The sequence below is a fragment of the Pinus tabuliformis genome, chromosome 1_2 (assembly GCF_031772625.1).
Source record: "Pinus tabuliformis cultivar Carrire ecotype Pingquan chromosome 1_2, CPIR1, whole genome shotgun sequence".
Lineage (NCBI taxonomy): Eukaryota > Viridiplantae > Streptophyta > Pinopsida > Pinales > Pinaceae > Pinus > Pinus tabuliformis.
This window is the reverse complement of record NC_142298.1, coordinates 778,831,249-778,903,337: the sequence shown is the minus strand read 5'-3', so window position 1 is coordinate 778,903,337 and position 72,089 is coordinate 778,831,249. Positions and strand designations below refer to the sequence as shown.

Genomic DNA, 72,089 nt, shown 5'->3' with positions numbered 1-72,089 from the left:
AATAAATATATGTAAAGTTGAATCAATTTATTTTTGTTTGATAAATCTAAAAAATATTTTGGTAATTCATTTGATATATTCGCAGCTATTTCTAATCAAGCTATCTAACAACATATTGAATTTATGCAAAAATCAAAACTCCATAATGGAAATACTATGACTATAACTAGAATAGAATCTTGGCCAAAATAAAAAATCGAAGAGCTTATGTCAAGTCAATTTTATTGGCTATTTTTTAATAAAATACTTCATCATGTTTGCTCACTTAACATTAGTTTTTAATACTACGAGGGGAGATCTTTGATTGAATTAATTTTTTTTCTTACGAAACATAACTAATTGAAATTGAAATTTTGGAGAATTTGTCTTTATATTTGGTTGGTGTAAATTCACTTATATAAAAAAAATATTGCTAGCATTTGATTTTCCAAACTTGGTTTGCTCCTTTTCTGATTACAGTAATAAACGAACTCTATGGTTGATGAACGCACAATACTCTTTTTTTTGCTAATGCAAGAGTCGGTCCTTCTATTCATTAATCACAAAATAAAGTACATAGAGTAATACAAAATTCCCAAGCTTTGAGAAAGAAGGGAAAATTCAAAACAACTTTACTCTGCTCCTATCTTTACACTTTACAATCCTCCAAAGTAGAATATAAGAATTCGGAGTGGGATCCAAAAATGACCAAAAAATAAGAACAAGAAAAGGCCTTAAACCTGCCCAAATGCTTGGAATTGGGTTCTTTTGCCCATGCTATGAATCTCTTGTCCCCCGAAGAACTCCATCTCTGCTGGACCTAGCCTTCCTCTTTAAATCTCGACCAAAGGACTTGTCCAGAAGATCAGACGGTTGTAGACCCAATCTGCAGGAAAAAACAACTCGCCATTACTCGATCAATCTGAACCATTGAAATGCCTTTAGAGATCCAATGGTGGAGAAGGATATCGCATCCGCCAACTAATGTGGAAGTTAGCGTGCGATAGAGGTGGTATTCCTCCCAACCCCACCGCCACGTGGAGCTTCCTAAGTGGGGTCACTTCCAAAAAGCAAAAACCGCTTCCCACTTGTGTAGGGCATGATCAACAGAAAAGCACCCAGGTCACGGTAAGGCTGGCTCGGAAAGAGAATCTCTGGTTTCACGGTCATCAAGATTCATTTGCTCCCAAATGTTCACATCGTTGACCCTCCTTGACCCGATGCGCGAAGCTTTCAGCTCCTTCCTTTCTACCACCCCTGAAGCTCCTTTATCCTTGTCAGTACAACTGTAAATTTCCATGCATCCATTGATCCGGGAATCTCCGGTTATCTTTTCCGAACCGTTATCAAAAAACCCCATTGTGAGCATGCCTCTGAGCCAACCCCTGCTGGTTAACATTACCCGTCTCCATTGCTCTCTTAAGGAATGTTGTATTGTCTTCATTAGCTTGGTTTTGACAATCCATTTTTAGTCTGTTGTTAGGGGATTCACACCAATTCATCACTGCCCTGTTATCTGTGCAGACCACACCTTGATTGGCTAGCAAATTTGCTAGCTTGTTGGCCTTTCTTTGCACATGTGCAAATCTGACTGTTCTCAAGATCTATAGATGACTATGAATCCGTTGGAAGACTTGAATTAGCCTCCAGTTTGAAGAGGCTTTTTCTGGTCTTGTTCCCCAGCTTATTCTTTTGATAGAGTTGATGATGATGTCGAAGTTAGCTTCAATGATTGTGTTTTGCTGGTTTTCCTGAACCAGGAACTCAAGACATTGTTCCATGGCCATTAACTCCACCATGTTGTTGGTGGTTTTCCCTAAGTGGCCATAAAAGATGAAAAGAATATCTCCCCTATCGTCTCTTAACACGCCTCCATGGCCTGCCTCACCCAGATTACCTTTGGAGGCCCCATCGATGTTGAATTTGATAAAGCCCTTAGGGGGAGGATGCGAGAAGTCTAGTTCAGGGTCCCTCATAGAACCATTCCTTACAAAGCTCTAAGGAACCCGTCCCTGCAAATCTAGTTGGCAGAGAATCCTCCAGTCTGTGGTCAAAGGAGGGTTCAAGGGAGGGTTTCTAATGGCAGTGCTAACCGTTTCCTTAATCTGTTTTAGGATCCGATCATAGATATTTTGGGAAGAATTCTTGACATTCTTGAATATCCTGTTGTTCCTTTCTTTCCAAACATTCCAAATTATGAAACTTTGTGTAAGAGCCCATGCGGAACCAAGAACTTCATTATCCGAAAAGTTCTTTCTCCATTTGGTGAGAGTATTGAAAAGGCATCCCATATCTTTGTTAGATTTTTGGAAGATAGCTGCAAAAGAATCCCATAATCTGGAGGTGAAAGAGAAATTGTTGAGAAGGTGCTCAATGGTCTCCTCATGGGCCTCACAGAGTTGGCATCTAGAAGGCCCTAGGAATCCCCTTTTCCTAATATTATCCTAGGTTGGGATTTTCCTTTGCAGAACCAGCCACAGAAAAAGTTTAATTTTCATCCAACCTAGATGCTTCCAAAGGTTTTTCCAAAGCCTGTTAGGAGCATGGGGATTGAGTTCAAGGAGAATGAGTTTCGCCTCTTTAATATTGAAGTTCCCTTCATTGTTGCTGCCCCATCTCAGCTAGTCATGTCCCCTAGAAACTAGAAGTTTCCTTTGCTCCAACATTTTAATTAGTCTTTCAGCTTTGGTTAAAAGATGACTGTCCTCTCAGAGATCTAATTTTCTCCATTTCCCTACATTATTGGTTTGATCCCAAAAATCCCTAACTTGGGTGAGCTCCTTAGTATCAGTCTCTGCTTTGAGGTCCTCCAGGTCCTCTTGTAAGAGAATAGGTTCTTGTTGCCATCTATCCTCCCAGAATAAGGCTAAGTCTCCCTCTCTAATTTCCCAGAAGCTATGGTCTTGAATTAATTGTCTGTTATCCCAGGCTTTGTTCCAAATATGAGATCCTCTTATATTCCCATCCATCCTTATGCGTTCATTATCAGTCCAAGCATTTGCATATTTTTCTTTCCAAGTAATAGCCCATTGTGCTTCTGGTTCCTTTATCCATCGCCACCATAGTTTTTCCCCTAGAACCTTACAAAGAATCTCAGGATCATCCAATCCAAGACCCCCGTGGTTTTTGGGTTTGCATATTTTATCCCAGGCAACTAAGGCCCATTTCTTCTTATCTTCCCCCTTGCCCCATAGAAAGTCTCTTTGTATGTTTCTAATTTGATGTAGAATTCCTTTGGGAGCAGGGATGGCAGAAAGCATAAAGATTGGGATTGATTGAAGCATAGCCTTTGTGAGGACCAACTTGCCGGCCAAATTTAAAGATCTCATATTCCATTTCCTAGTTTTGTCTTGCAGCTTACTAATAATCAGCTCCCAAATACTTTTGTGAAGTGGCTTTGTAATTAATGGAACCCCCAGGTATTTCGAGGGGAGAGAGTCTCTTTGGAATCCCAGAATTATGGATATGTTCCTCTGAATAGCAAGATGAGTATTAAAGAAAAAAATCTTAGATTTGGAAAGATTAACTTCCAAGCCAGAGGCCATGGCAAAGTCCTTAAGGATTTGTTTGTTGGCAAGAGCTTCTTTGACTGTGGGCATTCCTTACAACATGGTATCACCAACAAATTGTTGATGGGTTAAGGCTTGACCATTGTCAGAGAGTTGTATACCCCTGATCTTACCAACTGCTTTAGCATACTTAATGGCTCTGCCTAGACCTTCCATCATGAGAATGAAGAGAAAGGGAGAAAGAGGGTCACCATGTCTGAGGCCCCTGGACGGGGTAAAATTATCCGAAGGAGAGCCATTGACAAGAATTGAAAAACTAGAAGAAGTGATCAAAGCCATGATCCATCTTACCCAATTGTGATCAAACCCAAAAGCGATAAGAACCTTCATGATATAGTTCCAATTTAGTTTATCATAAGCTTTGGCTATATCAAGTTGCATGATCATACCAGCTTTTCTCTTACTAGTAAGAGAGTGCACCACTTCATGTGCATGGATGATATTATTAAGAATTTGCCTTCCTTCCACATATCTCGATTGTTCCCCAAAAGCTAATGAAGGTAAGAGGGGTTTAAGCCTGTTTGCAACCACCTTTGATATTATCTTGTAAACAACATTTCATAGAGCTATAGATCTTAATCTGTCAAGGGTTTGAGCTTGCTCCTGTTTAGGGATCAGGGCTATGAAGGAGGAATTCAGAGCTTTCAAAATGGTTCTATGTCTCTTGGAGTCTTCCACAACCTGCAGAATGTCCTGTTTGACAATATTCCAGCAAGCTTTGAAGAAATCGACATTGAAACCATCCGAGCTTGGCACCTTACCATTCTGCATTTCTTTGAGAACCCCACTAACCTCCTCTTCCATCACAGGCCTGTAAAGGTTAACATTATCCTCTCTGGTAACTATCCTGGGTATGTTCTTGGTGAATTCCTGGATATAGTGTTCTCTGTCATAACAGGTTTCTTGAGCTATGTTTCTAAAGTGCTGGACTAGCACTGCCTCTATTTCTTCATGAGAATTGAGATTATTTCCTCTTTCATCCTTAATCAAAGCAATTCTATTATGTGCTCTATTTGCCATGGTGGATTTGTGAAAAAATCTGGTATTGCATTCACCTTCTTTTAGCCATTGGATTCTAGATTTTTGTCTCCAAAATATTTCCTCTTGACTGCATAAATACTCCCATTGCTGCTGATATCTGGTAGCTTGATCATGTCGAGCTTTGTCATGGCCTTCTTTAATAAGGCCTTGGTTGAGTTCCTGCAGTTTGCTTTCAATCATTCTTTTCCCTTCAAAGATATTGCCAAATTCAATCTTGTTCCAGTCCTTATGCCGTAGCTTGATATGTTTTAATCTTTTTTGTAGGATAAACATTTTGGAACCCTGAATGTTTAAATCTTCTTCCCACCAGTTGGTTACATTACTGATGAACTCTAGGTGGGAGAGCCAGATATTTTCAAATCTAAAAGGTCTATTCCTGGGTTTACCAATGCCCTTCACCTCCAATTGTATCGGCCAGTGATCTGATCCCCCAAAGGGTAGCACTCCTACTACCATTTCCTTGTCATTGAGCATAAGATCCTCTGAGATTATGAATCTGTCTAATTTGGAAGCTACTTGAGACTCTCCTCCTCTTTTATTGTTCTAGGTGAAGATGCCATTATGCATTTCGATGTCCACCAGCTTCATTTCATTAATAAATGTTTGAAAAGCCACCGAGTCTTTGCCAAGTACTCTGGTTCCCCCTTTTTTTCCGTGAGTGATTTAATCATGTTGAAATCACCCCCTAAGATCCAGGGTATTCCTGCATGTCTGTTTCTGAGAGTCTCCAGAGAGTTTAGAAGCCTTAGTTTAGCATCCATTCTCTGTGGGCCATAGACATTTGTAACCAGATAGGTTTCCTTATCTCCTACTGGTTGAAATACTACAAATAAATAATCTCTAGATGCCTCCGCATCTATTAAGTCAATCCTTTGTGGATTCCACAGAGTGAGAATACCTCCAGCTGTATTCTCTGCCTTGACTTCCAGAAATTCAAATCTTTTAAGCCATTTACTATGGATATCTCTTATCTTCCGAATGGAGCACTTGGTCTCCTGTACGAAAATCACATCCGGAGATGCTTGTTTCATTCTATTACTCAGCAACCTTTGTTTTCTTTTACTACCTAGACCTCTGATATTCCAAGAAGTGAACTTCATAATTAAAGATTAGTAAAGGAGTAAATGGATAGGTCTTTCATCTTACCTAAATCTATCATTAGCTTTCCGCATTCCATCAATAACTCATTCTGTTTTTTTCTGCCCCTCTTCTTTCCTGGGATTCTGAGTGCTAGTCCTGCCATATTTTTCATCATCTTCACTCCTTCGTTGCCTTGTCTATCTTTGTGATTTAGTCTGCCCAACCCTTTAGTTTGGGTCCTCCATAAAAACAACTGTTGAACCCTGTTGAACTCCTCTGTAGGTAATGAGTCTAGCCCTTCTTTGGTTCCTTGATTCAAGAAACCTTCTAAATCTAGGTTTTCTTTTTCAAGAATTTCTTGGAGTTCATGGTCCTCCATATCTGTCTCACTTTGGGTCATGTCAAGATCCATCGCTTGTTCAGCATTACTCATCATAAATTCTTTCATTCTGTCATTTTCTTGTGTTTGCTCATTTTCTTCTTCTTTCTCCTCCTCCACTGGGTTTCCTCCTTTTGCTTTATCAGTATCTGTAGGATCTTCATTTGCTTCGAGGGTTTGGAACATGTTCTGGTTAACATGCTGCTCTGTGGCTTTGCTTGTTCTTAGTCCTCTTTTGCTCCCTTTTCCTTTGTGTACCACCTTGAAGAAGCTTTCTGGATCCTTCATTATATCAGCTTTGCTTTTGTCCTCTATCTTACTGAGAGGGCAGTCTCTGACCAGATGTCCATGCTCGTGACATTTGCGACATCTGAAAGGAATGTGTTCATAATCTACTATTTGTATCCATTCCTCATCAAACACTTCCAGAATAACCTCATCCGGCAACGCTCCAGAGAGATCCATCTCCACACATATTCTAGCGAAGGAAGTGTACTTTCCCCTTCTAGTAGCCTCAGAAACTTTGACAAAATGCCCTAACTTATTTCCTATGGCTGATAGAGATTCCGTTTGCCAGTAATCGAGAGGTAGAGAGTAGAGTCTTACCCAGACTGGGACTGAGGTGAAAGTTTCGCATTCCGGAACAAAGTTCATGATCCACGGCCGCATATAGAGGCCTGCAGCAACAAAGAAGTAAGTCCCTCCTTCAAACACTCTGTCTTTGTCTTCAATGTTAGCAAAAACTACAGTGAAGAATCCGTTGGATCCAAGATGTAGGTCAATGCTGCCTTTTGCTTTCCAGTGGTATTTAATCCACGTTTGTAAAGCTTTTTTAGTGGACCACAACCCTATGAATTTAAAAATGATTGCATATGTTTGTAGGTGATCCCTGTGCGCCTGCAGCGCTGGATCATTTAAAATGATTTTGGGAATTACTACCGCTTTGGGCTTGCATGGTCCCCTGTGTGCATTGTCTTTAGTGCTTTTCTCCTTGATATCTTCCACATTTTCCAATGCATCATTGTGCTCCCTTGCCTTGGTTCCCTCTTGCTCTTCTTCTTTGCTTCTATCTTTTCCTTCTGAAGGCTCTCTGTCATTTTCCATAGGTTTTTTTCCCCTTCCTACCACTGCCTACTTGAAGGAGGGAGTGGAGCTCCCTCCTATGCATCCTTTCATGGTGGACTGCCTCTGAGAACGATCAAAACCATGTTTTTTTCCTCCCGCGCCATCCTCCGTTCCCTCCGTTCGCTACCATGAGAGAATCCATGAACGCACAGTACTCACAATATCTAAATTGGTTTTTTTTTTTTTTCAATTAAACTAATACTACTATAAATTAAATAGTTAATTAACACAGATATTCATGCTAAAAATATTCATAATCACTTTGAATTGAATCTAACTCTCTAAGTAGCCATGATTTATTCCATTTAACAGTGAGACGACTCACTATTACCTTAATTTAATTTTCCATCTACCTGATTTTTAAATTGTCTTATATGAAAAAGTAAATAGGTTTAATAATGATAAAATAGCAGAATTAGAGATGCATAAAAGCTAATATTTGCATGGATATTTTTTGGTTATTAGTGCTAGCCCATTCCACCAAACGCAATCCATCCAAATTTCTTTGTTTAGGGAGTGATTCAACCGTTCTTTATTGCGCCCTCGCAGGCCTGCTTGTTAATGGGCATTGTGGGTTTACTTTTTTACTTCCTTTTTTTTATTCATCTTCTTGTTTAGTCAATGAATATTATATTTATTAGTTAGTGTTGTTTTTCTTTGATACTTTTTACCTTGAAGGTTGGATTTACTGGGTTTTTGATTCTCTTGTTTGGTTGGTGTTGCATTTAAGTTAAGATTGAATTCTTTTTAGTTAATTTAGCTGTTCTATCAATAGAATAATTTTTTTTTTCTTAATTTTAAGGATGTTAATTTAACTCATTTCTAATTTGAGTATTGTATCGAGCTAGTTTTTTTATAAATAAAAAATGTATTGCAATAAATAAAAGATGTATTTGGTTTTGTAAGATAAAAAGAAAAATATGTGTATTAAAATATGATTATATATTTTTACATTAATATGTGTCTTTTTAAGGAGTGTCAAATGTAATCTCTAATCATTACAATTATATTTGAGAATGATATTTCCTTACTTATATTTGATATATTTGTAATTTTTCTTTTTATTTTTTAATGATTTAGATTTTTAGGGAAACTTTATGTATATCAATCTTATTCTTCAATATTCTTCTACAACTATAGTAAAATGCAAATGTTCTGGATATAGATAGACCAAAAGTTTTGTATTTGTTTTAAAGGATGAAAGAACATGTCAGCAATTTTGTTCCCACAAGCATTCATGAAACGTGAACATGTTGACAAAAATGAAGCTTAGACTATTTTTTATATGTTCCTCCTTTACACAAGCACTATGAAGCCATAGTTGTATCAGAGGATCAATTTGTAGCAGACACGGTTCTACCTTATTCCCAAAATAGTTAAGAAGTAGTTTGGACACCTAATTTCAACAGGAGGTAGTTGTACGTTGAAATTTCTAGCACAATTATTATAATTAGTTCAAGATTTGGACGTGAATTATGTTTTAAAATATTATTGTGACATCAATTTTCAATAGGCATAATATCTCTGATATGCCATGAAGGTAACTCTTTTGATTTTCAACACAAGATATGATTTGCAACATGATAAATATGGATTTTAGATGGATTTGGGGGTTTTTGTTGTTTATCTGCATGAACTCTTTCAGGCACGAACACTATGAATAATCCATTTCAAAAATATCCATTTGTTAATATGGAAAAAAAGGTGTTGAGAATATACACAAGTGAATCAGATTTCTCTTTATATCCATAGATTGGACCCCAGTAATGTGTTGTTCATCAGGAGTGTTGTATTTGACAATTGGGAGTCTATATGGTCATGATATGAGAAGCATGAACTTCCAGTATTTCACTAAGGCTAATCCTGTGTCTAATGTGACAAACACTTGGACTCATTAGTCTGCACACAATATCCATGTACCCAGAAAAGCATAGTTGAAATAATTTTGAGACGTGATTTTAGCATGATTGGTGACAACCGTTAGAAAGTTTACAAGAAACTTTGATGTCCAGTCTAGGGTACTACGTAAATTGTCTGTTGAGTTTGCAGATATTTTCCTATTACAACAAGATTATTATGTTGAGAGAGCCTTTCTAGAGGATTTTCCAGTCATGCTTCAGAGTAAGTGTTCCAGTTTTGAATCTCCAAATGTAGATTCAGGGTCTGTAAGGTAACAACACACATGCTTGCATCAGAAATCTATTGCTATCAATAAGAAGTGGTTGTAACAATCCCATATCTTCAGTGAACAAATGGAGAAGACACTTGGAGCCACTGCGAGGATCGAAAGAAACCTGATCTATGCTTATTGAGGTGTTGGGCACATGATTTTGTTTGCCATTTTTTCATGCACAATGAGGAAAGTACCTTTAGCATGGAAAAATGGGTATCACATCAAATGTTTGAAGAGTAGCAAACCAGCAATGAATTCGGTATTTATAAGAGCAATGTTCATCCATGCATGAAGGTCTTATAATCCAGCTCTCAGGATACACCATAACATAAGAAATTTTGGAGATTCGTATTTGCTTATCTAAATCACATGATACATTAGGGCTTACTTATCTTTTTTTATTGGAAGAACGCATATATAAACCTTATGTGCCTTATTCAGGATCTATGAAGAACTAAGGATTTTAATATGACTAAAGCTAGTAGTGAGGGAAACTGTAGAAGCAACAACAAAGCATACTTCTTCGCAGTATTTCTCCATACAGAGGATACTTTTAATTGTTTTCCATGCATACTGTTGTGCCTCATTTGTAAATAAATCTGTCCTTATGTGGCATGAAAAGAATCTAATTCTGCCTATATATATGACAGCAAGAGCATGAACTGGTTGGAATTCAAAATTGAGGTGTCCTCTGTCCTTTTCCTGACAGCAAAACTCAATTACATAAAGAGCATAAATAGCATTTTGTCACAGTATAAAATCATTTATAAATACAAGGCATAGGATACATAATTAGAATTAGTTCCTTTATGTTCTCACCTATAATGCATAGGCTACAGATCTTAAAAGACAAGAATTTTGCTAAAGTACCAGTGTCTATACAAGCTCTGGTTTATTCAGGAAAGAATATAACCAAAAGCCCTAATTAGTTTTCTAAGTTACACTTTGCAATGTTGTTGAATGGCTATAGTATTTTTGTCACCTGGTTCAATTAACAATAGTGTAATTAAGGAAGGCAAAGTCAAGAGGTCCATCACAATTTAGCCTAAAATATCAGTTAGATAGAAAACTCCTACATGTTCCTACAATTGATTGTACTTTTTAGTCCCATTGACCAATATTTCTTATCACTCCTTGGACATTAGTAAAGTTATATCATCTTTTCTTATCTTCCCAGAAAGTATAATGTGATCTAGGTTTTGAGTACCCACTCGTTTCCCTTGTGATATTTCCACTAAGTAAACAATAGTTATGCATGTATTTATTAGGATCATGAAGTTTGAGGTGCGATATAACGGAGAACCAAGCCGCTTTTTCATGGGCAGGTAGCCTTATTGGGAAAATCCTTTCCTTATTTTCATGAATATTGACCGTGTTAAAATTTCTATGTGCCAATGAGCTTCTTGGAGCTCGTGGACTATTCATTTGTAAAAAAATTATTACTTACGTACTCCATTGCAAGCATAGATTATGGTCAAACTAAGCATATGGTTGTCCAAGTTGAGTAAAACCCAGACAAAACGTTGATAGGGGTTAGCATCCCAATCTGAGACTACCATGGAAAGATAAGGGTGAACTAGAGTTTCAATACCCTCTCTGCCATCATCATCATTGGAGACAAAAGAGGTTTCATTTGGTCAAATACAATTCAAATAATTCTTAAGGATGAGCCCAAAAATATTAACATTTTGCAGAAAACATATCCAAATCTTGAAAACCACATTTAATCCTTCTAAACATGATCTTGTAGTAGGGGTCTGAAAGTCCCCTTATATGCATGACACTACTATCATTGACTTTTGTGTAGGATGGATACATCACCATACTTATCTAAACTTTCTGGTAGCCCTGCAATGGTATTGAACACATTGGATGCTTTTAGGCCCTCAAAGATGTGAGCCAAAGTATTCATGCATGTTGTGCACCTTTGGTTCCCTTTGGGCATCCTCAAGATCTCAGTACTCCTAGTTTTGATGGGATAAAGGGGTATGGGCCCTCTTGGTAGAGCCATAAGGTGTGATTCTTTGAGGGGAATAGCTAGTATCATATGGTTGAGAATCGCGATTCTGAGTGAGGCTTGCCATGGTTTGGCTGAGTTGAAACTAAGGGCAGGTGGCATGTAACTCTTGGGTTACAACAATCTTATTTCCCCGAGAGTTTTTCCAGACAACTTGAACCAAACCTTCCTCAACACCAATATTGGGATGAGGGGCTAGATTAAATGGAGGAGCTTGAGGGTGTTGAGGTTGCGGGGCATGTGGCTTTATATTCTGAATTATCTGGTTAGGACATTGGCATCTGACATAGGCATTAGGAAAGCTAATGTAACACAGAACTTGCTCAAACATATTTGTGTGCAGAGGTATGTATGCTTACCATAGTTAGTTCTTGTAGCTGTTGTAGTGGTTGTTTAGGTGGTTCATTCAACTTATTTTTCCTATTAATAAAATGTTTACTCACAAGTACCAGTTGTTTATGTTTCCTTTTTGATATTTTTTGTCAATATTTTAAGTTCAAATCTTGTTGGCACTCATCGTATTTTCAATTACAAGTGCAATGGGATGAAACATGTGCAATTCCATGACCAAAGAGAGTTTTTCCTTCAGAAATAGAGTTGTTTGTGGCACCTCCTACTCTAAACCCTCAACCAATTCATCGGAACAAAATACCTCCAGTATATGTGTTTCCTTAATCCATAGAGTTATCAATGCTTGGTATACATTTTTATTAATTATGTGATATTTAAGTTTTTATTGGTGAATGCAATGCATGACTATCTCATGCCTTATTTCTTCATAGGTTCTTGTAAAACCTTAGTTGAATCCATTAGTGTGATCTAGTATTTGTAGACACTGCAATGCCAAGAGATGAAGGTAGACAAAGAAAGTGAGGTGGAAAGCATTCAAAAGCCTATTTTGTGGGGAGCAGAAGTGAATGATGTTAAACTAGGCTCTAGCCTCTCAAAAGCTACCACTAGGATCCAAAAATTAGGTGGTGCTCCATAGGTTTGAACCCACATTTGGTTAGCTCATAAATGGAAGGTTCTGGTTCCTAATATGGTAAATATATCCTTATTGCAATATTTAACTAAAATTGAGCTACCCACATTAACACAATTGCAACAGAATACACATTAACACTCCACAATTCCAAATTAGAAAGCACCCATCCATTGTTTCTAACAATGTATGTACTTGAAAGTTAGATTGTTAAAATATACATATTTACTTATATGCCACCTTTCTTGACAAGTTGGCTCAATTAAATTGACTCAGATTACACTAACTAGTTGTTAGATGATTCCTCTTCTCACAATGTCAAGACAACTCTTCATGTTGGTATAAATTGCATCATATATAGATGTCTACCCCTTTTAATTCTCCATTCAATTTCTAATTTACATAGCTAGTTGTGCTCTTCCCAATATCTCTAATAGTCTCTCTTTGAAAACTGTTCTCACAGTCCATCCTACAATTCGTACTGCCTCTTATAGCATCAATTTCTGACAATTTTCTTATCCCTAAAATCCCATGGCTCAAATGCGATTACTCACAGTATTAAAGGTATACACATCAGTTTGCAACCTTGCTGTATTGCTATGGACCTATAAATATGATGTTGCAATCTTTAAATTCTCTACAACCTCATCACTTCATGCCTCAAAACTTGCATTTGTTTTCCCACTTAGTTTGGAACCAAAGCATCCATGAACAATTATTCTTTCACTGGGTCAACCACAATTGAAATTGATTTCATTATAACTGTAGGAATTTGCAAGTTCAACCACTTTTGCAAGGTTGACATATGACTCCCACCAATTTGAAGAACTATAGGATGTTGCATTTTGTGGATTTCCAAAAACGTATCCAAGTTGTGATATTGGTGAGCGATAGTCTCTACCACAACCATTTCAGTATAAAGTCAGGCATGGTGAGAGATGAGAGGTGTAAGTGTCCTATAATGATTATCAGTCAAATCCATCATTGGTGCTACACTGGAGCATCAACATTGTATTCTATGATACAATATTTGTAACATTCATTTTCACAATGGTTTTCTCCTCATCTACAGTTATATGGTCTAAGCTTCTAAGATGAAAGGTATTTTTCCTTGTTATATTGTTATGTTTTTATTGAAATTATGAATCAAATTCTACATTCAAGGGTTTGGAGGCACAATTTATCATGAGTTTATTTTTTGAATGTTATACAGTAACAATGTCAAGGAATAGTTTTTCTGTCCAATTAGAAGGTTGAGTTCCTTCTCTCAATGAGGAAGGTGGCTTCAATGTTTGCACCAATTCGAGAATGCTACAACATTGTCAATTCAACTCTCCCTATTTCTTTTATTCTCGGGTTCTATCCTTCATTCAGAAAATGTGATATAAGGCTAGCTTCATTTCTAAGGGCTCTTCATGGGCTTCTACGGAAAAAGCGTGGATGCCAATGCTTCCTTGTCTAAGAATTTTTTTTCTCTCTATTGTTATGATCCAGATTAGCAAGGAGACTTGTTGGGGTTCTCCTTTACATCTCTACATTGACCTATAACATTTCCCTCATCAGAGGATCAAATTGAACATTGTGTGAGTTCTTTGATTATGCTCTGAAGCTCTCAAAAGAAAATTACCAAAGGGGTATTCGCTGACCACAAGTGTTAGAAAGTGAAAAAAAATGGTCCGTCAAATATGGCACCTTGGTAGAAGACAATATTGATTGATTTCCTTTCCCTTGAATGTTTTTATGCATAATAAGGTTTTTTATGCTTAAATCCAGAAGAGAATTGTCACATGTATGCTTCAGCCAATGTGACTTCTATAAACTGAGAATAAACGCCGAAATAACAACTCCTTTATTATATATATGAATCAAGGAGATGAGCTTCTTCATCGTGGTGCACAGTGACGACAAGATCATCTATTATTATGTGCACATTCATGGGATGTTGAGGCACGTAATGTGGGAGGTACAATAGCAGTAGATATGTAGGTAGTATTAGAGGGTGCATATTTGAAATAGCCTTAAGTTTATTCCAATTTTAACTGTTGTCATAAATTTAGAACAATACATGCTTTTATTTCTTTATAATGGCTTTTATTTTTATCGTTAGTTATATTGAGGTTCTGTTTTATTTCTAGTGCTTTGCATGTGAAAGATTCCAAGAATAGATGGGGCGTAGATCCATGGAAGAGAGATATGCATGCATACTTGCACTCCCTTCTAATGGGCACACCATCATAGGAATGGTTCTCTGATGCAGATTAGGGTGTACTCCTCTAGGACAGATTTCGACCACAACATCTCATCTATAAAGAATATTGTCTGGATGGATTATTGCTAATTCGTTGACAGTCTGCAAGGATTTGTGCTACCACTGTGTATTATTTTTCTTCGGCTATTGAAAGCAGATGCAATTTTGAGTGTTCAAATCTCTATGTACTTGTTGTTCATACCGCCCTCTTTTTTAGGGGGTTTCCCAGACACTCCTTTGGGGAAACGTGTCGTGACACTGGGGAAACATTTTTTAATGTGCAATGTTTCCCAAGGTGCAATACACCTCTGGATTCTGGGAAACGTGGGGGCATCCACCCTGAGGGATGTGTCCCTGTGAAACATTGAACTTAACATATCAAATGATATTGCTTATTATCCTTCTAATTTGGCCTTTGTGCACATCCCACTCTGCTTTGAGGCAGTTCTCGTGGCTTAATTATTTTATTGTTTTCTAGCTGTTTCAAGGTGTCTTTTTGTAATTTCTTGTCATTTGTTGTTGCTTTGAAAATTGTCATGTGATGTGAATTTGATATATTATCTTTATAAGAACATAATGGAGTGCCCTTGTTTGAATATTTTTATCCCTACTTCTACTGTAAAACCTTGTACATGGAAGGCATCAATGCCTCTCGTACTGATATATGTGGATGTGAGCATTGATTTCCTATTTCAGGCTTATCAACTTTCTTGCTCAGTTATGGATCATACTTGCTAAATATTGTGATTCAAATGCCATGTAGATTCATGTTAGTTTTCAATATAGGAGTCCAGGTTGTGAGTGTGAGTCTCAACGAGTTGCCAGAGGATCAGGGCGAAACATGAATAGTTGGCTTTCTTCAGCTAATCCAGCCAGTAGTGAGATGCTTGATATACAGAATGCCATTCATGAATCCATGCTGACTGCAACTGCTAAGAAGTTTAATTTTGGACAGAGCTCTAACATGGTAGTAAGTTCTTCCACAAGTATTGTATAACCTAATCCTCATAGGTATCTCATTGCAGTGAGTACGAGAGCACTTAACTCCCCTCTTGAAGAATCTACCTTTCCTCCCCTTCCTCGGGCATCAGAAAATGCTTCGCATAAATCTAGGAACAAAGGAAAGGAATAGTTTTTCTGTCCAATTAGAAGGTTGAGTTCCTTCTCTTAATGAGGAAGGTGGCTTCCATGTTGTGCACTGATTCTGGAATGCTACAACATTGTCAATTCGATTCTCCCTATTTCTTTTATCCTAAGGTTCTATCCTTCATTCCAAAAATGTGATATAAGGCTAGCTTCATTTCTAAGGGCTCTTCATGGGATTCTAGGGTAAAAGCATGGATGTCAATTCCTCCTTGTCTAAGAATGTTTTTTCTCTCTATTGTTATGATCCAAATTAGCAAGGAGACTTGTTGGGGTTCTCCTTTATGTCTCTACATGGACCTATAACATTTCCTTTTCCAGAGGATCAAATTGAACATTGTGTGAGTTCTTTGATTATGCTCTGAAACTCTCAAAGTAAAATTACCAAAGGGATATCATTTGACCACAAGTGTTAGCAAGTGAAAAAAAATGGTCCGTCAAATATGTCACCTTGGTTGAAGACAAGATTGATTGATTTCCTTTCCCTTGAATGTTTTTATGCATAATAAGGTTTTTTATGCTTCAATCCAGAAGAGAATTGTCACTTGTACGCTTCAGCTAATGTGACTCTTCTATAAACTGAGAATAAATGCTAAAATAACATTGATCAAATTCTTCCAAAACTTTTACAATGCATTACAAAACCTGATGTCCAACCATGGAAATGTATGTAATGATGTTAGCTATCAAGAAGCTTCTCCCCAGTTGACCATAAAGGCTGCCAAAAACCACAGATGGTATAGTTCCAACATCCCCATACTAATAATTGAGTTGTTGTCAAATTTTTCTTTAAGTCCAAGAATATCTATGAAGTGAATAGTCCTCGATTTTTTGTTAAGTGATCTTTAGGTTTGACTCTTCTATAGAAAATAAAATAAGCATTAAATGTCTTTATCCTATCTTCACTAACAAGAGAAATGTGGTTGTCATCAGAGTTATACAATTAGTTCTCCTATATTAAATTTATGTATTCTATGTAATGGTTACCTACTATACTTCCATAATGGTTACTCACTTCATACAGCTTATAGATATTGGACTGGCAAGGCCCGTTCTTCCCATCAACAATTTTTTTAGGTCGAGATCAACTCTATTTTTTTTTCATAAACTGACAATATAAAAATATTTTAATGTGAACAAGTAGTAGGTTCTTAGCATAAACCTAATTTGCTAATTGATCCAAAAATTGAATAAATTTCACTTACAAAACTCCATTTTAACTCGTAAAAGTCTCATTAAATCTTAGCTCCATAGATATAATTTAGAAGAGAGAATTATGTCGAAGAATATATAGCATAGCCAAGCTGACTTTTAATACAACCCAGTATCCCATAAAATAGCTTCCCTCCAATGGAAGGTCTAGAGAAGATATTGCCAAACTATTGGGCATTAGTGAAGATTGTAAGTGTCTGCAAACTTAGAGTCCTAGAATGTGTGGTTAAGTCCTCTTTCTCATCACACCATACATGAAGCACGGATGGGTCTGGTTCTAGCAAGTTTATGCTTGCTATCTACTCCTTGAACTGGGAAATGCCATTCAAATTCTCTAAAGCATGGATGCTCAAGGTGATAGCATTATTTTTCCTTGACAATTTGATTCTCAATGTCCATAACCATCTGGAAATCTTCTTCTCAATGGTACCTCTCTTGAGGCTCAACTATTGCAAGGATTCTCTTACGTGTCTGTTATGTTTATTATTTCAAGGAAGACATGCATATGCATTTGTACTAAGATCATTTTTCAGGAATGTTCATTCTTGAAATGTAAATCAATCGACTAGATTCAAATTCAAACAGGTCATTCCATTTTTCAAAACCCTTGTCTTAAGAGGAATTCGATACCTAACCTTGGAACTAAGACGAGAAACACAGTGACAATTCAAAGACACCAAAATATTAATTACTACTAATGTTAAGATCTCAACTAATGTGTGGATCACATTAGATTCCATCATTCCATATTATAAGAAAAGAAACAGTTTTCCATCCTTTCTTAATTCTCTTGAGGACAAAGAAACCCTGAAGAGTGAAATCAAGTGCTTTGCAAATGATATCCTTCAGAGAAAAGAGGTCATTGATACCAAAGATATTCTCAGCAAAGAGAATCAAATGTCTAATCAAAATTTTCCACAACACATTCCCATTGATTTCTCTAACCCTCGACTTTGCAACGAACACCAATCTTCTTGTCTTAACTATAAATAATGATTTTACTTGTTTTTCCATAAAGAGAGCACAAGCTCTGTCACTTTTGGAACTTCACATTTGAATCAATCTCCTCAATTTTATTCATGGAATTGGTGGTAGATGGTTGTTTTATATCTTCTAATTTAGTACCGGAGAACCCATAGTAGAAACCATTTTTCATCAACGTTTCAAATCCCAACAGGGATCCATCATCAGGACATTCTTGAATGATGGTAGTAGAAGAGCTTGAATGAGGGTATTAAATAGTTTTTAATAGTTTGAAGTGAAATCATTTTACTCAAAAAATTTAGGGTGAAGATAGCAAGAAGAGCTGCAATACCCTCATTCAAGCTCTTCTACTATCATCATTCAAGAATGTCCTGATGATGGATCCTTGTTGGGATTTGAAACGTTGACGAAAAATGGTTTTTATTGTGGGTTCTCCAGTTACTAAATTAGAAAATGGTTTTTACTGTGGGTTCTCCGGTTACTAAAATAGAAGATATAAACCACAGATGTTTTATATCATATTTGCAATTTATTCTTAACTCTTTCATTAAGCATTAACTCTAAACTGAATTAAGCCATGGGACTACAGATTCTCTACAAATCTTGGTTGTAATAATTTTTTCTTCTTACATTTTTCTTAGTTGTATTTCCATTGTGTGTGTGTGTGTTGTAGACATGCAGATATAAGAAATAACACTTTTCTTCAATCCAAAATTTCTTTCATCTTTTTAAATGTTCATTTAGAATATAGTATCATTGCTATTAGTCTACATTTTGTAATTGATAGGTAAAACTTTGGTATCAAGCCTTTGCTACTACAAGTTGCCTTTTGGTATCAAGCCTTTGCTGCTACATGTTGAAAGGCAAATTGGTCCTGAATATAATTTGGGATAATATATCTCTTAGAGATCATTTTTTCCATAGTTTATTTCATTATTGCTAGACACTTGAAATGTCCAGGCAACAGTTGAAGTTTGAAATTCATAACAACAAAGTGGTTTTGGTTATTTAAGAAATATGGCAGTTTCACAAGTATCACTTCATTTTTGTGACTTAGCTAACTTAAAATTATTTGGAAACATTGTATCTCCTTGTAGGAAGACCTGGGAAGGTCTACAACAAATTCTGGATATTTTTCTAGACTGCCAAATAGAGTTTCTCATGATAGTGAAATTGATCAAATAGCTCCTTATGCTAAGGCATGTTTTTGACATTTCCAAGATCCTTTTCTATCTCCTTTCTCCGCATTTGAAGCAACAATATTTGAAGGCATGTACTCTTGTTCTTCAACTCCAGGTCTTACGAGAGTCCAGGGCCTTGGCATATAATCTTCACAAACATTTGCATCAACAATAGGTGCATCTCTTTCAAGAAATCCAACACCATATCCTCAGCTAGTCAAGACAAGGTTAGCTAGTCCTTGCTCAACTAAAAAGGTGGGAAAGTTTGGGTTATCTAACAATGAAAGAATTGTTAACCATGACTCATTTAATGCATTTTATTCTTATTCCACAAAGTTTGCTACTACTTTGTCAGACGTTACTTTATCCTCTGATGAAACAACTTCCATTAAGGAGAAAAACCATGCTAAGTCACAAATACCACAAGAAATTACAGAAACTTAAAAAAACCATTTTCATAACCAAGTTTCTTTAAACCAAAATCCATAGCTTTCACATCCCACAAAATCACAAGTTGAATTAGGCAAGTCATGTATTTTGACAAAGGCACAACGACAATCCTTCTCTAGCTTCAATTAAAACAGTAGAGTACTGGCAAACATGAACATGACCTCAATGACTTCCAAAGATCAAGTTATAGGTACCCACTTACATCAATAGTATGCATCTATTACACCTAAGTTGTATGTTGTCACATTAGTTGTTGGGATTCCCAATGGGAATTGCTCAAATGGGAAATATTAGAATCCACATATTTCAAATGTATGTACTCCTAATTTTGATTCGAGTGGATATCCAATTAATCTAATTATTTTTCAACCCATGATGGCCAACTTGGCTGCACCTGGTACTTTAGCTCTCACATTTGACAATATTGTTGTAGCTGCTAGCATGGATTCAATATTTGCTCCCAGTAGCCTATCCCGAGGAACATCAGGAATCAACATAGATCTACAAAACTTATATAGATTAAGTGAGACAATGGGAGTTGGAATTCAAATGCCAATCATGGATCTAATAAGCGTGCAACAATTTTAGAGAACTGCAGAATATGTTGCATGAATGGCCACAGGATTGAATGATCATTCTATATCAAGGAATTACATGGGTGCCTCTTATATTGATTTTCTTGAGTTATAGAAATCCTACTTGACTTCTTTGCTTGCTCAACAACAGTTGCAATATGGTGTGCCATATTTAGGAAAAGGTTGTCCAGGATGTTATGCCAGTCCTTCCTTTGGCTTTGCCATGCTATATCCAGCTACCCAATTGGAAGTCTTGTGCTTCCTAGTTCTCCTATGTCATCTACAACATCACCTATTTGGCATAATGAATGAAACCCTCGTTATTCCTCTGGTTGAAAGATTTGATCCGTGGGAGCTTAACATTCCCTAAAGCCATTTATATGCATAAATGAAATTGACATTTATTATCATACCGAAATTTTACTGCTACTTGATATTTAGCTTGAAATGGTTTATAAAACCTTTAGAACTTGTAACAAAAGAATTTTTCATGCATTCCCTAAAGCCATTTATATGCAGAAATGCCATTGACATTAACCATCATAATTTGTGATTTTGACAAATTGGAGCTCTTAGCATAGGCACAAATGCGCTTAACCAAGTCAGATGAGCTACGAAAAGCTGCTAAAACAAAAGTGCAACTGCATGCTGAAAGGGAGCATGAGGAGATGGATTCAAAAGTTGAATCCCATGTGCAACAGGCAGAGATAAACGAGAAGGCTCTTCTAGAGTCAGAGAAACAATAGAGGGTTTCTGCCCAGGGGAGGATGGCACCTTCCCTTCTATAATGGATGTTGCAGGAAGATAAAGATAAAAAGCACATGGAAACACTTTATTCAACAATATGTCAAAGAGTTGCAACTACAGAGGAGAGGAGTTTGGGTCTTTTAGAGGTTGAAAAAAATTGTGCACATGCAATAGTTATGAAAGCAAGAAAGGTTACCAATTTTCTCTGTATTGAGAGGGAAATGGTGATTAAAAATTTGAAGGAGAAGTTGGAAAATCGATTGCAAAGGGTACGTGCATGGTGTAGTTGATTTCAACATTTTTTTTCTTTTTAGTTGTCTGCAGCTCATTTGTCCCAATTTAAAACATACATAGGAAAACACAAAAGAGTAGAACTTCTAAGGAAAATAGGAAGATGTGGAGGCATCAGTCATATTAATCAACACAAAATGTACAAGCATGGGGACTGTCTCTCAACAAAGTTGACTAGTTCATAGTCTAACTTATAAGGGAATTCAAATTTTGATTTTAGAAAATTTGATAGACTGATGTAACACTATTTGTTGTTTTATGAACATTACTGAGTTCTTGTTTTATAGGGTTTAGAGGTAGTTCCAAAATTCAAGACGTACAACATATGCTTTAGCACGAGAGTTTTTTGCATGTGAAATCAATCATTCTTGTGTTAATTTAGTTCCATTTGAGCAACATGCAACTCACGTATAATCAAATTCCACATTACAGGTTGTGAAAGCACTTCTAGTTCACATTGAGTCAGTTTTTGGTGTCACAAGCAAGTCAGACTAATGTTGTGTAGATAGATCATTTTCTTAAACAATGTTGAAAATGGCAACAAGAAATGCTATAAATAGCTGTTTAGGTACCAGTGTTGGACATAGCGACAAGGAATGAAAAATGGAAGTGCTAAAAATAACATTGCTATAAATAGAATTTTTGGATGGATTCCAATTTTAGTTAGTCCCTGAACTAAAATTGAGAAGTAAAATTCGAATTTGATCTTACGAGCTGTTTGTAAAATAATTAATTAATTCATCTTGAGTTAATTAGTTGTAGAAAATCAAACATGAAGTCTATGTGGGGACATGAAACACTTTCTCCATTGATTGAGGAATTTATCCATCAGTTAAAGAGATAAGTATGAGTTGTAATTAGTTGGCTCAATTAACTTAGTCAAGTCTAGTTAGATTAGTTCAAATAGTTTGTTGAAATAATTGTGAGTTCAGTTAGTTAATGCATGCATGCATGTAACTGCTGCACTTCAGATAACTGAATATTCTCTCATAAATAACTCATGCATGTCATTTTAGTCAGAGACCAAGTTGAGATCAGAGGAAGGGACAGTGTACTATCAGTTGGAGAATTTTTCCTATATAGGAAACTCATCCATGCAGAAGTAATTATCTCCTTCAGGATTGCGCAGTTATCTCTGAGGTCAATGTTGTGTGTGAGGTGAGAATCCCACAGGATATATCTAGAGGTCCCAGGAGAAACTGCACAAGGAAATAGGAGGCTTGGAGGACTGAAGGAAGGCATAGGTGTTGTCTATTCTGTCTATGAGCAACAGTGAAGGATTGTACTGAGAGCTGGATAGCTTGAGAGCTAAAGTTTGTGTAATCCTGAGATATTTCCACTTGTATGATAATACAAATAGTAGGGTTTTTAGCTGAGGCTTTCCCCAGAGTATTCTTCTGTGTTTCATGTGTAATTGAATCTTCTTCTCTGTTATATGTGTTCTATTTGATCTTGCTCAAAATCGATTAATCTTCCGCAAGTTTGTTTTTAGAAGTAGATCAAGTATTTTGTTTTAGTATATTGCATTATCAGGTGATCTACGGTGAAATTTCTATATGGTATCAGAGCAAAGGTGATTGAAGCGAAGAATAGTATACAAAGAAGGGAGAAGTTCGAAGTTTCAATTATAGAATTCAAATTCTTATCACATCTCAAATTTCCCCAATGGCGTTCAACGGTTTAAGACTCGAGTATGCCCTTAAAGGCAGCTCGAATTATATAGCCTAGAAGGATCTCATCGAAGGCAACAAAGACTAATTCTACAGAATTGGCAGAATTGAAGAAATGTGTGGCTAGAGTGACGAGAATCCTTCTAGAGGGAGTTCGAGACCACGTAGTCTCGGGTCTCCATGGGAAGGAGACACCCTTTTCAATGTGGAAAACATTGAAAGATCTATATCAGAACAACAGTGATCAGAGGAAGTTGGCGCTGAAAGACAAGCTTTGGAAAATCAAGTGTGAAAAGGGTGACACAATCTCTACATGTCTGAGCAAGCTCACCACCTACAGGGATGAGCTTGGAAGTATAGGGATCACGACAGCCGATGATGATATGGTGAGTCTTGCTCTCCTCGGCCTTCCTAAGAGCTAGTATAGCTACCAAGACTCGGTAAATGGAAGAGAGAAACTATCAGATTGGGAATGACTTTGGTCAGATCTGATGCAGGAGGAGATAAGGAGAAGCACCAAAGATGGTTCTTCATCCAAGGAGGACGAAGAAAATTGTGCCTTAGCGAGTGAGGCAAAGAAAGGGAAGGAGAAGGATTCTCATCCCAAATCGAATTCTTCCTATGGTGGGAAGAATTTTGACAAATCAAAAGTGTGATGGTTTTGTTGTCATGAGGTGGGCCATTTTGCTACAAATTGTCCACTAAAGAAATCCAAGATGGGATCCAAAGAACGATGTGAAGGTGAGGCACTGGCCTCATAATTCGAGTTGGATTTCACCCTCTTTGCATGCATGGTTTCATCCATGGTGGGATGTGGTTGGTTTCTTGATAGTGGAGCTTCTTTCCACATGACCAGCGATAAGAGTTTTTTTAGTACCTTGGAGGAGAAAGATATCCAGATATTCATAGCGATGGGTAATGATGAAAAGTATAGTGTCTCAGGTGTAAGCACGGTTTTTTTTTAGAGGGAGCATGGAGCTTGCATTACCTTGACTGATGTTAAGTATGTACCAGGACTGAGGAAAAATTTGGTGTCGATCACAATGCTGGAAGACAAAGACTATGATGTAGTCTTCAGTAAGGGAAAATTTTTCCTTAGACACATCACCACGAGACAGATGAAGCAGATCGGTTCATGAGTCAAGAACTTGTATGCTCTTGAGGTTGAAGATGCATGCAAAGCCTTGAGGAGCAAGGAAAATTTTGGAGACTTGGTGGTTGAGAGGGAGAGTACATTACCTCTCAACATGCAGCACTAGAAGAAGTCTCAGATAATTATGGAGGAGCTACAATTGGTGAAGCAGCTTCCGGAGGTTGTGGAGCAGCCACAACTAGAGAAGGCGAGAGGAGACCAAGTGGAGGCATCCACTCATGCAGAGACCTCCAGTAGGGGGAAATTTCGAGCCAAGTGGGTAGAGGGATCACATGCATCCATACCTCCAGGTAGGAGGTGGGGCGATGTGGAGTGATAGTCCCAAGAAGGCTAGGATAGGGGCACGATCATTGAGGTACCCAACCTCTTTGATTAAACCTTTCTATGGGAGCCTCGGCAAAGAGTAGTAGGACTGGCTGAGTGGGTACAAACAGATGTGGATGGAGTGGCAGAAAGAGCTACAGTGCAGGAGTCCCACGACTATACAGAGCTAGCAAGCTGCAGCAATGCGAGAGGCAAAGGAGTGTTGCACCAGTGCAGGATGGCATAGAGAGGTGTGCAACGACGGGAGATGCATGGAGTGTTGCAGTCACTTAGAGGTCACAGAGGGAGAACTTGTCAGCGGCAGAGGAAGCTTCAGCATCAGAGGATGCTTCTAGCCCAACATGAAGGTTAGTTGAGAGATTTTTTTTATTTTTAGAGTTGCTGGAGTAACAACACTTGGAAGAAGTGTTGCATGCAGAACATTTCAAAGGTTCAGGATCAAGTACAAGTTGGATGCCTTTCTTGTTGAGAGGGAGTGTTGAAAATGGAAACAAGAAATGTTATAAATAGTATTTCAGGTACCAGTGTTGGACATAACAACAAGGAATGAAAAATGGAAGTGCTAAAAATAGAATTTCTATAAATAGCATTTCGGGATGGATTCCAATTTTAGTTAGTCCCTGAACTAAAATTGAGAAGTAAAGTTCGAATTTGATCTTACCAGTTGTTTGCAAAATAATTAACTAATTCATCTTGAGTTAATTAGTTGTATAAAATCAAACACGAAGTCTATATGGGGACATGCAACAGTTTCTCCATCGATTGAGGAATTTATCCATCAATTAAAGAGATAAGGATGAGTTGTAATATTGAGTTGTAATTAGTTGGCTCAGTTAACTGAGTCAAGTCCAGTTGGATTAGTTCAAATAGTTTGTTGAACTAACCGTGAGTTCAGTTAGTTAATGCATGCATGCATGTAACTGCTGCACTTCAGATAACTAAATATTCTCTCATAAATAACTCATGCATGTCAGTTCAGTCAGAAACCCAGTTGAGATCAGAGGAAGGGACATTGTAATATCAGTTGGAGTATTTTTCCTATATAGGAAACTCATCCATGCAGAAGGAATTATCTCCTTCAGGATTGCACAGTTATTTCAGAGGTCAGTGTTGTGTGTGAGGTGAGAATCACACAGGTTACAGCTGGAGGACCCAGGAGAAACTACGCAAGGAAATAGGAGGCTTGGAGGATTGAAGAAAGGCACAAGTGTTGTCTATTTTGTCTATGACGAGCAGTGAGGAATTGTACTCAGAGCTGGATAGCTTGAGAGCTAAATCTTTGTGTAATCCTGAGATATTTCCACTCGTATGATAATACAGATAGCAGGGTTTTTAGCTAAGGCTTTCCCTAGAGTATTCTTTTGTGTTTCATGTGTGATTGAATCTTCTTCTCTGTTATATGTGTTCTATTTGATCTTGCTCAAAATTGATTAAGCTTCCACAATTTTGTTTGTAGAAGTAGATCAAGTATTTTGATTTAGTATGTTGCATTATCAGGTGATCTACGGTGAAATTTCTACAAACAGTTATCTCCAGGACACGAAAAAATGTCATCAACCAAAAATAGAGCTACTAAGATGGTTGTTTCTCAAGTTTCTGTTAAAGGGACAACTAGAGGTCAAAATGTCAAAGGAAAGGAATTGTTAAGGTATCCAGTACATGTCTTTTTGTGTGCCTATATGATTTGGGGTCATCCTGAGGTTGTCTTCAATGGTAGAGGAGACCGTGAAATTGCACTTGTAGAAGAAACAACTAGGCTTATTCTAGAGTTTGAATCCTTAATCACTATTATATTAGATGGGCTTTCTTCTAGCTCTTTGTCAAGACTTTCTTCTCCAGATGCAGCAACCGATGATTGGGGTTTTGAAGAACCTCATACTTTAAGTCAACAACTACCATTTACAGCTCAACTAGCTGCATTTCACGTTGCTCAGTTCTCTTACTTATATTAATTTGTGTTGTGGAAATTAAAGGATGCAAAATCCCTTGAAGAGGATTTAATTAGAGTGGCTTTCCAGCTTGAAGTTTCAATGCTACAGAAGTGCAAGATAACATCAAGAGATGAGGATGATGCTAGTCATGGCTCAAAGGCCATTCACAAGAAGGTATGAATTACTACTTTATATTCACATGCACTTGATATTCCCATGTTCATATTAATTGAGTGTATAATTATGATTATTCTTCTATGAGGATGCACATGAGTGACTAAAATGTGCATAGCTTTTCGATCTTAATTTTTTGTTGTTGTTGTGCTCTATTTTTTATGATGACTTTTTTCACCTCTAATGAGATGATCTTGTTGGCGGCTGCATAAGGAAGATATATACAAGTTTACTAGAAGGATTTCCAAGGTGTATTTATATATATCAATTGGTTTTCATGGAGTTGGGATTGTAAAAGCCACTATCTAATATTAGTACACCTTAGTAACTCAAGGTTGTTGGGTTGCTATTGAAGTTGGTTTTGGATTTTATTTTTTTCTGTATTCTGGGTTTAAACTTTTGAGAAAACATTGGACTTCTGAAACACACCTCTTCAGATGGTCTTTTTTTCTTTTATCTACCATCAATTAATCCTATTAAGACAGGTTAATACCTTTGCTTAGTATGGAATACCTACTTCAATATCAATAGTTTTTTTTTTTTTGTTATCAAAACCCAATTTGAGTCTAAAGTCTCATCATTACATGCATTTTATAGGTTCTAGAAGATCAACAACTTCTGCAAGAGAGGGTTCTTCGTTTGAGTGGATGTGATGGAGCAACAAAGATGAAAATGGCACTCTCAAATGCATGAGCTAAATTTATGGAATCAAAGGAGAATGGAGCTCTAACAATGCCATCTCATAGTCCCTTTGATGTCTAAAATAGTGATAATGGAAAACCAAAGAAGGTTTCTTGGTCGTTATTTAAAAGCACTTCAGAACCAGAAACTTCCTCAGGCATTAAGTCTAACTCCAACAATATATTGGGAGATGCACTTGAAAAAAATGTTAAATGACAATGAAATTATGGTTAATGATATTCTTCATGATAGAGATAGATAATTGGTTGATATTATCTATGGAATAAATAAAGGTTCTGATAAAATTAAGATGAGGATAATTAGAATTTGCTGAAAGGTAAGACTTGGTCCTCTTTTGGATGAAGTAAGTAGATAATTTAGTTCCTTCACATATGTTTTGCAGGCATAGGTTAAATCAACAATGGAGAAAGATTTTTGGAATGGTGTTGAAGAGTCCCTTGCATAGGATAATCCTGATTATAGTTGGGTTGTCGAACTTGTGAAAGAAGTCAGGGATGAGCTTCTTTCATTGATTCCTAAAAGTTGGAAACAAGAACTCCTTGAAAGCATCGATGTGGAGCTCTTGTCTGCTATTTCTTTGGAAGTGATAATGCTTATGTGGCATTGTATTGATGTGATTTTGATTGACTTCCATATTTTCTTTGTTCATCCAGATACTGGAGTCAGGAAGCCAAGACATTGAGTATCTTAGAAAGCTTTTGGGTTATTCATTAGGTGTTGTATTGAAGCTTGATATTCCAACACATGATAAGGAGTCAAAAGCATCCGATGATTTTTTTCATGAATTATCTGAGATAGTGGTTGGAATGGACAAAAATTAAAACTGTTCCTTTGCACATGCATTGGTGAAGGGCCTTCATTTTAATTTTTTTATACCCAAGATATCACAACAAGAAAAATATTGATATTGTAGAAATTATTTGAGGACCTCATTGAGGTCAATTTTTATAATGTCCTACTTGATTGATACCTTCTCATATGTCAAAAAGGATTTAAATATGACTTAATATGTTCCTAAAGCAAATAAGATTCAAATTCATAAAATTAAAAGATAAAAACAAATGTCAATTCATTCGTTTGATTGTTACTTGACTTTGTTGTGGGTAGGTTACAATAAATGTGATTGGAAATAGGATGGGAAGACAATGTAGAGCATGTCTTAGATATGATTCATTTGGTTTTAGAGATCCTTCAAGCACTTCAGCCATCGACTTTGGAAATGTTTCTAGTAGGGATTCCTATGGTTTTGAATGTTGTGATTCTTTCACCTCATGGTTATTTTGGGCAAACAATTGTTTTAGGAATGCCAGACATGACATTGGTGGACAAGTAAACATATTTTTTATAATTGCAATGTCCATTCCATGATATCCTCTCTTTATTGTTTGATTGTATTTTGGACCTTTTTTTTTAATTTTGTTTTGTTTTTTAACTATGAAATTGAAAATACTTGGTATCATATCTATTTAAACAACAACCAAAGCTTGAAAATGAAATTAGTATTACACGATATTGATTGGAATCCTTGTAGCTATTATTTGTTAGAATATTTTCATGGCTATTAGAAAAGTTTACTTTTATGTTGTTATTTGAGCACATGTTGTTTATATACTTGACCAAGTTCATATGTTAGAAAATGAAACGTTGTTACAAATAAAACGATAAGGAATAAACATCACACCTCATATTATTTATTTTCACAAGTTATCTATAGCTTGAGCTTTTTAGCGTGTAAGTTAGTTGACATGATTGTATTTAATCTTTCCTTGAAAGTTGAATATTGAGTTACTAAGGTGTTCTTTTCTATGGTGACATTTTATTTGTTTTGTTTATACAGGTCATCTGACCACATTATAATGACCACTATCACCCAACTGAAGAATACTTGTTCGAGTTTCTTACTTGTATGGGTGAAAAATGGCTTTGAAATTACTGATGTTGAGGAATATGTCATATAAACTCTTTATAGTCTACTTTAGTTTATATTTTCATGTTCATTGTCTTTCATGTCTTACACTTTGCATTGTATTTTCTTTTGTTTTCAGAAAATGAACTCAGTATTGATGGTAAGAAGCAGGAATTGAAGAGAGAGGAGAGCAATAACACTAGAGCGACAAATGCAAAGAGAGAGAGGAAAGAGATATGGTCTGGTGATACCCTTAAAACCATTATCCCGCATAAGACACACACATAAAAACTGATGGTCAAGTCTTCAGAGTAGGTGAATTCACCTGCAATGCCTTAGAAACAAAATGATAATGTTTTGAAGTGATGAAACATCATTTCATGTGTAAATTGTAGTCCAACCAATCTTAAGTTGGAAATTTATATTGTAATACTTAACATTTCATATAATATAATTTATGTGGTTGAAATTATTTATAGTTGCACTTGATATTCTTTGCAACTTTGCGTTTTCATATTAGATGAACATGCACATTGTATGACATTTTTTAAATCATACTAATTAATTTATGTTGATTAATAATGAATGCATAAAATCAATCTAAAACTACTAAATTAGTAGTTTATATTGATTAATGATGAACACAAATAAAATGAATATACGACTAAATTAGTCATTTATAATGATTATTAATGAAAGTAAATGAAATGAATATAAAATACTAAATTAGTCATTTATATAATGAATATGAAACTACCAAAAAATATAAATAACCACTATAAATGATAAGTTTATGATTACAAATGACAACTAAAATTTGCATATATATGACTATTAGTAGCTAATTTACAGTATCTTATAACACGACCAACATTTTGGTCATATTTCTTTGATCATTAAATAGTTTTCTCGGATGATAATATAGTAATATATTTTGTTATATATTTGGTCATTAATTGTGGCAATTAATGACTAAATCAATGTCTAAATTAATAACCAAACTTATGACTAAACATACTACTAGACGATAAAATTGAGACAACCAATTAATGACTAAGCTAAAAATGACTAAAAAGTGGTCGCATTATAAGATACTGTAAATTAGCTACTACTGGTCACCGAGTGAAAAATGGTCATTTATATGCAAATGTTAGTCATTTTTTTAATAATTAATTAGTCATTTTGTACTAATAGAAAATGATAAATTAGTGACTAGGTGACTAAAAAGGATAGTTACCATAACTTTTCCAAGTGAAATACTACCAAAAATGAGTAATTTTAAGTGACCGAACTAAAAAAGACTAACATAAATCATTAATTTAGTCATGGGTTAAAATATGTGACTAGATAATAAGTAATACAACTAAAAATGACTAACATGAATCTCTCTCCAAGACTCCCTTGTCATTCCCACTCCCTCTCCATGACACCCTTGTCACCCCCATTCTCTCTCAACCTTTCTCCCTCTATGTTTTTCTTGTTCCCTTCCTCTCCTACCCCCTCCCTCTCCTGCCCCCTCCAATTCCATCTCTCTCTCCTCATCCCTATCTTCCTTCCTCTCTATCCCTTACCTCCTACCTCCCTCTATCTCTCCCCTCAAATCACTCTCCCTCTCTCTCTCTCTCTCTTCTGTCCAACTCTATGACTATCTCGCCCCCTCGCTATTCTTCTCCATCTCTATGTCTCCATATATTTCCCTTCCCCTTCTCTCCCTATCTCTATCCTCTCCTCTTATTTCTCTTCCCTCCTCTCCTCTCTTCCTCACTCTCTCTCCATCTCTCCCTTCTCACTCCTGTCTCTCTCCACCTCTATCTTTCTATGTATTTTTTTCTTTCCTCCCTCTCTCTCCCACTCCAACTCTCTCTCTCACCCCCCGCCCCCACATCACTATGTCTTTCTCTCTCTCTATACCCTCAAACCTTTTCACTATCTCTCTCCCGCTCTCTGCCCCCTCCCCAACTCTCTCTTAAATGTGATCACATTGTATTGTGTTTAAGAAATGATCTAAATTAAGAAAACTTAATTGGTTGTAAAATATCAAATCTATATTTTGGATCAATATATCGCAAAAAATAAAATAATAAAAAACTTTAAAAAATCATGCACTATATTTAATCTATTATAATTAGTCAATTTTCTTTCTCTTATCCCTTGGATCCTTAGCTAAGATGGTCGATCTTTGTCGGTTCTATATCTATATATATATATATATATATCCATCTTAGCTTAATTTTACTAAAACCTTCATTAAATTTCTATGGGAATATTTTTAGTAGTCATGAGGATAGAGGGTTTAGATATATCTCAAATTGTAACATTTTTCCTTTTAGATTCAATTAATTTTTTTTGTTGTAGAATCAAATTAAAATAAAATATTTTTACTATGAAATATGTTATGGTTTTTTGGCATGTGGTATTGTTAAGCCATGGTATTGTAACAAAGCCTATATACAAGTTAATATCCATGGTAAAGTGAGGGTGAATATCCATGGTTAACAATATTGTCATATTGTTATAAAATATTTTGATTGTGAAATAATTTATGTTTTTTGGGCATGTGGTATTGATAATCCATGGTATTAACCCATGGTATTGTAACAAAGACTATTTTTTCATGTTAATAATATCTACCGTAATGTGGGGGTGAATATCCATGGTTAAGAATCTTGTCATATTGTTATAAAATATTTTGTTTGTGAAATATGTTATGGTTTTTGGACTTGTAGTATTGATAAGCCATGGTATTGGCCCATGGTAATGTAACAAAGTCTATTCACAAGTTAATAACAAAATCAAAATATAACAAATTGAATCTTATTATTTTTATTAATTTAACTTTTTATTATTAATTGAGGCCATATTTAAATGTTTACACATCCCAATATTATTTGTAACTTCTTATTCTTTTTAATTTAGCATCTTATGCAAAAATAACAATTTCTTATTAAAAATAAATCATTTAACCCAATTGCAATTTATATATTTTATTTTATATTATAAATATTTCTTTTATTTTTTCCATTATAAATATTTATTTTCTTTTTCATTTCCAATTTAACATTGGGTTCAAATAAAATATTCACATATTACAACATCACATTGTAGCACTGCATTTTTCTCTTCCTTGTTAATATTTGCATGGAAATTCCAGAACAAGGAAGACCATCAACGTGATCTATGGATTTCATGGGATTCGAACCCCAGATGGAGTTTGCATGGAAAACACCTTAGGAGAGTATCAACTAAATATTCACATATTACAACATCACATTGTAGCACTGCATTTTTCTTTGCCTTGTTAATATCTATGGGGAAATGCCAAAATAAGGAAGACCATCAACGTGATCTATGGATTTCATGGGATTTGAACCCCAGATGGAGTTTGAATGGGAAACAACTTAGGAGAGTATCAACAATTAGATGGAGGAAGGGCAAGGTCATTCGGTGTGGATATTTTGGCCATTTGTACAAGGGTATGAATTTTGATTCTCAAGAGTTTTTCCTTTTTACTAAAGATTATCTTTTTCTTACGAGTAAATAATTTCAAGGGTTTATATGATCATAGCATAAATTTCATCTAGAGTTGAGGGTTTAATGATCATGATAATGTAGATCTTCATTACGTACAACAATTCATCAAAAGACAATACAGATCTTGATTGCGGCCAACAATTCATTAAAAGACAATGCAGATCTTGATTCTAGCAACAATTCATCAAAATACAATGCACAAGTAAGCATTTTGCATGTCCTTATTGTACAAAGGGTTTAATGATTATGATAAGCATTTTGCATGTCCTTATCGTACAAAGGGTTTAATGATTATGATAATGCAGATCTTGATTGCGGTGAACAATTCATCAGAAGATAATGGGAAAGTAAGCATTTTTCATGTCCTTATTATACAAATCAATTCACTCCTCCCTAACTTTTCTAGGGTCAAAATGCATGAAATTTTATTTTTTCTTTTCACCTTTTTCTAGTGGTTGATTGTGGTAAACATTTAACATGTAATGTTAAACATTTAACATTTTTAATCTAATGTCGGCCCTATTTAGAAGTCAATCTAATTATTATTATGTATAAACAAAATATAAATTTAAAATATAAAGAGGTTTATGAACACTAAAAAAATAGGTATGGTAAATAAATAAAAATATAAACAAACTCGAGGTATGGTAAATAAATAAAACCTCTTTTTATACTTACTCTAAAGGTATGGTAAATAAATAAAAATATAAATAAACTAGAGGTATGGTAAATAAATAAAACCTCTTTTTGTACTTACTCTAAAGGTATGGTAAATAAATAAAAATATAAATAAACTAGAGGTATGGTAAATAAATAAAACCTCTTTTTATATTTAATCCATAAACCTCTTAATATTTAAAGAAGACTAAAAAAATAGGTTTTATTTAGGTGAAGCCTATGGGCCAAATACCATTTTAATACCATGGGCTAAATACCACGGGATAAATACCATGCGCCAAATACCATATTTATAAAAGAGGTATGGTAAATTAATAAAAATATAAACCAGCCAGTGGTATGGTAAATAAATAAAACATTTTTTTATATTTACTCCATAATTCACTTTATATTTACAAACACTCAAAACTGAAGTTTTAGTTAGGTGAAGCCTATGGTCCAAATACCATCGGACAAAATATTATTATACCATGAAAAAAAGAATTATTAACCCTAATATTAATATTAATAAAAGTAAATATGACACATGGTATTGACTCATGGTATTGAGAACCAATGGTATTGACCCATGGTATTCAAGTGGAATGTAGCCTATTTAAAGGGAGAATTAAACCAACATAGATCCATCTTTACTGTGGATCTACTAAGTGTCGAGAGGGATCAAATATCCTGATATGAAAACTAGAATAGAGTGAGAAAAGATTTGATCCCTCTCCAAGCTTGGTAGATCCAGAGTAAAGATGGATCTATGCTGGTTGTTGGTGTAATGGAATCTACCATGCCCAAATTCAAAGGGCTCGAGTGATGCAGGAAAAACTTTTCTGGTAGGATGCAAATACTAGACCTTCCTTCCTCAAACTTTGTTACATGAAATTAAAATTTCTTGTCATTATGAAGATAAAATATTTTCTATTTCATCCTTAGATCTGATCTCAATGCATATTGTTTTAAACCATGTTAGTATATTTTAAGTAGAATATACTTAGATCCATTAAACCTTGCAACTCTCCAAAGCTTAAATTAATTTCACCTAAAAAGAAGGAACCTGAATGGCTTTTGCAATTTAGACTCAATGCTTACCAATAATGATTAAAAATCGAAGAACCCAAATAGTCTGATAAATTTTACCTACCCATCAATCTCCAAGACCTTTTCTATTATTCTAAACCTAAACAGAGAGAGTAGAAGAAGAAGAGCAGGCTGGATGAGGTGGACCCTGACCTCGCTGATACTTTTCAAAAGTTGGGCATGCCCTTGACTAGAAGAAGAGATTGACCAATGTTGTTGTAGATGTTTTTTTTTTTCACAATGTTTTCATTGCTACCATGCATACGTAGACTCTAGGCAGTTGAGGTTATCTTATTTTCGTTATAAGAGGTAATTCAGGAGTATCCTGATCTAGTTAGAAAGTAGCTTGGTAGGTTTTTTCCTCCTACTGATAACTATTATGCTGCATTTTTTTTTTTTTAGTGATAGCTCCTTCTATTAAATACCCAAGCACACTTTGTCACCCATTGAAATATCCACTTATTTTAGGATGAATGATATGGAGACCAGGCAGTTTGAGAGGACTCTTATTGTTGTAGATGAGAGGATTTCTCTGACATATAGATGCACTGCACCATTTTATGACACCAATAATCGCCATGCCACAGTAGCGGATCTTTATTGCATCAAGGGAGCAATGCTAAAGTATTACACTATAAAGAATTGGTATGTTGGGGATGAGGAATACAGATGTGGGATTTATAATTTTATTACGAAAAGAGGTTTGTGTGATGGAGACAAATCAAGGATTTCATGGATCTCAGTAGAGACTGGTTTGACAATCACCTAGAAATACTCAAGCATTGTTTTGAAAGGAGATGGTGCAATTGCAGAGTTCTATTTTGTTGCCTTGAAAAATAACTATCAATAGGTCAGAAAATATGATCCATATAGGGAATAATTGCAGCAGTAGGATTGCTTCTAAAATTATATCTATAGGAAAGTCAAGGAACTACTATAGAGGATTAGTGCAGGTGCAACCAAATTCTCATAATTCAAGGAATTTTTCAATGTGATTTGATGCTCATTGGTGACCAGGTAGCTACAAATACTTATCGTTACATTCAGGTACAATTTGAGTTGCATTCTGAAGTCTCTAATTTCATTTATTGATAGTCCTTCTTGTCTCCGTGTCTCTCTTAATTTCATTTTGGTAGGATTAGAACGGGTTAAAAAATCAAGCATATCATCGAGTAAAATATACACCCACATGTCACTTCATGTCATTGTGCATACTCTTTTTTTATATACAATTAGAAGTGAGCAATATGATGTGTGCACAACTAAAAATCCTAGCAGACATGATGAATCTAGTCTTAGCATGGAAATTGAAACCAAGAATCATAAAATATCAATAAATTTGTGACAGGGAGTAAAAAACACAATAAAATATTCTATGCCAACATTGTCTATTTAGTGCAAGATACTACTAATATTTCATAATTTTTAGAGATAGTGGATGTCATGAAGATGCGCTCAAGAAAAGTGACTGACTTGAACATAAGATGGTCAATGCAACTACTTACTTTAAATAGGCTAAATTTAGGTAATTAAAGCAAGTTTGAAAATCACTAGAAACACCACCCCCACATCATTTTATTTCCAATTGTACAAGATAATATTGAATAAAATTATGAGCACTTCCATTTAAATTGACCACACATAAATTAACAAACTAGTTTGATGCTTTTGAAAGATTTATCCATGATTAAATATAAGATATGACAAGGATGGCTCATAAATTTAAAGGCTATATCCATGACCAACTATAAGATAAGAGTTAATGAGATGACAAAAAGTTTGTCTTGATATAACATGTAAACGTCATATTACTTATAACTCATGCATATTTTATTTTATTGTGCATATGTTAATTGTATAACTTCAATCTGGGTAATCTTTAACATTTAAATTGTCAAATATGTAGAAGTTACATTACACTAGCTTAAATTCACACACAAATAAAATATGAGAAATATGGTAGGGGAATGAGTAAGCATTTTTACACTGGTTTAAAATTTCCCCTTGGTTGGTGAAGAACGAATTCAATGCTATTTTTGGTGGAATATTAAGTTATTAACCGAAGTTAAAAAAATGTTTGTCTCTTAAATGACTAAAAAAAGGATATTTTGAATGTTATATAGAAGTTTCATTTCATGTAGCTATATCTACCCCGACGTAACTATAATATTCCAACTCCATTTTTTTATATGGAAGTTACGTTTCATGTAGGTGGATAAGTTACATTTACTTGTTTTTGACAAAAGTTACATTTTACATAGTTATATCTACCGTGACATAACTATAATATTCCAACTCCATTTTTTTCACACTTTTCAACATTTTAAAGATTTGTCTATTTTAGTGTGATTATGCAATTAAATAGTTGATATTGTTTAAGACATCTCCTATTTGCAACATTTTGAATTCTTAAGTGGGATCTTGGGTAGGTTTTTGTTACTACCATATATCATGTTTTAAGTAGATGGTGTTTTATAATTCACCCAAGTGACATTAGCAGCAACCTTGAATTGTACACTTGTTTCCATTATACATCTAATATTTACAACCTTTTCCACGTGAAGAACCCAATAGCCCATGTTGAACATGAAGCAAGTACCTCAAAAATTGGGGAATATTAGTTATTCTATTTCCAGAGGGGGATAGATCCAGAGAATGCAACGACAACTATCATAAATGGATTTTATCGAGTTGTATTTAATGAAATCCCACTAGAATTTGCTACTAATGTAAATTAATTGATGAATTTGAAGCTTGAAGGTAGTTTTGAATAGGTGTTGCAAGGTATATCTATAACACTATTGTCCAGTGACAGGTGCTAGATGTAGATAGCTTTCTCATGTCCTACAGGTAAATCGTATCATTATATTTCTATGAAATCTCATAATGTGTTCAAAATTTGTCACAAATAAGGAAATATGTATGTACTCTTGAATTTATATATGTTGTAATAAGATCAAGAATAAAGTTTTCATTGCAAATAATTGGGATCTACAATGTAAGTTTACTTTACTACATGAAATTTTTGAATGTTAGATCCCAACTAGTTAGGGTTGAATTTACTTTTGTTGTAATGAGATTAAGAATAAAGCTATCATTTTAATCACTGAAATATACCATGTAAGATTTATTCACTATGCGAAATTGTTTATTTGTTAGAGCCCAACTTATTATGATTATGAAGAGTCCTCTTTCATGACAATATTTATGAATTCTCTATTCTTGCTCAAAGAATTACATATTACAGAAAGGTGGAAAATAAATGAGATGCACTCGAATGGTTTCTGTTTTAAAATGTGTGGAAGGAGTATAAAATCATTTTTAGTTGCATTCAAATATTTTGGAGCACCCACTAAAGTGATTCATTTTCCTCCTAGTTAATTCCATTTCTACTATCCTAATGCTTTTAGAAGTCCTTCTCCAAAGTGATCTCTTACCTATCTTGGAGGGAAATCGATTCCTTGATTGGAACCCATGGATTAGAATTTAATTGGGAGAAAGGGATGAGAAAGCTTCATATTCTTCAATATATTCCTCAAGTTAAAAGCATATCAAATGATTTCCTTTCTGTTTAATTGATACAACAATCACTCAAGCATTTGTTAGGATTTTGAGACCTTTTACAATGTTTTTTTTTTTTAAGTTATGTTCTTAATCAAAGAAATTCAAGAAAATGTGAAAATGATGCAATGGAAGGATTTTCTATTTTAGTGCCTAAGAATTCCTTGCTAATGTGAAGGGCTTGGTATTTTCTTGACTCAAGATTAGTTGCATTTGACTTCTTAGCATTTTTTTTAATTTCATTTTTGTTGTGTTTATATTGATATCCTTGAAGCTCGTGATCTACTGTGTGTGTAATAGGAAGTATTAACTACTAAGAACTCTCAATGGTGATATTGATGGATGACTAACTTTAAGTGTCCCTACTTGACACTTTAGTATTAGATGATCATCCAAAGAAATTATTAATCAATATTAAAGGGAAGATGATTAACGTGCCGTGTTTCTTGGCTTGTCATATAATTACTACATTTTGGCCCCCAATAATATATTTTAGGCTACTTTTTTGCTATTACTTGTGGAACTTCCCTTTGTCTAAGATAAACATCGAGGATAAATGTCCATTGCATTAGCATTGGACATCATCAAAGAGGAATTCACCAAAAGTAGTAGAGGAAATGGGAGCAGTTGGTACAATGAGCAGATAACTGCTAGAGAAACACTGAGGCACCATAATTTCTTGTGTATTTAGATTCACTCAAAATTAACTAGTCACAAAAAGTACCTCTTTTTCGAATATTTTCATGTATACAGAAATACTAAAAACACAATTTCAGACTGATTATTCAAACTAATAATAATCTGAGAGTCATAACAATTAAATAGTATAACATGATTAATATTATAGGACACAACTATAGGGTGTGATTGTGACGGGCATTGTGACAATATATGTACACTTCTCATTGTATTAGACAATCATTTCTCAGAGTGTGATATCCATCCAACGAAATATACTCCCAGAGGCCATTGTGGGATTGAAATTTTTTCTTTAAGTGGACAAGTGGTGATATATTTTCTTAGGCCTTAGTATTCTACTTCCCTAAGGCTTTGACACTACTCATAGCTAACACCTTCATTCAACCAAGTGAGGTACTCATCTTGGAAATTTGAGTCATTTTGTCTCCACAATCCAATATGATGTTGGATCAATCTCATGATCCTAAAAACATAGGTCATAATAGCGAGGAACATTTAATGTGGGAAAAAGAATATCCAAATTTAAGGAACATGACTCTTTTAGAACATGAAATAAGGATATTTTTTACGCTGATCTTTTTTTTCCATTTCTTTTCACATGTTATCAATTGCCTAATATTTTTAACATGTAACTTAGTTCGTATGATTGTGCCTAAGGTTTTATTGAAGGTTGAATACCAAGTTCCTAAGGTGTTATTTTCTATGGTGACGTTTTATTTTATTTGTTTATACATGTCATCTAGCCACATAGTGGCCACTATCGAATGTTGAGGTATATGTCATATAAATCTTTTATAGCCTACTTTATTTTATATGCAAGTATTCATCGTCTTTCATGTCTTATACTCTGCATTGTATCTTCTTTCATTTTTGGGAGAGGAACTCAATATTTATGGTAAGAAGAAGCAATTGAAGAAAGAAGATAACAATAACACTGGAGCGACAAATGAAAAATGAGAGAAAGAAGAGAATATGTCTAGTGATACACTTAGATCCAATACATTGCATAAGACACACTCATAGAGATTGATGGTCAAGCCTTCCGAGTTCTTGAATTCACTTGAAATGCTTTGGAAACACAATGATAATGTTTTGAAATGATGAAACAATATTTCATGTGTAAATTGTAGTCCAACAGATATTAAGTTGGAAAATCATATTGTAATACTTGATTTTTTATATAATAAAATTTATATGGTTGAATTCTTTTTTAGTTTCACTTGATATTATTTAGTCTTGTAATTAACATATGTAACTTTGTGTTATCATATTAAATAAACATGCACATTATATGATATTTTTTAAAAATTTAGTTGCAAAATCATACTAATTAATTTATGTTGATTAAGAGTGAACGCATAAAATCAATCTAAAACTACTAAATTAGTAATTTATGTTAATTAATGATGAACACGAATAAATTGAATATATGACTAAATTACTTGTTTATAATGATTATGAATGAAATGAATAGAAACTACTAAATCCATCGTTTATATAATGAATATGAAAATAACAAAAAAAGAAATGACTATTGCAAATGATAATTTTTTAATTAAGATGATTACTAAATTTTGCATATATATGACTATTAGTAGCTAATTTACAGTATCTTATAAAACGACTAAAATTTAGTCATATTTCTTTGGTCCTTAATTGGTTTTAAATGATGACTAAAATTTTCATATATATGACTAGTAGTAGCTAATTTACAGTATCTTATAACACGACCAACATTTTGGTCATATTTCTTTGATCATTAATTGGTTTTCTCAAGGATTCATATAGTAATATATTTTTGTATATTTGGTCATTAATTGCGACAATTAATGACTAAACCAATGAAAATTTAGTGACCAAATTAATGACTAAATATACTACTAGATGGTACAATTAAGGAAACCAATTAATGAGTAAAAGTTGGTCGTGTTATAAGATACTGTAAATTAGCTAATATTGGTCACCGACTGAAAAATGGTTGTTTATATGCAAATTTTAGTTATTTTTTTAGTAATTAATTAGTCATTTTGTACTAGTGACATAAGCAAGTTCATACCTTAATGTATCTCAGGGGAGGCTATCTTGTCTACATAATCAATCTAGTTAGCAAGATATAACTTTAAAACATGTCAACTCAAACATAAATAAGATCACGATATCCATAACACTAACTAACTAACATGTTTTGATCATAAACTCATAAGAATTTATCATTCATGCATCACAACCACGTGTGGAAAGTCATCACAAATATTTTGACTCATACTTGATTATCGTAACCATAACCATCTACATAGTCCAATCAAATTTAGCATGATACATATAACATCAAGATATTAATGTTATAACTCTAATCATCAAGTTAACTAACATATATCAACAAAAATTAACTTATAGCATACTCATCGACAACATATAACATGATCATCAAGTTATCTAATACAAAAAAATAGCAATGCATACAACCATAGGTTACTATCATTCATGACTATCCGAGATTTGCATATGACTATATTAATCAACTATCATCTATCATGAATGTAACCATAACATCAAAATACATGTACATAAACCTAATGTATATAAACCTAATCCATATAACAATCCTTGACTTACATACCTGCATGTCAAACATATAATAACTATATGATGATCTGCTCTTACCCCAAAGTCCAATGTTGCAACCTCATTATGACAGTCTACATCTCATGTTCTATCTCAGCCATCACATTAGCATCATAACAACCAATATCACCATGATCACCTAAATTACATATAATGACTTCACAAGGCATATTTTTCCTACTATTCATTCATAACTATAACAAAGACCATACATGCATAGTAACTCCATAATCAACCATTCACACATGAAGTCATAGTCCACGACAACACCTTCAACCTTCACATGGAGACTTCACTACAACCATGATCAACACTATGTAAATTCAACAAGTACAGGGACTACATGCATAAGGAACACATATGCAACCAACATGAAATCATGATCAACCCATGGCCCAAGGAGAGCACAACCATGCTCTAATACCACCCTGTAACACCCTCTCCCCACATCTACCCAAGCAACCAACTTGTCCGGGTAAACATGTGACGAGAGGCTACTATGATATCGTCCAACCTCTTAGGCCATGTTATGGAAGAGGAACCAATGGAAATACACCATACATAAATTAATCATCAACTATAGGATTCTCAAGAACCAATCCAATACTTTAGACAACTTGCCTTGGGGTCCCACTAAGCTTTTGGATAATTTAAGGCTCAGTCGCTCCCATGCTATAGGCATGAGTGTGACCAGCAACCCAAAGTCACTCTCATAGGCTTGCCTGCCAATGATCAGAGACCAAAATTGTTAGTCCTATACCAATGACTCTGGGATTTGAGCCACTTTTTCACACCCAGAGTTGAGGTCACTGCTTAGAATTGAACCATCTCTTGAGATCAATAAAATAACATGGAAATGATGGTACTAAAGAAAATACTTGTTTAAGACCTTGACTGGACCCCTACTAGCCGTGACTGACATTTCATCAAATATATTGCAAATGTGTAATATACATTTGTAATTAACAGTTCTAAGCATAGGGGTCTCATACTTAGCTGAGAATCGCTAAGAACCATTGTTTCCTCAACACATCAACTGCCATTCCATACATTAGGTCATAAATACATTGATCATTCAATTATAAGTGAAAGCATGATGAAATCCATACATGGTTGCTACCATAAAACATATAAATAACTAGCATAATAGGGACAAAAATACAAATGAAATCACAACCATATAAACCACATATATTCCATAGTAATGCTCATAGAGATACAAGGAGAAATAACCTTTCATTAATGATGCAAAATCAGAACCTATGATGGGACTTCCACATTCCACTCGACCGTAGAAAGGCTGAGCCAAATATCTCTTCAGCCATCCACCTTCATGCCATATTCCAAGCATGAATGTGAGATCTCATAGAACACATCAATCAAAACTCATCTAGGCCTTTCAGAGGCCATCCACATCAACCCATCAAACAATGATTCCACCTCACAATCATACATCAAAAAACCAACATTAGATCTATCTCTATCCAAGCCTTCCAGGGCTCCAGAGCATTTTTCCAACCAAAGCTCTAGGACTATTAACTCAACCAACAAATTTTACCGAGCTCTAGAGCATTTTTCAAACCAAGGCTCCAAGACTAGTAACTCAACCCACTAAGGGCTGCAGAGCGTTTTTCCAACCAAGGCTCCAAGACTAGTAACTCAACCCACTAAGGGCTACACAGCGTTTTTCCAACCAAGGCTCCAAGACTAGTAACTCAACCCAAGTTGTTCCAGGGCTCTAGAGCTTTTGTCCAACCAAGGCTCTAAGACTAGTAACTCAACCCAAGCTAAGGAAACATGAGAACCGAAAAAAAAATGAAAATAAACCCACAATCACCATGAATATCCAAGAAATGGCAAGGCCAGGCTATCCACTGTCAATCCTGCTCATCCTCCATGCCAATGACAAATCACAACAAAAAATCCACATGCATATGCCATGCATGCCAAAGCTAGTGAAAGAAACCTACATGCAACTTGATACCTGTGAGAAAATCTGATGCAGTTGTTGATCTCGATGCCTTCTTGCGCTTTCATGCTCTTCCTTTGCCTTCTTACTCCAAGAATCCAAGTATGCCACACCCTCCAAGAGTGCTCCAAGAAAAATCTATCTCCAAGAGTATGAGAGATAGAGAGAATAACGAGAGATCTCCAAAATTGAACTGACCAAGTCTTTCACACTCATCCTCATAAACCTTTTTATTAATGAGGCCTCTATTTTCTTCATTTTTCATTATTTTCTTTCACTTTCCTCCCCACATGCAACTTGTGACCTTTCACCTTCCTCTTCTCCTAATTTCCATTATTTTCTTAAATAAATTCCAATAAATACCTCATGCCTTTCCAAAACCTTTGTCGTTGCCTTTTCCAATTTCCTTAGCCGTAATAAACTGAATCAACACCCATTGGGATGTTCCCCCACCATTCAGCTTGGAATACCTATCCGATCATTATGACCTTATATATTTTTTTACATGGAATTTTCACCAGGGTTGTTACATACAAGTAGTTGGGCAAGGTGACTATCAAGAATGAATATCCATTCCATAGACCAATCACTTGTTTGATCAATTTAAGGGAGGAGAAGGGTTCTCGAAGATTGATTTGAAAACATGATATCATCTAGTGCGTATCAAAGAAGAAGACATCTACAAGATTGCATTCTTTACCAAGTATGGGTGTTATGAGTTTGTGTTGGTTCCTCTTCATCTTACACTAGTACAAAATGGCTAATTAGTTACTAAAAAAAGGGCTAAATTTTGCATATAAATAACTATTTTTTAGTCGGTGACCAATAGTAGCTAATTTATAGTATCTTATAACGCGACCAACTTTTAGTCGTTTTTAACTTAGTCACTAATTGATTGTCTCAATTTTATCATCTAGTAGTATATTTAGTCATTAATTTGGTCATTAATTTAGTCATTAATTGACACAATTAATGACCAAATATACAACAAAATATATTACTATATGATCACCCAAAAAAACCAATTAGTGACCAAAATGTTGGTCTCATTATAAGATACTGTAAATTAGCTAGTAATAGTCATATATATGCAAATTTTAGTCATTGTTTGAAACCAATTAATGACCAATGAAATATGACTAAATTTTGGTCACGTTATAAAACACTGTAAATTAGCTACTAATAGTCATATATATGCAAAATTTAATCGTCATTTGTAATCACAAATTTATCATTTGTAGTAGTCATTTATCTTTTTTTGGTAATTTCATATTCATTATATAAACAACTAATTTAATAGTTTATATTCATTTCATTTAATTTCATTAATAATCATTATAAACGACTAATTTAGTCATATATTCATTTTATTTGTGTTCATCATTAATCAATATAAACTACTAATTTAGTAGTTTTAGATTAATTTTATGTGTTCATTATTAATTAGTATGATTTTGCAACTTAATTAAAAAAATGTCATACAATGTTCATGTTCATTTAATATGAAAACACAAAGTTACATATGTTAATTACAATACTAAATAATATCAAGTGCAACTATAAATAACTTCAACCACATAAATTATATTATATGAAATGTCAAGTATTACAATACGAGTTTCCAACTTAATATTGGTTGGACTACAATTTACACATGAAATATTGTTTCATCACTTCAAAACATCATCATTGTGTTGTCAATGCATTGTAGGTGAATTCACCAACTATGAAGACTTGATCATCAGTCTCTATGTGTGTGTCTCATGCGAGATATTGTCTTTAAGGGTATCACTAGACCAGTTCTCTTCTCTCTCTCTCTCTCTCTTTGCATTTGTCGCTCCAGTGTTATTGTTCTCCTCTTTCTTCAATTCCTATTTTTGACCATCAATATTGAGTTCCTCTTCTGAAATCAAAGAAGATATCATGCAAAGTGTAAGAAATGAAATACAATGAACAATGGAATATAAACTAAAGTAGCATACAAAGGATTTATATGACATATACCTCAACATCAATTATGTCAATGCCATTTTTCCCGAGAAAAGCAAAAAACTTGAATAAGTTTTCTTCAGTTGACAATAGTGACCAGATGTCCTGTATAAACAAAACAAATAAAATGTCACCATAGAAAAAGAACACCTTGGGAACTTAATAACAATCATGTCAACTAAGTTACAATCTAAAAAGATCAAGTTGTAGATATCTTGTGAAAGTAAATGGAAAGAGAAAGACAACATATAATAAATAATGTATGACAGCTAGCTAAAAAATTGCATCATAGAAGAAAAAAAACTCCTATGGTTACCCATACATGTGGGTGGATAACATGCCCCAATATGCCATGATCCTTAGGGTCTAGAGGAAGTAAACCTTCTACTAACATAATGATTGATTAGTTTCATTTTGGCCTTGCCTCTCCTTTGTGAGTCCAAAAAAATAAAAATAAGTCCATAATTAACTAGTTGTACTCCATAGTATCATTTTTGCATGTTATCTCCACATGCCTACCAAAAATGTCATATATGCCAAACAAATGGCATTTTGGAATTGTTTCTAAAACTATGTCATTTATACCCCCTTCCAATGTATCTAACCAAATGTACCCACTTGATTTTCTTCTTTCATATTCATTTACATCCTAAAAAATATTTGTTTCAAAAATAAAAACAACCCCAATATCTCCAGATCCTAATGCTCATCCATATTTTCCATAAACCATAGGAATTAATACTTTCTTATGATCAACATTGTACAACAATGAAGCTACACAAAACTAAGTATTCGTATAAAACAAAAATGAAGCTATTGGTATAAAACAAACAATGAAGCTACACAATATTAGTATAATGAAACTTAATTTCTATTGGTAACTACATAAAATAGAAATGAGGTTATATATATAAAACAAACAACAATGAAGATACACAAATTATTCAGTCAATCGGTATAAATTCTAAACATAATGAGAAAATGAGCAGTGCATCATTCTCTACCATGTGCTCCACCAAATAAAATGGTAAAAATACTAAGAGGAAAACTCTCTTCTTTACAATGCATTTTAAGAAGAATAAATGGATATTCAGCTCCTTATATTCTATTTTAAGAAATCCATTTGCATTCCAATGTCGAAGTACCTCCATAGAAAGAGATATAACATTTCATGTTTCAAAATACATAATACAAATTCAGGATCATACTTCCATAAACAAGAAAATGAATTAGAACCAGACAAATCACATACTTGTGACAAGAAAAAGCATGCAAAACATTGGTTATCTGGCACAAATAAAAAAGTTTCATTGTTTTGTCTGCGGATCCTGTAGCCATACCCACTCACTAAAAGAATTGAACACAAGACAGTTAAACTGAATAAATAAGAATACACTTTATAAGAAGAAAGAAAAATAATACCTCAACCCAAAATAAAACTCATACTACAATAGAAAAAGGAAAATAAACCTTATTGATATGTGCATGAATTAGAAGAGCAATGAGAACAATTGCACAAGAAGGAAAAAGAAAGAGAAAATCAAACTATACACTCTATATTATAATAGGTATATACAAGAGTAGAGTTAGGAGAGTGATAATTTTTCACCCACCTCATTGTAATAAACTTACATATGTATAAATATTGGACCAAATCAACTAGTTAAGTCTCATCACTCAATAAAGTTACTAAAATTACATCATGGAAGAATAGCATATCCTCAAAAGCAAGTTTTGATACAAGAAAAAAATGGCTTATTGTGAGTATCGGGTCCATTTGTTTTCTGCCTCCTACACCTTGTTTGGATGGTCTTTATAAATTTCTCATTCAATCTAATTTAGCACCTTATAAGTTATATCTTGTTTTATGTATTCTAGATTTATCTTGGTTCAGAATCTAGCTTTTATAACAAACATGCAAAATCTTTCCTAAACAATAAACCTCAAAACCTGGTATAATTTGTCACCATCTTGCATGGTAACTAGGTTAAAAGATAAATTTTTGAGTTTTATGAGTTAATAAAGAAATTATTAATCCTTTTTCCATTTTCTATATATCACCAAAAGCAAAATAGAAGTAGGGCATGTTACATCTATCTAACAAGAGATCCTATTAACCCTATCTCTATAATTAATTGCAGTTGAATCCTTTTGCTACTTAATATATATCACATAAAGTGAAAAAGGTTTAATCAAAGGAACTCCCCTCCCTAAATAAGGAACGGGGTAGCCAATTAATGGGAATTTTGCAGATGATTCCTCACATCCTGGAGGAACATGAATGAGAGGAAAATATGATGGACTGCCTTCAAACCTACCCATCTTCAGGATCATGAATTCAATGTGTCAAAACACAACCAAGTGTTCCAAATAATGTTTGTGAGACCACACTAGTTTGTTAGCTGATCAAATCTCATCTTGAATTCAACAGTGTCAAAGATGTAAATTCAGTGGTATCCCCTTCAACTTCGAGGCTTGACACAAGAATATTTTGAACATGTTCATTCATGGATTGGAAAAGTAATTCAAAAATCGTTGACCAAGGTAATAGCTAACATTACTAGATTTCAAATATGAACTAAGTTCTAGCTGCTACCACATCTACATTCATCATGTTGGGGTTCATCATCTAATGCATAACAACATCATGAGAAATCTCTCCAAAAATATCTAGGCTAATAAGGGAGGAGGCAAAGGATTCCATCGCATCAACAGGAACACCTATTGCATCTGAGGAGACATGAGGTATATGAATCATCAAAGCCTATATCTAAGGCTCAAGCCTTGTCTTTTTTTATTTCCTGTGGATTCCTTGAAGTTCAGAAACTGGTTTTTAGAACAAACATATCCAATATTTGTGCACAAGTACTTCACCTTGTTGACCACAATCTTAGAACATTCATTCATAAAGGCATTTTACAATTCTAAAAAATAGAGTCAATATATTGCAGTTATATGGGGGCATTTATATGAATTGGGGATTCTAAAAAACGTATTTAATAAAAATAGGGTTTTTTATTGGAAATATGTATTGGTAATGGGGTTCAATAGAAGACTTTTGGAAGAAGACTAATATGATAATAATATATTCCAAGGGAGGGCCGATTTTTCAGTGGTGATTATTCTCAGATTTGGCACCATATATCAGTGTTTCCGGGAGGATAGATTGGATATCAATCATCATATTCTAAAGCTGAGAAACATCATTAAAGGGTTCAGAATTTCTGAAGGAGGCTAACATTTTGTACCTTCTTTCTGAGTTTATACTAGTTTATACCAGTGGGCCGAGATTGGTCAAAAGTTGTCACCAAGTGAAGCTCTAGTTTCCTTGATCTTCCTATATTGTAATAGCTTTCTAAATTAAGCAATAAAATTAATGATTTCCTCTTATTTCCTCTTGTTGTAGTATTTCCCTTACTATGCACGCCAAGTGTTTGATGAAATTATTGCACTCTAACTGTTCGTAAAAAATTGTCAAAGAAAGTTTGTTTATGAAGGAAAAAATTGCATAATTTAGAATTGGTACATCACAATGGTATCAGAGCATGCTCCTGGCCAACTATGGAACTAGAACATATTGAAAAGGAATTCTGGAACTAGAATAAAAAGGTCTAAGGTAACTAGGAAGAAAAAAATGTTTCCAAATAAAAAATTTGAAGACTATAGCCAAGCCTTCATAAAGGTAACAGAACTCTTGGAAGCCTGGGTATCATCAAGGGTTGCCAAGAAGGGAAGAAGTAATGACAAACCTAAAGTTGATACAAGCAGGATTGAAGGCTTAGTACATTTAGTTGAGAAGATAGATAAGGATGAAGACATGGAAGCAATTGATTTCATAGAGGATCCAGATGCAGTTGAAGCTTTGACAAATCCTACAAAAGAGACAACACATATATTTGATGGCGATCGAGATATCAAGGACAAATTTGGAGGAATTTTCCTTGTTGAAGAAAAGTATAGGACAGACAAATTAGTTTCATTATTTTTTGACCAAAATCCTTCTACTCAATTTTTTGACAGCACAATTATAGTTTATGATCAAGGGAAGATATACACTTAAAATGTGAGGTTGCAGTCTCTCTGAGAATTTCTCAACTATGAAGGTGGGCCATTCTATAGACATTTTGGAGGCAAAGAAGCTAAAGTCCCATAATCCACAAGAGGTGGATCATTATACACAGACACTACAAATTTTCCCAATCCTGCAAGTTAAGTGGCTCGTGGTTTTCTAAAAAATGCAAGAAGTAAAATGATATGGTAGTATATGATATCAAAATAATGGAATAAACTCTGAAACCAACATACTGGAACCCATTCCTAAGTAATCAAAAAGACCTGATAGTCTAACAAAGTGCAATGGTTTATTGGAAATGAGCATTGTGAAAATGAGTGATGGCTATGTGAAACTTTAGAATATTAATCAAGAAGAAAGTGTTCTTCAGTTTCCACCAAGCTCTGTATTGGTTACTTGCATCCAGATCTATAGATTATAAAATATATTGTGACAATCTTCGAAAGATAAAAACACCATGGTACATTTTGGCACATCACAGGAAAACTGTGGATAATATCAAGTCTCTTGATTCAACCAACCTTGCCTCAGCTTTAATTGATGGTACACTCAAGCCTTGGAACCTGGAAACAAGTACAAAAAGTGTACATTGCAACCCTATTCTGACATATTCTGGGCATAAAATGAAAAGAACCTCATGGGGCTTTCTATTGCTGATATGTATAATTCTACTAGTTCAAAGTCAAATAAGGTGTTTGTCTATTATGAATATTTTTTAATACCAGTGGCATCTTACAAGTTTAACTATGTAGACCTAGTGAATTATCAAGAGGTATATGATGCCAATGAGTAGTTGGTTCTCTCTGTGTGCTAAAGTGGGCATACCCAAACTTTCATTGTGTCACCACTGTTAACATATGAAGGCCTTTATTACACTTCGTTTGTAAACCAAATTGGATGTAAGGTGAAAATAAGACTTCTTGCAGCTCACACAATTGTCAAGGCATATGCATAATGTTGCATGAAGAGAAAGTCTAACATTACAGAATATCAGGTATTTGTACCATTTTTTTCAAATGACCCAACCCTCCTTGAATAATGTTGGATTGGGCTTCTCCAAAATCATACACTTCTACATATGTGTGTGTTCTCAAAGGAATACAAGCTATTTCTAGATGGCACTCAATCAATAGCCATTGGATCAGTTGTGCTACCATATCTACATGAAGTCAAACCAATTATTCTTCAATCTAGTGTTTTGGATGTAGCTCCAATGAAGTTTGGGAATGGAAACCCTTACACCCAAAATACCAAAGAAATGAATTCACTGGATACTAACACATCTGGTTGGATCGTGGTTCAATTGGGAATACAAGATTTTAGTTTTCTTTGGGGCCTTGCAATACTGATTTTGTGTGAGCAATACCATGCAAAATCATTACCATCATCCAGCTCCTACATCTACATTATAAATGGAAAACTATCTCAAGACATCCATACAAATGTAGACTCTAGGTTGCTCTCAAAACAAGACTTTATGACAAAGAGATGTTTTCCTGCAAATTTTGTCTAGAGCTCTTGCAGATGCTTATATGGGCAGTCACTTTATCCTTATCAATCTTGGAACAAGTTCTCAAGTTTTATCTAGATGATTGTATAGAAAATGAAATCCTTTTATTTATTGCACTTGAAATTTGTATGTACTACAACATTTTTGGAAATGATAACTCTAATATTCCTAATCATGGTGATCTAATAACTACCTTTTAAAGAATTGTTGGAAGCCTTGAGTATTGGCTGGCTCACAAGTTGTTACTTTCAAAGGTCCCAAACAACAAGTTGAATCATGCTAAGCTTTTGAACAAGTGTTTGGAATTTTTAAATGAACAAGAGCATTTGGTGGTTTGTGCATGTGCTCATGAACAACTCAATTCCATGATGAAAACTGAAAGTGATGTGCAAGTTCATGTTGTTGGGGACCTTCTTGCTATGCTACAACAAGAGATGTTTGTCAACACTATTGAAATGAAGGAATATGACACCGCACCAATAAAATTTGACAGGGTTTCAGAGATCTCATTAAACAAATTTCTGAAAATTGATGTTATAGGTTATGATGCCTTACAAATTTTTCAAGTTGATAAGCATCCAAGCAGCATGGGCATTGGCAAAGCCAAGGAAGGATTTTTGTTATTTGGCATGTTTAACAAGTGTTTCATTGTCATGGGTTGACGTCTTTTAAGGACTTGATTCTTAAGGCCTATATTAGATCTCAACATTTTGAATGGTTGTTTCAACACTATACCACTGCTCCATCATTGTGACGAAATGATGTCATCCCTGCAAAACACTTTGAAATCTGTGAAAGATATTCCACATCTACTCAAGATTTTGGTGTCCAGGTTATCTATCAACATTGGATGATTGGACAACAATGTCAAAGAGTATGAGTTCCATTTTACATATAAGGAAAAAAATTTAAATTGGGATTTTAGAAACACAACATGACCATGAAGGGATGATCAATTTGAATATTGTAAGATAGGCTTTTACATGCATTACAATTTAGCTTTTCCATATCTATGAAGTTTGAACTGATAAATGGAGTCTTTGACTTTAATTAGAGCAATAGAAACAAATATAGAATGATGATTGCATCCCACATTTGTCTAGAGTTGATGAATTAAAGGAAATATACGAGGGCTTGCTTCAAGGGATTTTAGCACTTGAGCTAAAATGGCTCCCATGCAAAGCTAATAATACCAAACACGGGTCCATTGTCTATATACCTCAAATTGGTCATCAATTGTGCCTTTCTGGACTAAAAATTGACGATAGTGAATTGGAAAATCTTAAATACACAGAGTTTTCTTATCCAAGTGAAAAGGAACTTCAGGAAGCGTACTTTTATCATACTTCAAAGTCAAAAGTGTTAGATCTTCTTCTAGGATAAATCTATCATAAAATGTTAGATATGGAAAGACCCATAGTAAGAGATTTGGAATTGCAGCTTTAGCCTTTCTCAATGCATTTTCATATGACATCAAAGTTCGTTGGGGAGTTGGAATGCATGCTCTCATTGGCATTAGTTGCACATCAATACATGTATGTAAGGCCAATGCTCACTGGAGAGGATGTACCTGAGATATATAAAAAAAAAAACACTCATTTTCTGTTGGGAATAATGCCTTCTCCCTCTCAGAAACCCCTGCAAACATTGATAGCCTGATTGTACAGAATGTTGATGGCACTATTGTCCCTACGATCAAAAGGTCAATACATAAAAAATTGGAGACTAAGGAATCTAATCTATCCTAGACTGGTTTCCTCTATGTGCTAAAGAGGGTAGACCCAAACTTTGGTTGCATCACCAATGTTAACATCTGGAGGCCTCTATTACCCTTCATTTGTAAAACGGATTGGATGTAAGGTGAAAATCACACTTCTTGCAGCTCACACAGTTTTCAAGGCATATGCATATTGTTGCATGAAGAGTAGGCCTGACATTACAGAATATCAGGTATTTGTACCCTTTTTTCAAATGACCCAACCCTCCTTGAACAATGTTGTATTGGGCTTCACCAAAATCATACACTTCTACATACGTGTGTTCTCTCAAAGGAGTACAAGTTATTTCTGGATGGCACTCAATCAATAGCCATTGGATCAGTTGTTCTACCATATCTACATGAAGTCAAACCAATTATTCTTCAATCTAGCACTTTGGATGCAGCCCCAACTTAGTTTGGGCATGGAAACCCTTACACCCAAAATACCAAAGAAATGAATTCATTGGATACCAACACGTCTAGTTGCATCATGGTTCAATTGGGAATACAAGATTTTAGTTTTCTTTGGGGCCTTGCAATACTAATTTTGTGTGACCAATACCATGAAAAATCATTACCATCCTCCAACTCCTACATCTACATTATAAATGGAAAACTAGCTCAAGACATCCATACAAATGTAGACTCCAGGTTGCTCTCAAAACAAGACTTTTATGACAAAGAGATGCTTTCCTGCAAATTTTGTCTGGAGCTCTTGCAGATGCTTATATGGGAAGTCACTTTAGTCTTATCAATCTTGGAACAGGTTCTCAAGTTTTATCTGGATGATCGCATAAACAATGAAATCTTTTTATTTATTGCACCTGAATTTTTTATGTACTGCAACATTTTTGGAAATGATAACTCTGATATTCCTAATCATGGTGATCTAATAGCTACCTTTTCAATAATTTCTTGAAGCCTTGAGTATTGGTTGGCTCACAGGTTGTTATGTTCAAAGGTCCCAAACAACAAGTTGAAGCATGCTAAGCTTTTGAACAAGTGTTTGGAATTTTTGAATGAACAAGAGCATTTGGTGGTTTGTGAATGTGCTCATGAACAACTCAATTCCATGATGAACACTGAAAGTGATGTGCAAGTTCGTGTTGTTGGGGACCTTCTTGCTATGCTACAACAAGAGATGCTTGTCAACACTATTGAAATGAAGAAATATGACACCACACCAATAAAATTTGACAGGGTTTCATAGATCTCATTAAACAAATTTATGAAAATTGATGCTACAGGTTATGGTGCCTTGCAATTTTTTCAAGTTGATAAGCATCCAAGTAGCATGGGCATTGGCAAAGAAAAGGAAGGATTTTTGTTATTTGGCATGTTTAACAACTGTGTCATTGTCATGGGCTGACGTCTTTTAAGGACTTGATTCTTAAGGCCTATATTAGATCTCAACATTTTGAATGGTCATCTCAACACTATACCACTACTCCATCATTGTGACGAAATGATGTCATCCCCACACAACACTTTGAAATCTGTGAAAGATATTCCACATCTACTCGAGATTTTGGTGTTCAAGTTATCTGTCAACATTGGATGATTGGACAACAATGTCAAAGAGTATGAGTTCCATTTCACATACAAGGAAAATTTTTGAAATTGGGATTTTAGAAAGACAACATGAGCATGCAGGAATGTTCAATTTGAATATTGTAAGATAAGATTTTACATGCATTACAATTGAGCTTGTCCATATCTATGAAGTTTGAACTGATAAATGGAGTCTTTGACTTTAATCAAAGCAATAGAAACAAATATAGAATGATGATTGCATCTGACATTTGTCTAGAGTTGGATGAATTGAAGGAAATATACGAGGGCTTGCTTGAGGAGATTTCAGCACTTGAGCTAAAATTCCTCCCATGCCAAGCTAATAATCCCAAACACAGGTCCATTGTGTATATACCCCAAATTGGTTATCAATTGTGCCTTTCTGGACTAAAACTCGATGATAGTGAATTAGAAAATCTTAAAGACACAGAGTTTGCTTGTGCAGGTGAAAAGGATCATCAAGAAGTGTACTTTTATTGTACTTCAAAGACAAAAGAGTCAGATCTTCTTCTAGGAGACATCTATCATAAAATGTTAGATATGGAAAGAGCCATAATAAGAGATTTAGAATTGCAGCTTTAGCCTTTCTCAATGTGTTTGCATATGACATCAACGTTCATTGGGGAGCTAGACTACATGCTCTCGTTGGCATTAGTTGCACACTAGTACATGTATGTCAGGCCAGTGCTCACTACAGAGGATGCACTTGAGATAAAAAAAAAAAAGGAAAGCACTCATTTTCTGTAGGGAATAATGCTTTCTCCCTCTCAGAAACCCCTGCAAGCGTTGGCAGCCTGCCTGCATAGAATGTTGATGGCACTATTGTCCCTATGATCAGAAGGTCAATACATCAAAAATTGGAGACTAAGGAATCTAATTTATCCTGGACTAGTTTCCTCTGTGTGCTAAAGAGGGTAGACTCAAACTTTGGTTGCATCACCATTGTTAACATCTGGAGGCCTCTATTACCCTTCATTTGTAAAACAGATTGGATGTAAGGTGAAAATAAGACTTCTTGCACCTCACCCAGTTGTCAAGGCATATGCATATTGTTGCATGAAGGGCAGGCCTGACATTACAGAATATCAGGCATTTGTACCATTTTTGTCAAATGACCCAACCCGCCTTGAACAATGTTGAATTGGGCTTCTCCAAAATCATACACTTCTACATATGTGTGTGCTCTCAAAGGAGTACAAGGTATTTCTGGATGGCACTCAATCAATAGCCATTGGATCAATTGTTCTACCATGTCTACATGAAGTCAGACCAATTATTCTTCAATCTAGCACTTTGGATACAACCCCAACGAAGTTTGGGCATTGAAACACTTACACCCAAAATACCAAAGAAATGAATTCACTGGATACCAACATGTCTGGTTGCATTTTAGTTTTCTTTGGGGCCTTGCAATATTGATTTTCTGTGAGAAATATCATGCAAAATCATTACCATCCTCCAACTCCTGCATCTACATTGTAAATGGGAAATTAGCTCAAGACGTCCATGCAAATGTAGACTCCAGGATGCTCTCAAAACAAGACTTTTATGACAAAGAGATGTTTTCCTGCAAATTTTGTCTAGAGCTCTTGCAGATGCTTATATGGGCAGGTCACTTTAGTCTTATCAATCTTGGAACAGGTTCTCAAGTTTTCTCTGGATGATCACATAAACAATGAAATCTTTTTATTTATTGCACCTGAACTTTGTATGTACTGCAAAATTTTTGGAAATGATAACTCTGATATTATGGTGATCTAATAGCTACCTTTTTAGGAATTGTTGGAAGCCTTGAGTATTGGTTGGCTCACAGGTTGTTACTTTCAAAGGTCCCAAACAACAGGTGGAAGCATGTTAAGCATTTGAACAAGTGTTTGGAATTTTTTAATGAACAAGAGCATTTGGTGGTTTGTGCATGTGCTCATGAACATCTCAATTCCATGATGAACACTAAAAGTGATGTGCAAGTTCGTGCTGTCGGGGAACTTCTTGCTAGGCTACAACAATAGATGCTTGTCAACACTATTGAAATGAAGTAATATGACATTGCACCAATCAAATTTGACAGGGTTTCAGAGATCTCATTAAAAAAAAATTCTGAAAGTTGATGCTACAGGTTGCGAAGCCTTGAAATTTTTTTAGGTTGATAAGCATCCAAGCAGCATGGGCATTGGCAAAGCAAAGGAAGGATTTTTGTAATTTGGCATGTTTAATAATTGTGTCACTGTCGTCGGCTGATGTCTTTTAAGGACTTGGTGCTTAAGGCCTATATTATATCTAAACATTTTGAATGGTCACCTCAACACTATACCATTGCATCATCACTGTGATGAAATGATGCTAGCCCTACACAACACTTTGAAAAATGTGAAAGATATTCCACATCTACTCAAGATTTCAGTGTTCAGGTTATCTATCAACATTGGATGATTGGACAACAATGTCAAAGAGTATGAGGTCCATTTTACATACAAGGAAAATTTTTGAAATTGGGATTTTAGAAAGATAGTACGAGCATGCAGGAATGTTCAATTTGAATATTGTAAGATAGAATTTTACATGCATTACAATTGAGATTGTCCATATCTATGAAGTTTGAACTAATAAAGGGAGTCTTTGACTTTAATCAAAGCAATAGAAACAAATACAGAATGATGATTGCATCCAGGATTTGTCTAGAGTTGGATGAATTGAAGGAAATATACGAGGGCTTGCTTGAGGAGATTTTAGCACTTGAGCTAAAATTCCTCCCATGCCAAGCTAATAATCCTAAACACAGGTCCATTGTGTATATACCTCAAATTGGTTATCAATTGTGCCTTTCTGGACTAAAACTCAACAATAGTGAATTGGAAAATCTTAAAGACACGGAGTTTGCTTATGCAAGTGAAAAGGAACATCAGGAAGTGTACTTTTATTGTACTTCAAAGACAAAAGAGTTGGATCTTCTTCTAGGAGACATCTATCATAAAATGTTAGATATGGAAAGACTCATAATAAGATATTTGGAATTGCAGCTTTAGCCTTTCTCAATGCATTTGCATATGACATCAAAGTTCATTGGGGAGCTAGACTACATGCTCTTGTTGGCATTAGTTGCAAACTAGTACATGTATGTCAGGCCAGTGCTCACTACAGAGGATGCACTTGAGATAAAAAAAGGAAATCTCTCATTTTTTGTAGGGAATAATGCCTTCTCCCTCTCAGAAACCCCTACAAGCATTGACAGCCTGCCTGTACAGAATGTTGATGGCGCTATTGTCCCTGTGATTAAAAGGTCAATACAGAAAAAATTGGAGACTAAGGAATCTAATCTATCCTAGATTGGTTATGTCTAGATTGCATGGCAACAAAGGAAGTGGAAGATGTCAAACATAATGTCACATAGGAAGATGTCACACATAATGTGAGGGTGCCAAAAGCATATGTCTGAATTAATGGCAACTTGGACTTAATGATGATCATCCATATATTCTCAATCAAATAAGCCTAGATTATTTATGCCCTGGTAGACTTTCATGTGCTATACTACAAAAATACTTTCTATCAAGACAGTATCGATGCCTATATCTACTCAATCTTGAGAAGAGTCCTAGAAATCCACAATAAAAGAGGTTGTGGCTCCAAAACTTTACATGTTGGCTAAGTCCTCACAATATATGTGGAGTCTTTTGTAATACAAAAGTTGATTCAAAACTTGTTCCCATAGTAAATCTGGTCAATTGTATTTGTTAGACTAGTTACTTTGCAATGCATTTATAGTAGCTTTTCATTTACACATTAATTATTGTGTCATGCCATTTCCCAGTTTCCTAGAAATTTGTAAGTGGCATTTTTAAACATGTACCATTTCCCAATACCAAATGCACTTTTTGATTCCCAGTGGCAAGAATCACATTAAGTGGCAATGTTTTGTTGTTGAATTGTGTTTGTATGGTGAAGCGTGGACCTTAAAAGCGTATATATGGTAGTTGTCCATTCTTCCCAACCCAAATTGTCCTGCAATGATATTGTACCACCACTTGATTCTATAAAGAAGTTGCAATCAATCCTATACCACAAATATGACACCATAGTTCATGGTTTTACGACTCATATTCTAACTAAAATTATATCAAATGATAGAACACAGTCATAGGTTGAAGTACTTTGTCCACTTAAAAAGCATCTGATACTAGCCAACAGGATGGAAATTCACTAGTGAGGTCGATGGAATGCTATGCCACCACCATTGTTCCATTCCTTTAATGCTCTCAATAAATTCCTATCTGATTTGTTGGAGAAGGGCCATTTCACAGGAAAGGGGCAAGCAAAATTTAGGAAAGATTATCAGACCATTTTGCACATATCTTGGTCTTCACTCTCAAAAAGGACTTCCATTTTTTTTACTAGCATAACTTCCCATTACCTCAAAGGAAAACACTCTAATTACTAAATGAGAGTTACAAAAATACTCGGACACATTAGAGGACAAATCATACTAAAAGACATGTACCTACAGAAGTTGGTTCTTTAAATAGAGAAAAAGTTCCTTCCATATTTTCGACAAATAATGTAACTTCCCACTACCTAGAGAGACAATACTCTAATTACTAAATGGAAGTTACAAAATCACTTGGACACATTAGAGGATAAAACATATAAAAATACATGTCCCTATGAAAGGAGATAGTAATGGGCCCAAAAATTTCTTATAATCTAGATTAAAACACCCATGATCTTCTCCCTACTCAGTGAAATTGTCTCAACTTTTGAATAAACAATTTTCACCATATTTACAGACCATAAAAAGTCATAAAAAAATTTGAATCTCCTTCTGATGTAATTGGATTGATACAGATAGTAGAGATACCGTCCTTCCAAATTGTGAATTGGCCTTTACTGGTTGTTGAAGGAGAACAATGATATGCTACCAGTGGTCCTCGCTTGTTCTATTGAAGAGGAGATGTCATCCATATAAGTTATTGCATGATTAGTCAAAATCACAGCTATATTTCATCTTTTGGACAGTTGGTCAACACAATTTATAATTGTAATGATTTCAAGATGTACAATTTTCTAAACTATTTCAATGTCCTCTAAAAGGAGGTAACAAAATAACCTACTTTTTTACTTTATTTTATCGAGCAAAGTATAAGAGATGAAGGAGGCTTTCTAGTCGTACAAGTATTCATAGAATCATTACTCCACTCTTTTTATCTCCAATCTCGCTATTCTCTCATTGATACTCCTGAGCTTTAGAAGCAACTGGTTTTAATTGACCTCAATAATCCTTTGATCTTATAGAAACCATGTAGTAAATCTTTTCTTCTTTCAATATGCAGGCTTTTGAACATGTATAATTAAAATTTTCAAGATGGTTTTGTCCTCTTTGAGGTAATATGGCAAGTTTTTGACCCTAGGGGCCATGGTAGCTCACATCAATAAAATCATTTGTTGGTCACCCCATAGAGGGAAACAACACCTCTTCTCTCTTGAATAAGAATGTAAACCTGCCAACCTTCTGCACAGCTCTAAGAACCATACAAAATTCAATGAATCTATCATCCAAAATAACAAAAAGTGTCTGGACGATGTTGAAATAGCATATTGATGTTTCTTTGACTTTTGCCTTATAGATATCTGAGTAGAAGACACATCAAAGTAGATCTCTCTAGACCTAAGTAGACTGATCCATCTCTGTTGAGCCTTCAGAGACTACTCCTAAGTACAGGAAGACATGAATAGAGGAAACTGAGGAGAAAGAGCATATGTAGATTTCAAAAAGGTTACAACCTTCATCCATCTGTCATGGCCAAGACCAACCATGCTTACATGACAATAAGGCACTTTCTAATGCATGTCAGGGAGATGAAATTGATGTGATCAGTTCCAGATGCCAAGGGAAGGGCAGGGACATTAATGTTAAGATTGTCCCTCAAAGAAAGGTGGAGTTGGAAGGATCAATGACATGCAAGGTACAAATACTATAGAGGATGTGGCATGGTACATCATGGTCGGTGAAAATGCATTGAAAGAAAATGAACATGGCTAGAGAGGTAGTTTCATATTGCACAATGGGATAATCTGGCAGTGAAGTGCCCTCCTAGAAAATGGTATACATAGGAATAGACTGTAGTTGAGGGATTCCTTGCATCATGAGAATATCTAAGTGTGTTGGTAATGGGAGTAGTCTAGTTTACGGGATGTTTAACCATATCTGGACACCCATTTGGCTACACTGAATACCCTGGTGATGTCATGTTAAATGGGTATGCACAGGGTATCATAGATGGGTATGAACACAAGGACTTTATGCTAAACAGGGGTCCAATTTTCATCATTTTAAGGGAAAATGAAGTGAAAAATCACTTAGTCTATATAAATTCGATTGCACATTAATAGAAATCATCAGGCATCCAATGGAGTTTTACATATTGGTTTAACACCAACTAAAATTATGACAAATGGATAAAATCTCCAAATATGTGTAGGGTTCATGTATTGCTTCTTTCACAATAATCATGTTTCTCTACAAAGGTGACTGCCTCAAAGTACTCACAAAATAATGTGTTGCAACTTGTAGCATTTTCTCCAAGAGAATTCACCATCATTGTTACAATTGCTAGCCCTATACCCCATAACCCATCACACTGTCTATCTTTATGCAACATAGAGAATGGACCCTCTCTGTCTCTAGAGCCTAATGAAAGTTCATCCCATAGGAAGTGACTAAATGTTGACAAGCTTGAAAAAATCCCAGCAGACTGCAGCATCTCAGCACCTCCTCTAACACATGCTAAAGATAAACAAAAATTCAAGATTACAGGAGTTGAATCTCTCCAACTATCATGTCGAAGCTGACTAATTACACATTGTGTGGGAAAATTCTTTTGAAAAACAGGCATCTAGGTATTAGGTGCCAGGAAACCTTTTAAGAGCATATCAATTAGAACTAAAGATAGGTTTGTAACATTGTTTTTTCAACACAACTGCAAAGAACATGCAGAAATCCCAAACTCATAAGAGAAACATCAGAAAGGACATCTCCCACATTCTTCCTATCTGTCTTTGATTCTCCATTTTCTTGGTACTTTTTATGTTGAGAATGAATAAGCTCTAATAATGTTAGAAGCACTTCTAGGAGACATCTAAGCATTGTTTCAAATCCATCTGGAATAAATGGCTTGATATCCATCAATGATCTTAAACTTGTGATCACTGTTTTGATCTCCTTTGCATAGAGTGTCCAAGTTTGCATCCTATTTTTTGTTGATATTATACAGCTGGACATCCATCTCACAGAAATAAGCAAAAGTTGGGCCTATTTTAAGAGAAAATTTAGCATGTAATTTGTTGGATCGCAGGGCCTAACAACTGCATTGATGCCGATAGATAATTGAAAAGATCTTCAACACACAACCCTATTGATTCTTCTAACAAGGCTGCATTTAGGTTTGTTTATCCCAACTTTGTCCCCTATTCAGCAAGACACAATATGAGGTCCTATAAATAGAAGGATAAGCACCAAAATAGACTGATCCAGAAATGTTATACCAGAAACAAGGAATGTAGGTATAGTCTAGAGACATAACAAGCATAGAAACTATTTTGGATAAGTATGATAGTTCTCAAGCATGAATGAACTTACAAAATTTTTGTCGAATATTGACAAGGCTAACATATTCATCCACGTTTTTAATGCATTCAACTGCAAATCTGCAACACAAGAGGCCTTGTTTACACAACTTAAGATTTTCAATGCCTTTTCTTCTGCAGTTGTGAATCTTTTGTCATCAAAGTGAAACCACCACCCTATACCCAATTCTGTTTCAAGAGATTTGGTATCATAAATATACTTATCTTCACACAATGGATGGAGCTCCTTTAAATAGAACTGTTTATCAGTTTGCAAAATTTGATATATCTCCAACTTTATGAGGTACTTTGAAACTCTCTGAAAGGAACCTAGGGAATTTTTCGACCTTCTAACTCTCCTTGAAGATGATAATACAAATTATTTACAATCAAAGCATGAAGTTCCATACCGTAGATGCCAATCAAATCAAAATTACAAGAAGACTATCAATTTCAATAGTACATTTTCATGCACATAAAACTTAAAAATATAGCATCTTAGCTAAAGGATACAATCAGCCATTAGTGGAGGAACTCCTTTATGGGAGTAATTGTGAAGACATTTCAATTAAACATTAATACCCATGAATTTAATGGAAATTGTTACATTTATGTTTTACTTAAAAAACATGATTTACTTCTTAGTCTATATATCGTTTCTATAATTTAATAATAAAAAATTGTGTATCTGTGTGTCCTCTGTATTCTGTTTCGGGGGATCTATGTGTCTTTGTCATACAATGCGATACCCATGTCAGGTAGCTTTGGTAGGGAAGGGAGCTTGCTGGCCATAACTCTTCCTGACTCTGTAGCTCCAAAAAAGGAAAGAAGGTTCGCAAGACGACAAAGAAGGTGATTAGAGAAGCAGGTGAACTTTTTCTCAATTCGGGACAAATGGGGAAACTAATGGATTATTTCCCTGGATCCATCCAACCATCTCAATGAAAATCATCTTGGAACATTTGGGGCTGCAATAGTGTTGTGGGGAAAAGTATCCGACTCGGATGACCCTATCCCTACTCTAAAGGTGACAGTCTTTAGCAACAACTGAAAGTAAAGCTTTAATGTTTTCCTTTATGAAAGTACAGAGAGAAGGAAGAAAAGATTAACCAACCGGTGTCTTTCACTTTTGTCGATCCTTATCCTCTCTCTTTGTCTCTTGTTCCCAGCTCCTTGCTCCCTTTGCCGGTCCAGCTACACACAGATCCTGCACAACAGAGAGAAGAAGACTACAAGATACATGTACTCATAACTGATGCATGGATTAGAGTGAATCAAATATACAAGTAAATACAATACATCAATGCAATACAAGTATATAGGAGAACATTCAAAGCTTTATTGATAAAAGTAACAGGGTTCTGAGAAGGTTACAACCATCAATGGCTCCAATCCAGCAGCACCTCCCCAGCAGCAAGAAGTCTCCTCTTCACCTCTATAAAAACAATCACCCAATAGCTCTAACTATAAACCAACAGCACTTCCTTGCTTTGCACAAAATTCCAGCCTCCCTAGACCTCATGAGAGAGCTCTATATATAGGAGATTTGGAGAAAGGATGAGTCAGCTTGAGGCTGGCATAAAGCTGACTAGTGTCCTCTCCCACTTTAGTTAAACTTCAGTTCTTGAGTCCACTTGGAGATCCTTGCTTACACATGGAGATCAAGTACCTCTTACTCATCACAGGGCGAATTCCTTGAACCAAGTGTCAGTTTGGAAGCTTCCTGGGCAGTTGGCACCTTGCAGAATGACTGTGCCACTTGGCCAATCTCGCCCAGCGCAGGTAGCCTTCATTGGTTTTGACTTTCAGCGCAGGTACAAGGAGGAGCAGTTGACATTCAGCGCAGTTGCTCAGTGGAGCAGCTGACATGATCCAAAAATAGCCTGTTTTGAGTGTTTTTCAGGTGGAGAACTGATGGGAAGTGCTGTGGTTTGCTGACCTTGTTCTTCTAGGGGTAAGAACAACATGTTTAGGGACTGAGGATCCCTGTAATTATTGACATTTCATGCTCCATGCTGCGAGGCACAAAAGTGTCTATAACAGTTGCCCCCTAAAGTATGAGGCCGTTTATCGGGTGAAATGCTTTATCTAGAGGGTCCGAAGTTCATTCCAGTGCTGAGGAGGCGCCCTGTAATACAATACAATACAATACATTTATCTTTCATTCTGTTTTCATGATCTAGCTGAGGCGGGCATTCCCATGCTCAGCTTTATAAATACATTTTGGTACATAGAACAGACGATCGTCTGATGGTAGACTGATAATTCTCTGCTGAAATTATCATCCTTTGAGTAGGATGATCATCTGCTGCAATGATGTACATGACAAATGCTTTTATATTTCCTGAATATGTATCGCAGCCCAGATGAAATGAAACTAGATCCGGGGTCTTCAAACTCGTTCGATCTTCACTCTAAGCACAAGTCGATCCATGTGAGAATTTCGCTGAAGTCGAACATGGAAAGACATCGCTTGATTACCGGTCAATGATGAAAACCGTTAACAAGCGCGAGAGGAATCACCGATAATGATAATGACCCTCAAGGTACCACAGTACAATTCACGTGGTGTGAATAAAGGACTTGGCGTCGAACGCCACGCAAAATCTTCTGGTTGAAGGTCATTGATGTATACCTGTCGCCGGAAGTGAGAAACTTTCCATTGAGGCATGCAAGCTTCAAAGTACTGATGGGGTTGTTCCTAGATCAACTCCTTGGATAATGAGTTGAAGTCGACAAGAAGCGATCCGTCAAAGGAGGGCCTTAATGAATCCCACATCAATGACACGGAACGGAGCTAATGATTTTAGTGGAGGTGAAAACAAACTGTGACATATGATTCAGGGTGGTGATCATGAATGGATGAAGGATAATGTATGGCAGTGGATGGGACACGGTTGACACTTTCAGAATGACCTCTCTTGAACATATAACGACACTGATGCGATGGATCGGTAGCATTACCCCAAAATGTGGATGGTTTGGCGAAGACCATGGTGATGAGACCGGTGAATGAAACAACCCAACCCGATGTGGTACGGAAGAAAAGTGTCATGTTCAAGAGCGACTCGCTACCGTTAAGCTTTGATGTTCTCCCAATTTTTCCCTAGTCATTTCTGACCAGTACCTCTTTATTTTTGTCAAGCTTGAGGAGGATAACATATGCTTGTTCTATAACCTGCCCTTCGGGCAAGCCCATCGCTATGATTTAACGAGCTTAGCGATAGGGAAACTCGTTCTCGTCTAAAGACAAGTTTGTCGCTATTTAACGAATTTAACGAGTCTAACGACAAGGATAACTCGGTCCTTTTCATTTTTAGAGAGTCTGAAAAGGTACATAAAGTCAACTCCAAAATTCCTTTTTCGTCATCTAATCCCTTAAGTCCGAAAAAGTATAAAACAATACAGAAGGGATGAATTTTCGATTGCTTTAACGAGCCGAACAAAACAAGCGCTCGATCTTTTTGTGCAATAATCCCTCAGGTCCAAAAAGATTAAAATCTAGAGGAGGGATAGCTCTTCCGGTCGCTTTAACGAGCTGGAAGGCCAGAACTCGGCAAAATTTTCATATTTTACGAGTCAGTGAAAAGAGCTCAAAGAAGACTCGTCTTTTGAGGAACGAGTGATAAACAGGGATAGCAACTAATTCCAGGTACAAGTTGGAATATTCCAATCACGGCAGTGTCACAAGGATGGCTAAGTGAAATCACTCTTCGCAGATGTTCCTCAAAAAAGGGTAAACACACAAATGGAAGTGAATGATCGGCCAAATGACGGTGGAGGTGACGGTGCACAAACACGACCAAGGCTTTTATGGCTGATGAATTTACGATCTCAGAAGGGTATTTACCGGTTCATTTTTTCTGAATGAGCTTGAACTCTAAAGGAAAGCCTGCTCATAAACTTATGTTTATTTTTTAACGAGCATGAACTATGCGCTAAAACTGCTCGGATCTTGCGTTTATTTTTTAACGAGCACGAACTATGTGCTAAAACTGCTCGATATACCAGTCATAGAATAAGAACGCCTCCTGTGAGATAGCTATTTTTTAAGGAGCTTTATCTCACGAAGCTATGCTCCAATTTGGCAAGTTTTTACCTTTGCCCCACAGACTTTCTTCATGCAAGGTCGGAAACGGCTAATCCTATGAGTTTAAAGGGTTAGACCTACAGGTTTAAAGGGAGGACCTAAAAATTTAAAAAAATAAATAGTCGTCCCTCGCTCACATTCCAAAAGTTTGCATGCCCCCAGGTATAGGATAGAATTTCGAGGCTGCCCCTCCTCTCCCCTACCTCTGCTTTTCTTTGGGTGTTCACAGCTACCTGTCATCTTGTCAATCTAATGTTAACGATGCTAGTCTTCTCGTTATTTTAAGGGGTCTTACGCGGTACTCAGGCTTCCCGTCGGCCCGACTTTTAACGAACAGCTATTTGTGACAAGAGAAGAACACTACTCAAAGACAAAACAATGGTATTATTGAGGGAGGCTTGCCTCTTTCTTATTATCCGAAGAGGGTTCTATTTGCTGCCGCAAATCAATCTCTTTCTTCGGCGATGTCTATCATCAGGTTACTAAAGATGGCGACCACCTGTTGCAGCAATAGAATCTCTTTCTTTGGAGGCTGCCCCTACTTATCCTTCAAAACATATGTTTTAATGGGTGAGGCTTGTCTTCAAAGATGGTTACTACTTGCTACCGCAAATGGTCCCCTTCCTTGGTATCCTGATTATCTAGACAGGGGGAGCGAGAAGCTGATTATCTCACTCGCATAACTTTGACAAAAAAATATTATTCTAGAACAACCCCTCTTCCATCGCCGGACGGGGTACGGACTAGTCCATTCTTCTGCGGAAATTCTTCCTTATACCCAGGGTTTCTTCTGCCCGAAGCAGACTAGGGTGCATGCCCCTGGGTTCCAGTCTTTCTTTCCGAATCACTCGCACTCATCGGGAAGGAGGACTGGGGGTGGAGGCGAATCTTGAGTGAACAGACCATTTAGGATTGGTATTTGACTATTTGCGATGCGAGATCCCGGAAATGAAAGTTGGTCTACGAGCTTGACCATCCTTCCTTCATGTGGAAAACACATTACTCTAAAGAGTGAGGAGACTATCGCTCCCATGCAATAAATATAGTCACGTCCAAGGAGTAGGTTATAATCCAAGGGTCCCTGGACGACCATCACATTTAAATTGACGGTCTTCCCTTTCAATGTAACAGGTACATTGGGGAGGATTCCTAATGGTCGACTGGTTCCTTTATCAAAACCTGAGAGATTTCTTAACTCAGGTAAAAGCGCTGGGGAACCCAGTGCTTTCCAAGTAATAGAGGAAAGGATACTCACAGACGCCCCTTCATCAATGATAGTACCAGCCATAATCATTCTATAGATCTGGATAATGATTCTGAATGGTATACTGGCTGGTAACCGGGGTCTGCCTAGTTGATTCCAATCAAAGGATACAACCAGGTTGCTTGGTGGTGGGACCGAATATACGGCCGGGTATGACCCTGATGATGTTCCTTCCTGTGATAAAGGAATGGGCACATTGCCCTGACGCTCATCAGAGTCGGTGCTGATGAAAAGAACCTGGATGGTGTCATCCTTATTCTCTTCAGTGAGGGTGTCGCATGAAGCTGACTCTTCGGCGACGGTGTCATTTGAAGACGGGTCTTCAATGACGGAGTCATTGGACGATGAAACCTCTGAAGGAAGAACCGGGTCAGCTGCCGTTTCGACCTTTAGACTTTCGTCTGGTCTGGATTCAGTAGGTTCATTCTCAATGACCGACACTTCAGCTGACCACTTGAGCGGGTCAACTGGATTTTCAACTATCGAGGGATTAGGCGCGAGTTTTTGGTATCCAGGAGGAAGTCGCAACGGTGAAACCGGGCGATCTTCCAAAACTCTCTTTGCCTCATCTAAGAATGGACATTTGTGGATGGCTTGATTGCCTTCACACAATAGACAGGGTGATCTTGGTCCCCTTCTTCGTCCTTCACTCTCGTTAGTTGACGGACTGCAATCAACATGACAACCAGAGGTTGATGCTACCGGATTGTGCAACCTTGGGGACCAGTCCCTTAGTATCCGGGGAATACAAGGACAATCACGATGGAAGTGGATCCCTTTGCAAATGACACATGGCGATTTAGGCCCGGTCGGTGCAGTGTGTGGGTTTTTGTCAGCTTTCTTCTGCTTGCCCCCAGTCGCCTTCGCCAAAGGCTCCTTCTACTTCTTTTCTCTCTTCTTCTTTTCCTTCTTCTCTTTGGGAGGCTGACTCTTGCCAGCTCTACCTTGCGAAGATCAAGGATCAGAGGAAGTATCGTAAGAAGTGGAAGGCTGGTGGGTAGTTCTAGATTGTTCTGACTGTTGATTCGACTGCTCAGGATTAGTGGCGATCTGGACTACATTAGTTGAAAAGAGCCATACAGGTAGGCCGATTGTCAATCCTGGAAGTGACAATGTTGCCATATGAGGCGCACCAACATCTCCCCAAGAGGAGAAGGGATTTGGACTTCCGCCAAGGTTACTTCCTTGGTTGGTGGGCTCCATACTTTTCAACTGAAAGATCAACGTGGGAATAACAGGTGATTATGTTCCGCTTAAAATAAATTTTATTAACGACGCTTTTAGACACAAACTTGCTTTTTCATGTTTTAAGAGTCGAGAAAAAGCTAAAGATGACTCTAGTCGACTTCGATGTATTAACGAGCCCGAAGTGACAAATTCTCGGTTGGACTTTTTCAGTTATAGAGTTTGAAAAAGGCCAAAAGAAACTGCTCTGGAGATCTAGGCAGAGGGTGTGCCAAACCTTTCGCGAAACCACAGAATACGTTTTACGGTACGGGTGGTCGATCTTCGTGAATGCTGTGTTCACTGCATCGCGATCAGTAGGGCGGCCGACACGGCTTCCTAAGGATAAAGGATAAATGCCTATAGGGGTCTCCCAATATACGCGACGGTACGCGGGAGCACAAGTCCGTATTAGTGCTATCGTCCCTCAGGAGGAATCACCCACCTTCGTAGAGATCGACAGTCACTACGTTTAACGACGCCGGAACACGTCTCTACCTAGACCTCTATATGTTTGCGTTATGTTACAAAGCGTTGTTATGTAAATTGGATTTATTTTAATGTTGATCTTGCTTAGCAGTTTGCCTTTAAGGATCACCACGAGATGTATATATACAACTTCCTAAATGCAATCTAAGATGAGAAGCAAAACTTTTCAATCTTTCAACTTTGAAAACCTTAATCTACTGAGGGAAAAGAAAGACACAACTTTTCGCACAGATCATAGAACACACACTAAAATGAAAATTTTCCTAACTCGTCAAGCACACAGTCAAATGCAAATATGCACAATGCATGTATTTCTTTTCATTATCCTTAATGCTAATGTAAGACAGAAAGGAAAACTGTTGTATGACTTTTGAATCTAATTTCAAGCGAAAAATAAACAAGCTTGTCCAAAATCAAAAGACACCTTAAGATCGACTTGTTTAGACACTGGAAATGTATAGATTCAAACCATAAAATGAAAAACAAACAAACTCAAACAGCCATGAACAGTAATAAAACTAGCTCTTAAGATCACAAAGACACTTTTACAGTTCAGGATCTAAGAGGTCACCGCTATACTGGTTCGCTTTTCACAATGGGAAACTGTAACTGAAGCAAGAAATACTGAAAGAACACTCACAATTTCATCACACAACTGAGGCGGAATAATGTCAAGGAAAGTTGGTTTACAGCAAGTACAATGACCAGCAATCAGCAGCAAAAATCAGTGAAAACAGGGCTAAGACACAGTGGGAAACCTCAGGAAGACATAGCCTAACTGGGTCAGCGCAGGCTCTGGTCTGTCAAATTGACTCTCAGCGCAGTTCCCGAAGGGAGTACCTGCGCTGAAATGCAGACTGCCTGTGGACAGCCTGCACTGAGACACGAGAGTTGCGTTTACAAGGATTTCCGGGTCATAAAAAGCTCAAAAATGCACTGTTTTTGCTGAAATAAAAAGCTATAGGTCAAGTACAGGCTAAGGGATGATCAAGAGGATGAAAAGCTATCACAAAGAGTACAAGAGTCTTTTGTAGATCAGCTCTTCAAATCATGAATCTGCTCAGAAAATGAGCAAGAGTAGCAGCCCCTCTACTTCGCTTTTGATATAGTCAAAAGCTTTTCGATTTGGTACTCTTTTCTTCAGGAAATGAATAGCAAAGATACTACAAACACCAACAAGATACTAGGCTCCCCAGCGGAGTCGCCAGTTTGTTGTGGGGAAAAGTATCCGACTCGGATGACCCTATCCCTACTCTAAAGGTGACAGTCTTTAGCAACAACTGAAAGTAAAGCTTTAATGTTTTCCTTTATGAAAGTACAGAGAGAAGGAAGAAAAGATTAACCAACCGGTGTCTTTCGCTTTTGTCGATCCTTATCCTCTCTCTTTGTCTCTTGTTCCCAGCTCCTTGCTCCCTTTGCCGGTCCAGCTACACACAGATCCTGCACAACAGAGAGAAGAAGACTACAAGATACATGTACTCATAACTGATGCATGGATTAGAGTGAATCAAATATACAAGTAAATACAATACATCAATGCAATACAAGTATATAGGAGAACATTCAAAGCTTTATTGATAAAAGTAACAGGGTTCTGAGAAGGTTACAACCATCAATGGCTCCAATCCAACAGCACCTCCCCAGCAGCAAGAAGTCTCCTCTTCACCTCTATAAAAACAATCACCCAATAGCTCTAACTGTAAACCAACAGCACTTCCTTGCTTTGCACAAAATTCCAGCCTCCCTAGACCTCATGAGAGAGCTCTATATATAGGAGATTTGGAGAAAGGATGAGTCAGCTTGAGGCTGGCATAAAGCTGACTAGTGTCCTCTCCCACTTTAGTTAAACTTCAGTTCTTGAGTCCACTTGGAGATCCTTGCTTACACATGGAGATCAAGTACCTCTTACTCATCACAGGGCGAATTCCTTGAACCAAGTGTCAGTTTGGAAGCTTCCTGGGCAGTTGGCACCTTGCAGAATGACTGTGCCACTTGGCCAATCTCGCCCAGCGCAGGTAGCCTTCAATGGTTTTGACTTTCAGCGTAGGTACAAGGAGGAGCAGTTGACATTCAGCGCAGTTGCTCAGTGGAGCAGCTGACATGATCCAAAAATAGCCTGTTTTGAGTGTTTTTCAGGTGGAGAACCGATGGGAAGTGCTGTGGTTTGCTGACCTTGTTCTTCTAGGGGTAAGAACAACATGTTTAGGGACTGAGGATCCCTGTAATTATTGACATTTCATGCTCCATGCTGCGAGGCACAAAAATGTCTATAACAAATAGAAAAGGTAATCTCCTATATCTGAAAGATAAAATCAATAAAGTCAAACTGAATATTGTATTGTTACAGGAAACCAAAATGACAACAGATAAATTGTTGGAAACAAGTCAATACAACTGGAAGTTCAGCGAAGTTATGATGATAGACACCATAGGAATGGCTGGCAGAATTGCGGTATTATGGAATCCCCAGCAAGTAATCTTCAAATACTGGATCAGAACATGCTACTCTCTCAACGGATCATGTCGGCCCATTGGCTCTGATGTCTAGCTCAGCTTGACGATAGTTTATGGACCTTCCACCCCTCATGCCAAGGAGTGCTTCATCAGAGACATTTATGCCCTGTGCCCTCAAATCTCCTCCCCCCTCTAGATCCTGGGTGGGGACTTCAATCTTATTCAGAACCTGGAAGAGAAAAGGGGAGGTGTCATAAGGTTTGATTCAAGCTCCATTTCCTTCAACGAGCTGATCGATGATCTCCACCTAGCAGACGTGCAAATGAAGACAGGGCTACACACTTGGAACAACCAGAGAGGAGGCACACACCAGATCGCCTGCCGACTTGATCACTTCCTCTTGTTAGAAGAGCTTCTCTTACAAGGCCCTCTCATTGAGGCTTCTATTTTTCCGTCTCTGGGCTCGGACCACTGGCCGATTTGCCTAAAGATGATGACCCTCTCTCCCCCGAAAAAGAAGTCATTTCATTTCGAAAGCTTCTGGCTAAGGTATCCTAGATTCATTGAGAAGATAGAAGCTTGGTGGAACACCCTAGAAGCTCGTCTAGGGATGTGCATGCAATCTTTTTAGAAAAAACTCCAAGCTTTGAAATTAAAGATCAAGGTTTGGAACCAAGAGGAGTTTGAGGATATCCTAAACAAGAAGCATAAGCTTAAGCAACAAATGGAGGAGCTCCAAATGCAGATCGTATGTGATGGTCAATATGAGGACTTAGCAATGCAAGAAGGACACCTACTAGCCCAGATAGAGGAAAGGCGAATCCAGGAGGAAACATTATGGCATCAGAAATCTCAAATCCAATGGCTCCGAGAGGGAGAGTG

At 36.1% G+C, this 72,089-nt stretch overlaps 1 pseudogene; it reads left to right on the top strand.

Moving 5' to 3' along the window:
- The first annotated feature begins 48,973 nt into the window (after window positions 1-48,973).
- Window positions 48,974-54,816, top strand: LOC149208180 (DNA mismatch repair protein MSH5 pseudogene; annotated as a pseudogene).
- The last annotated feature ends 17,273 nt before the right edge of the window (window positions 54,817-72,089 follow it).